The sequence below is a fragment of the Hypanus sabinus genome, chromosome 31, assembly GCF_030144855.1.
Source record: "Hypanus sabinus isolate sHypSab1 chromosome 31, sHypSab1.hap1, whole genome shotgun sequence".
Lineage (NCBI taxonomy): Eukaryota > Metazoa > Chordata > Chondrichthyes > Myliobatiformes > Dasyatidae > Hypanus > Hypanus sabinus.
The window spans coordinates 35,061,293-35,122,240 of record NC_082736.1 but is presented as its reverse complement, the minus strand read 5'-3'; the positions used below and the strand labels follow the sequence as shown (position 1 = coordinate 35,122,240).

Here is a 60,948-nt window from a genome sequence, read left to right as displayed (position 1 = left end):
GATCGGTCCACTGCTATGACAATACGGCCTCTGGACCTCACGATTCCCCTCATTATGATCTTCTCCTTCATTGAGCAGGCCCCTACGGGGAGGGGTAACACCACTGGTGAAGGGGCCAGTTGGCACTGTTGGCCCCCACCCCACACTCGGCTCTCACCTGTGTCTCCAAGCGTGTGACAGCGGCCACACCCCGGCACCCCGCTTCGACAGGCGGGCTCAACCGGCTGAGGGTCGCCGGTGGGCCGCGTACCCCGGGGAGACAGGGACGCGCCTGTCCCAGCCGGTGATCCATGCGGAACGGAGGGTGGGTGAAGACCCACGGCGAGACCCGCCGGTTCTGTATCGGCCGGTGGAGAGGAAGGGCGTCACGGTCACCCACTGTAACCGGGGAGGACCCCGAGTGCCGCGGGTTATCCACCCGACAAGCCCTCCCGGACACGTCTCCCGTCATGGCCGAACAGTCTCCAGTAGTAGCACATCATTATCAATTGTTGGGGCGCTGCGATAGCGTTAGCGCGGATTTATTACAGCACGGGGTGTTGAAGTGTGTCAGTGTGTGTGTGTGTGTGAGTTTGTGTGTGTGTCTGTGTGTGTGTGTGTGTCTATGTCTGTGTGTGTGTCTGTGTGAGTGTGTGTGTGTCTATGTGTGTGTGTGAGTGTGTCTGTGTGTGTGTGTGTGTGTCTGTGTGAGTGTGTGTGTGAGTGTGTGTGTGTGTGTGTGTGTGTGTGTGTGTGTGTCTGTGTGTGTGTGTGTCTGTGTGTGTGTGTGTCTGTGTGTGTTTGTGTGTGTGTCTATGTCTGTCTGTGTGTGTGTGTCTCTGTGTGTGTGAGTTTGTGTGTGTCTATGTCTGTGTGTGTGTGTGTGTCTGTGTGTGTGTGTGTCTGTGTCTGTGTGTGTGTGTGTCTATGTGTGTGTGTGAGTGTGTCTGTGTGTGTCTGTGTGTGTGTGTGTCTATGTGTGTGTGTGAGTGTGTCTGTGTGTGTCTGTGTGTCTGTGTGAGTGTGTGTGTGTGTGTGTGTGTGTGTGTGAGTGTGTCTGTGTGTGTGTGTGTGTGAGAGAGAGAGAGAGTGTGTGTGAGTGAGGGTGTTTTCGTTTCCTCCCACACTCCAAAGACATATGGGTTAGTAGGTTAATCAGTCATTGTAAGTTGCTCTGTGGTCAGGCTCGGGTTAAATCGCTGGGGCTCGCTGGGCCGGAAGGGTCTCGATATCTCTCAATCAATTTACCTGCACCACACTTCCCCTGTCGCTGTGACACTTCATTCTGCATTCTGTTATTGTTCTACCTCGATAATGATCTGATCTGTATGAACAGAGTGCGAGACAAGGTTCTCACCACATCTCAGCAATAAACTACACCTCATTAGACCCTCGGGTGAAGGACTTGCTGTAGGAAGAGACTTGATTCAGATTCAAATCAGATCAGCTTCTATAACCCGCCTCTCATCTCCCACGGCCCACTCTCCTCGCCTATCAGAGTCCTTCCTCGCCAGCCCTCCGCCTTTTCCACCTCCCAACTAGCAACTTCACCCCAGCTTCACCAGTGAGCCTCCTTCCCCTCTCCCTTCACCTTTTTATCCTGGTGTTCCCCCCCCCCCTTCCTTCAAGGTCCCGATGAAGGGTCTGGGCTGGAAACGTCGACTGCCCTCCGTGGGGGCTACCCAGCACAGTGTGTGTGTGTTGCTCCGGACTCCCAGCATCTGTTTGCATACGCCAGGGTGCCGTGAAGATGAACGCTCACCAGCGGCAGACACCGCGTGTTAGCATCCTCTGCCACCCGTGCATGCGGGCAAACGGGGGTCGGACGCACACCGCGCGAGGGCGAGCTGGGGGCCGCCCGCAAGCGTCGTCCCTCTTCCAGCGCCAACGTAGCCTGTGCAGCTCTGAGGACGGCGGGAGGAAACCGGAGCACCCGGAGGAAACCCACGCGATCACGGGGAGAGAGTGTACAAACTCCTCACAGGCAGCGACGGGAATTGAACTCCCCCCTCCCCCCGACCGTACGGCTGGTGCTGTAAAGCATTATGCTAACTGCTGCATTACCGTGCCAACCAAAATGCTAATGACGATGTTACAACCAATCAAATTTTGCAAATGGGACAATCGCAGTTGAAAGAAGAAACGCGCTAGAGTGAAAAACTACGTAGATAAAGACTGACAAGCAACTGAAAAGAAGACAATGTGTAAATACCATCATAATAATAATTGTAAATAAATAAACAGAAAGCTTCCTTGTGGACCAGGTGGTTAACACAAAAATTGTCAAAAATATGAGTCCTGACGAAGGGTCTGGGCCCGAAACGTCGACAGTGCCTCTCCCTATAGATGCTGCCTGGCCTGCTGCGTTCCACCAGCATTTTGTGTGTGTTGCAAAAATATTAAACCGCCTGGTTTCCTACATTGAGGGAAAACAGTCTCTGCTCCTGACGAACCCGTGAGACTGAGACGGCTCTCCCGCTCCAAAACCCGGTTTGTGTGGGCGCTGTGTGATTTGCTACGCTGTTCCAAATTAATGCCATGAAATAACAGGCAGCACACTGCGTACGATTAAAGGAGTTACGTTTCAGAATCGTGGTGGCGCAGTGGCATCACCGCTGGACTTCGGGGCGTCTCTATCAAATCCCCCCTCAATCTTCTCAGTCGGTACGTGTGTCTGTGTTGTGCGTTGATGGTCCGTGATTTTGTGTGTCTCTATCAAATCCCCCCTCAATCTTCTCAGTCGGTACGTGTGTCTGTGTTGTGCGTTGATGGTCCGTGGTTTTGTGTGTCTCTATCAAATCCCCCCTCAATCTTCTCAGTCGGTACGTGTGTCTGTGTTGTGCGTTGATGGTCCGTGGTTTTGTGTGTCTCTATCAAATCCCCCCTCAATCTTCTCAGTCGGTACGTGTGTCTGTGTTGTGCGTTGATGGTCCGTGGTTTTGTGTGTCTCTATCAAATCCCCCCTCAATCTTCTCAGTCGGTACGTGTGTCTGTGTTGTGCGTTGATGGTCCGTGGTTTTGTGTGTCTCTATCAAATCCCCCCTCAATCTTCTCAGTCGGTACGTGTGTCTGTGTTGTGCGTTGATGGTCCGTGATTTTGTGTGTCTCTATCAAATCCCCCCTCAATCTTCTCAGTCGGTACGTGTGTCTGTGTTGTGCGTTGATGGTCCGTGGTTTTGTGTGTCTCTATCAAATCCCCCCTCAATCTTCTCAGTCGGTACGTGTGTCTGTGTTGTGCGTTGATGGTCCGTGATTTTGTGTGTCTCTATCAAATCCCCCCTCAATCTTCTCAGTCGGTACGTGTGTCTGTGTTGTGCGTTGATGGTCCGTGATTTTGTGTGTCTCTATCAAATCCCCCCTCAATCTTCTCAGTCGGTACGTGTGTCTGTGTTGTGCGTTGATGGTCCGTGGTTTTGTGTGTCTCTATCAAATCCCCCCTCAATCTTCTCAGTTGGTACGTGTGTCTGTGTTGTGCGTTGATGGTCCGTGGTTTTGTGTGTCTCTATCAAATCCCCCCTCAATCTTCTCAGTCGGTACGTGTGTCTGTGTTGTGCGTTGATGGTCCGTGATTTTGTGTGTCTCTATCAAATCCCCCCTCAATCTTCTCAGTCGGTACGTGTGTCTGTGTTGTGCGTTGATGGTCCGTGGTGCTCATGCATGGAAGTATGTGGCACGTCCATCACTGAACACCTCACACACAAAATGCTCGAGGAACTCAGCAGATCGGGGTGAATAAACAGTCGGTGGATGGAGACCACTCACTTCATACGTGCCAGTGTTTGTTAGTCTTGTCACGTACAATTCTGACGATGATATTTTGCCACTGATCCTTGCTGCAGGCTACACCTTACACAGGATGCACGATATATTCGCCTTCTCTCTCTACGCACACACACTGCATATACTGGGGAGTGGAGTAGAACAGAGGGATCTGGGGATACGGGTCAATAATTGATTGAAAGTGGAGTCACGGGTAGATGGGGTCATAAAGGGAGCTTTTGGCACCTTGGCCTTCATAAATCAAAGTCTTGAGTCCAGGAGAGGGGATGTTGCGTTGAGGTTGTATAAGACATTGGTGAGGCCTAATTTGGAGTATTGTGTGCAGTTTTGGTCACCGACCTACAGGAAAGACGTAAATAAGGTTGAAAGGGCACAGAGAAAATTTACAAGGATGTTGCTGGATTGGGAGGACCTGAGTTATAGGGAAAGATTGAATAGGTCAGGACTTTATTCCCTGGAATGTAGAAGATTGAGGGGAGATTTGGTAGAGGTATACAAAATTACGAGGGGTTTAAACAGGGTAAACGCAAGCAGGCTTTTTCAATTGTGGTCGGGTGGGACTACAACCAGAGGTCATGGGTTAAGGGTGAAAGGTGAAAAGTTGAGGGGGAGCATGAGGGGCATCTTCTTCGCTCGGAGGGGGGTGAGAGTGAGGAACGAGCTGCCAGCGCAAGTGGTGCGTGCGAGCTCGATTCCCACGCTGGAGAGGCGTTTGGTTAGGTCGGGGTGCGGTGCAGGTTAAAGCGGCTCGGAACGGACTGAGTGGGCGGAATGGCCGTACAGGCGCGCCGTGCATTTTTTTTGCCCCTCCCCGGCTGCGCTGCCGCACTGCCGGGTGGCTGTCTGTGAAACGATGAATCGATGCCGACTCACCTCTCACCCTGAGCGTCGGGAGGAGCGAGGTGGGCGGGCTCTCTTTTATTCCCCTCGCTCTCCTGCGCTTTTGCCATAACGAGCTGCGGAGCCGATTCAGAGCTCTGGGCGGTGTCTGCCGGCCCTGGAGAAAGCCGAGCAAAAGAAGAACGATCAGAGCGAAGATCGTTACTTTTTAAAACGAGAAAACAGAGAAGATTTTAGACGGAAAACCAGAGACGCGAAGGAATGGAAGATCAGAACCAATCGTCCCTTGTTAGCTCATCCAAAGGAACAGAAGGCAATGTTGATTCATCCCCAGCGACCTCGTCAGGAATGTCTCTCGGTAAGGAATCGGGAATTGAATATGCACCGAAGGTGGAAAGCGGTGAAGGAGGTGGGGAGGGCATTTGCATCGCAGTCCGGGATAATTTTGCAAAGGCTCTGTATATATCTGAATTTGCTCTGTGTGTGTAGGGAGGGGGCGGGCCATTTATTTGCCCTGGAGGATCATTGTGGGCGTGCAACGGGGTGGCGGGTGTTTATTTGTAAAGCGAAAAGAAGACAGGTGCTTTCAGGTGAAGTGAATCTGCAAGAGAGCTTCAGCAGCGCCCGAGCCACTCGTGTGACCTTTGTTCCGCTTTGGGGTGTCGTGTCTGAGGCCCGGGCGCGCTCCCGACGCTGTTTGTGTGTTAGTGCAGAAGGGGGGCGGGGCTCACGTCGGAGGTAAACAAGCGCGCGGCCGCTCCTCGCTCCCGCGCACGAATGCGTGCCCGGGCCGTCGCCTTGGTTACGAGTGTATCGGCGGGTCGGACGGGACCCTTCTCGTCCCTCACGGTCGCCGCCGGGGCGCATGCGCGGCGGGTGCCGGCGAGCGGAGGGCGTGGCTGGAGGACCGAGGTCAGGTGGGCGTGGCCGGCAGGAAGAGAGCCTCGGGCAGTCTGCTGCGGCGGGACCTCCCGGACACCGCGCGGGGCGGGGTGGGCGTGGCTGGAGGACCGAGGTCAGGTGGGCGTGGCCGGCAGGAAGAGAGCCTCGGGCAGTCTGCTGCGGCGGGACCTCCCGGACACCGCGCGGGGCGGGGTGGGCGTGGCTGGAGGACCGAGGTCGGCAGGGCAGCCGGCTGAGAGGCTGAGCCAATTGGCTGGGGCGGGGCTTCGGTGACGCACGCGTCGTCACCCCGCCCTCCCCCTCGCGCCCGGGATACAATGTTGCGCGTGCGGCTCCCACTCGATACAAAGAGTCCGCAGTGCGGAAAGCATCGCGCATGCGCGCCCGGTTTATCACGTGGCCTTCTGGCCCTCCCGGTGGTGCCTCAGGGAGGGGCAAATTATCATCATTTGTCACCGAAAAGTGCTAAATCTTGTAACTTCTCCTGAGCTGGCCCCTCCGACACCACTTTTATATTATTTCAAGACCAGCACTTGATGTGCGTTGTCCATGGGCACATTGGTGGGGTGTATCTGCCTCTCCTGGATCATAAGACTGCTGACCCCTCATCCCTGGTAGATTAGATTACATTATTTTATTGTCAAATATGAGTCAGTAGATGTTGTTTACTTGGTATCTCAGAAGGTCTTTGACAAGGTGTCACACACGAGGCTGCTTCCCAAGATAAGAACCCGTGGTGTTAATAGGAAAGATACTAGCATGGATAGGAGATTGTCTTGCTGGCAGGAGATAAAGATTGGGGAACAAAGGGGCCTTTTGTTTTTGTTTGGCTGGCTGTGATAAGTGGAGCTCTGCAGGGGTCAGTGTTGGGTCCGCTTCTCTCCACATTTCGATGATGAAATTCCTGGCTCGGGTGAGTAATGAGATGGCAATGTCCACAGCTGGCACCGATCGGTGCAAAGATCGTAGGTGCAAATCACGGAAAAGTGTGTTTTCTCCTTCGCTCCCTGCCGCAAAAGGCAAGGTTTCACAGTGGCCACCCATTTTAATTCTGCTTCCTGTGTTGTGACATGTTAGTCCATGGTGAAATTTGTCACGATACTTATAAATTACAATAAGAAATTTTATGTATAAATTAAGTAGTGCCAAAAGAGAGGGAAAATAGTGAGGGTTGTGTTCATGGGTTGAGTGTGCATTCACAAATCTCGGGGTGGAGGAGGAGAAGCTCATTGTGTGTCTTTGGGCTCAGGTACCACCACCTCGGTGGTGGCAGGGAAAAGGGGGCATGCCCTGGGTGATGAGGGACTGCTGCCATTTCCTCAGGCATTGACGATGTCCTTGATGCTGGGGAGGGTGGTGCCCGTGATGGGCCTGGCTGAGTATTCAAACCTCCGTAGCTCTTTCTCATCCTGTGCAGTACCTCCCCCCGGATATACCGGTTAGAATTCTGTCTGTGGTCCACCTGTAGAAATTTGCGAGTGTCTGTGGTGTCAGACCAAATCTGGTCAAACTCCTAATGAAATATAGGCACTGTCGTGCCTGCTCTGTGTCTGCGTGGATGTTTTGGGACCAGATCCTCAGAAGTATTAGCCCGCAGGAACTTGAAGCTGCTCACTCTCTCCACTTCTGATCCCTCTATGAGGATTGGTGTGTGCTCCTTTATCTTGCCCCTCCTGCCGTCCACAAGCAGCTCTTTTGTCTGACTGACGTTGAGAGCCGGGTTGTTGCTGCGGCACCTCTCCACTGGTTGGCGTATCTCACTCCCGGGCGCCCTGCCGTCACCACCTGAGATTCTCCCGACAGTGGTTGTACCGTCAGCAGATGGTATTTGAGCTGTGCCGAGCCGCGCAGTCCTGGGAGGAGGGCAGCGGGCTCCAGACACGCCTCGTCAGCGAGGAGGGGGCGTCTGTAAACTTACTGACGACACCCCCGTGCTCGGTTAGAGGATTGGCGTCTCGTATTCCACCTGGGTAGCCCCTAACCCGACCGCATCGACGCCGATTTCTCTGCCTCCCCCCCGCATCCCCCTCTACACCCCCGTGCTCGGTTAGAGGATTGGCGTCTCGTATTCCACCTGGGTAGCCCCTAACCCGACTGCATCGACGCCGATTTCTCTGCCTCCCCCCCGCATCCCCCTCTACACCCCCGTGCTCGGTTAGAGGATTGGTGTCTCGTATTCCACCTGGGTAGCCCCTAACCCGACCGCATCGATGCCGATTTCCCAAATTTCCAGTGCTTTCCTCTCCCCCCCCCCCCCACTTCTCTCTTTTCATTTCCCCCGTCCTGGTTCGCCTCTCGCCACTTCTCTTCTCAGCTGCCCACACCCCCTCTCAATACCGGAGACCCTGTCAATACTCACAGCACTCTCTATGCCCCTTTTAATACCCCACACCCCTGTCGAAAGCCTGTATACCCACAATCTCCTCTCGATGTGCCATGCCATCTCTCACCCTTCTCAGTACCCCACAATCACTGCCTCTGTCCCCCTGCCTCCCTCACGTCCCCCCCTCTACACCCCTGCTGTGAGGGGCTGTAACTAGTTCTCTCCCCCCCCTTTCCAGAATTCCCTCAGATAGAATATAAAAAGGTACAGACATTTCAGCCCCTCGTTTTATGCTGACCTTTTAATCTACTCTAAGATCCTTCTAAGAGTCTCTTAAATGTGGCTCATGTGCCTCCACCACTGCCCCGGAAGTGTTCTGGCTTATGCCCCCTTCCTAATCCAGTCCAGGCTCTTGGCCTCTCATGTCAAGTCACTTTTATTGTCATTTTGACCATAACTGCTGGTACAGTACACAGTAAAAACGAGAAAATGTTTTTCGGGACCATGGTGTTACATGAAACAGTACAAAAACTAGACTGAACTACGTAAACCAACGTAGTGGTTTATGTAACTATGTAATGTTAAAAATGGGATGTAATGTTAAAATTGTACAAGGCATTGGTAAGGCCAAATTTGGAATATTGTGTACAGTTCTGGTCACCGAATTATAGGAAAGATATCAATAAATTAGAGAGAGTGCAGAGACGATTTACTAGGATGTTACCTGGGTTTCAGCACTTAAGTTACAGAGAAAGGTTGAACAGGTTAGGTCTTTATTCATTGGAGTGTAGAAGGTTGAGGGGGGATTTGATCGAGGTATTTAAAATTTTGAGAGGGATAGATAGAGTTGACGTGAATAGGCTGTTTCCATTGAGAGTAGGGGAGATTCAAACGAGAGGACATGATTTGAGAGTTAGGGGGCAGAAGTTTAAGGGAAACACGAGGGGGTATTTCTTTACTCAGAGAGTGATAGCTGTGTGGAATGAGCTTCCTGTAGAAGTAGTAGAGGCCAGTTCAGTTGTGTCATTTAAGGTAAAATTGGATAGGTATATGGACAGGAAAGGAGTGGAGGGTTATGGGCTGAGTGCGGGTAGGTGTGACTAGGTGAGATTAAGAGTTCGACACTGACTAGGAGGGCCGAGATGGCCTGTTTCCGTGCTGTGATTGTTATATGGTGATATGTTATATGGTTAAAAACTTCACTAGACTACAGACCTACCCAGGACTGCATAAAGTACACAGAACAGTGCAGGCATTACAATAAATAATAAACAAGACAATAGGCACAACAGAGGGCAGTAGGTTAGTGGTCCGATGTTACATAAATAATCAGCTGAATGGCAGTGTCCAGGATTCTGTCCGTTTCTGTACTCCTGCCGGGTATTTCGTTGCCGCAGATGTGGCCCAATCTAATGTCCATCGGAGAGTAGAATGGACGGGAGGGCCGGCCGGCCGGCCAGGGCTTGCTTTTTCTCCGGCACGGACTCCTGCCCGCTCCCTCGCACACCGCTTACGACGTCCCCAGCGGCATCAGGCGACTCCGAGGTCTGCAGGCCCGATTCCCCCAGCAAGCCGAGTTCGCGCGGTCTGAGCAGCAGATTGCCATGAAGGATTGTTTTTGGGCGATCCCTGTGCTGCACCAGTAACTGGCGATGGGAGGTAGTCGCTCTGTTTATCCGTTGCCCCAAACCCTAATTGTGCCTTAAAATTAAATTTAAAAAAAACTGCTAAAGTGGCAGCGGATCCGAACGGCCACTGCTGCCGTGCGCCATGGCGGTAAACCGCAGGTGCTGCCCCGCATACTGAGTGGAACACCCTGCCAGGGGAACGTCTCAGGAAACTCTTGGACGCACGGCTGATAGAAGAATGGAGGGGTATGAGGGAGGGGAGGCTCAGATTGATCTTGGAGTGGGTTTAAAAAATTGGTAGAGCTACAGAATCGACAAGAGTCTGCCTTACCCAGGATGAGACGGGTCAATCCGTTAAACACCGCGCCAACGTATGTCATCAGCCACATCAGAACCGCGAGCTGCAGAGAGAATCGGTCACGGGTTCATTGGCGGTCCACCGTCTGGCTCGGGCTCCACATCCACAGATCCCGCCAAGTTGATTGTGGGGGGGGGGGGGGTTTGGTCCGTTGGCTCTGAGAGAACTGGTTCGTCCGTGGCTCTTCCACCCTTTTATGTGTGCGGCTTTGGGATCCCAGTGTTTGCAGAACCTCTTGGGGTAGGTTTCTGCACCGTCAGCACGTCGATCTGCCCTCTCCCAGCCACAGAGCCCTCCGCTGTTCGGGCATCCGCGTGCCCGTCCAAATGGCCCCGATGTATCTGCATCCCTGACAGCGTTCCACACACTCTTGTGTTTTGGAAACAAAGAAAACCTGCAGCACAATACAGGCCCTTCGGCCCACGATGCTATGCTTGATTTAGAAATTACCTCGGGTTACCCACAGCCCTCTATTTTTCTAAGCTCCATGTACCTGTCCAGGAGTCTCTTAAAAGACCCTATTGTATCTGCCTCCACCACCATCGCCGGCAGCCCATTCCACACACTCATCACCCTCTGCATTATTTTTTTTAGAAACTTCAGCCCTGACATCTCCTCTGTACCTAGTTGGAAGCACCTTAAAACTGTGCCCCCTCGTGTTAGCCATTTCAGCCCTGGGGAAAAAGCCTTGGGGAGAGGCTATCCACATGCCTCTCGTCATCTTTTATTTAAAAATAAAATCCTCTGACCTCTCCCCTATACTTTCCTCCTCATCACACCTCCTCACGTTAGCCACATCAGCCCTGGGGGGAAGTCTCTAGCTGTCCACTCGGTCTATGCCTCTTATTATCTTGTACCCCTTTATCAAGTCACCTCTCATCCTCCTTCACTCCAGAGAGAAAAGCCCCAGCTCGCTCAACCTCTCCTCACAAGACCTGCTCTCTAATCCATCCTGGTGAATCTCCTCTGCACCCTCTCTAATCCAGGCAGCATCCTGGTGAATCTCCACTGCACCCTCTCTAATCCAGACAGCATCCTGGTGAATCTCCTCTGCACCCTCTCTAATCCGGACAGCATCTTGGTGAATCTCCTCTGCACCCTCTCTAATCCAGGCAGCATCCTGGTGATTCTCCTCTGCACCCTCTCTAATCCGGACAGCATCCTGGTGAATCTCCTCTGCACCCTCTCTAATCCAGGCAGCGTCCTGGTGAATCTCCTCTGCACCCTCTCTAATCCAGGCAGCACCCTGGTGAATCTCCTCTGCACCCTCTCTAATCCAGGCAGCGTCCTGGTGAATCTCCTCTGCACCCTCTCTAATCCAGGCAGCATCCTGGTGAATCTCCTCTGCACCCTCTCTAATCCAGACAGCACCCTGGTGAATCTCCTCTGCACCCTCTCTAATCCAGACAGCATCCTGGTGAATCTCCTCTGCACCCTCTCTAATCCAGACAGCATCCTGGTAAATCTCCTCTGCACCCTCTCTAAAGCTTCCTCATCCTTCCTATTCATCAGTTTAATATCAGAGAACGCATACAGTGTACAATCTGAAATTCTTACTCTTCACAGGTACCCATGAAATGGGGGAACCCCACCAATGATGAATTACAGAAACGTCAGAACCCCCCCTCCCCCCCACACACACACAAGCAGCAGCAAAAGTATCGAACCCCCCCCCCCCCGCTTTCCCCTTACTCGCCCCAGCAAACGCCCTGGACCCCCCCCCCCCCCGCCCCGCCACAAGCAATAGCAAAGCTTCCCAGAGACCACCACCTGAAGCTTATTAAAGAGGACAGCTACAGTCCATCCAACACTTCGCCATCTCAGGTGGGCTCCCTGTCTCTCTCCCTCGATGGAGAGAGGTCACTCCCGCAACGTCGAGCACCGAGAAACCAGCTGGCCGTTTCGGTGTCGCTTCTCAGAATCCCCCGACGTGGGGAAGGACGCTCCCTCCCCTCCCCCCCCCCCCCGGCGGCTCTTTATTTCTCTCGCCGAGCACCAACGGCATCGGAGACGACTTCACAACGACCCGAGTTCGATTCCTGCCGTCGCACGCTCTCCCCGTGACCCTGCGACTTCCCTCCAGCTGCCCCGTTTCTCCCTCGGTTGTAGGTTAACTGGTAAACTTACCCACCTGATTTGGGGTTTGCCGGACACACCGTGACTCGAATGGGCTGTGTATCAAAATAAAAATAGTCACTCTGGCACAGGAGTGTCTGTTCGTAAGGTGACTGACAGGAAATGATAAAGTAGTGGTGGGTTGGTGGGTGGAGGGGTTTGATCGGCCTCACTGCTTTTGGGGAGGGGGACTGTCTTTGAGTCTGGTGGTCCTGGCGTGGATACCCAGCAGCCTGGGACGGACGGGCGGTGTCACTGGCCCTTTTCCAGCTCCTCTCTGTCTGAACGACCTTGAGGTTGGGTGGGCTGGTGCCAGTGAGTGCGTTGGGCCACCCCGCCCGCCGAGGTGGGGTTTGTTATTTTGCCCCTCGCGGGTGCAGAGGTCCTTGGCGGCCAGGGCTGGAGAGGTGGGACTTGGTCCCGCTACCCTTCGCCCGCCAGGTTTCTGAGTACAGCCATTCGGGCGCCAGCGTACGAGATGCTGGAGCAAGTGTCGCGAGCCCAGCTGTAGGGGGGTCGTCACTGAAAACCTGGAGAAGGTTCACGGGGCTGTTTACCGGGACGGGGGGGGGGGGGAGAGTTGAGGAAGGCAGCACCTATCATCAGGGACCCTCGCCTCTCTTCTTACGGAGCCTGGGGTCTCCCACCATCAGGTTCAGGAACAGTTGCTACCCCTCAACCACCAGAGGGGACAACTTCTCTCGCCCTGTCACTGATCTGTTCCCACAGCTAATGGGCTCACTTTCAAGGACTCCTCATCTCAATCCCTCAATATTTATTGCTTACTTACTTATTATTGTTAAATTCTCTCTTACACTTGCCCAGGTTGTTGTCTTTCGTGCATTGGCTGTTTCCCACCCCGTTGGGTGCTAGCTTTCAATGATTCTATCATGGTTCTTGGCTTTACTGTGTATGCCTGTGTTTTTTGGAAGAAAACACTAATCGCGGGGTTGTATGTGGAGACGCGTGAATTTGATAACAAATTTGCTTTGAAATTTGAGTTGTACGAGGAAAGACTGGACCGAGTGGGACTGTTTTTCCAGATGTTCAACCCAGATAAGTGTGAGGTGGTTCATTTTGGCAGGACAAACATGATGGCAGAATATCGTGTTAATGGCAAGACTCTTGGCAGTGTGGAGGATCAGAGGGATCTTGGGGTCCGAGTCCATAGGACGCTCAAAGCTGCTGCGCAGGTTGACTCTGTGGTTAAGAAGGCATACAGTGTATTGGCCTTCATCAATCATGGGATTGAGTTCAAGAGCCGAGAGGTAATGTTGCAGCTATAAAGGACCCTGATCAGGCCCCACTTGGAGTACTGTGCTCAGTTCTGGTCACCTCACTACAGGAAGGACGTGGATACCACAGAAAGGGAGCAGAGGAGATTTACATGGATGTTGCCTGGATTGGGGAGCATGCCTTATGAGAAGAGGTTGAGTGAACTTGGCCTTTTCTCCTCGGAGTGACGGAGGATGAGAGGTGACCTGATAGAGGTGTACAAGATGATGAGAGGCATTGATTGTGTGGATAGTCAGAGGCTTTTTCCCAGGGCTGAAATGGCTGGCATGAGGGGGGCATAATTTTAAGGTGCTGGGGGGTAGGTACAAGGGGGATGTTGGAAGTTTTACTCAGAATGGTGAGTGCGTGAAATGCGCTGCCAGCAGCGGTGGTGGAGGTGGATACGGTAGTCTCAAGAGAATCTTGGGTACATGGAGCTCAGAAGAATAGAGGGCTGCATGGTAGGGAAATTCTAGGCGTTTTTGGACATTGTGGGCCAAAGGGCCTGTAATTTGCTGTAGATCTCTGTTCTATGTACAGGCCGCGTCGGGTATTGAACCCAGGCCGCTGACGTTGTGGTGGAGTTACGTTACCCTTTGTACTGCTGCTAAAGAAATGACTTAAGCTGGATTATTACAGCACGCCCACGAGGCACTAGCCCCCACCCGCACACCTTCGGAATACGGGAGAGAACGGGAGCACCTGGAGGATTTGGATGAAGCGCAGATCACTGGCACTGTGACTTTGTAATGCTGTGTGGACGTCCAGTCATAAACTAATTTGTGTATTTATTGTGTTTAAATTGTACTCTTTATATTATTGTGTTTCTTCCCCCCCCCCCCCCCCCCCCAGATCCAGAGTAACAATTATTTTGTTCTCCTATACACTTGTGTACTGGAAATGACGTTAAACAATCTTGAGCCGTACTTTGGTAGAGAGGGGCAGGTAGGGTCCGACCCATTTATTGAGTCCGGAGTTACCGTGTAGACTTGCGTTGTGAGCTGGAATACATATGCCTCCTGTGTCAAGTGGAATCGGAACTGGGTTTAACATCACTGGTACGTGTGTGGTCCTGTGTTTGCAGAACTTTGCAATACACAAAAACTATAGAGTAAAAAATTAAATTAGTGCAAAAAGACCAGAGATGTGAGCAAAAAAGACAGGGAGGTAGTGCACGTGGGTTGATTGTCTGTTTGGAAATCTGATGGCGGAGGGGAAGAAGCTGTTCCTGAATTGCCGAGTGTGTGTGTCTTCAGGCTCCTGTACCACCTCGATGGTAGTAATGAGAAGAGGGCAGGTCCTGGGTGGTGAGGGGCATTAATAATGGATGCCAGCTTTCTGGGTTTTTTTTTTGAGGCATCTCCTTTTGAATGTGCCCTCGATAGAGCTGGCTGAGTTTGCAAACGGATTCTGTGCAGTTCCCCACCCACCCCCCCCCCCCGCCCACCACACCAGACAGCGATGCAGTTGGTCTGAACATTCTCCACAGTACGTCTGTAGATATTTACAACAGCGTTTGGTGACAAACCCCAAAGTTCAAAGTACAGTTGTTACAGGTAGTCCCCAAGTTACGAACATCCGACTTACAAACAACACGTACTTTCGAACCGAGGAAGGAGAACGCCGTCCGCCATTTTAAGTCGTCGCCCTTGACACTGTGTTGAGTGTGTAATTTTGTATTTGGCTTAAATTTTTCTTAGCAAGGTTCACCCTGATTTCCACCCTCCGGTCGGCTGGTGGCGCAGTGAGATTAGCGCCGGGCTGGAGAACGGAGGTTCCTGAGTTCGATCCAGCGACAGGCCGCTCCCGAGCGTGCTATTCCTCCATGCGGGGTTGACGTTGAGCTCGCAACTTGACCTCCTTTTTTAAAAAAAAGCACTGCCACCTCCAGTTTAAATTCCCACGCGGAATATTGCGGAGGGTGAAATACCCAAACCCAGCACGGCCCCCACTTGTCCCATTTAACCTGTCTCAGTGCGGTGGTCCTTCGGACCCGGTGGAGCTCGGGACCCGCCGCCCGCAGTGCTTCTGTTACATTGACGGGAAGTGATCGCGATTGAAAATAAGGTGGAAGTAATAGAGCGATCGGAAAGAGGTGAAACGCCATCGGTCATTGGAAAAGCGTTAGGCTACAGTCAGCCAACGATCGGAACAATTTTAATGGAGCATGTGAAAGGCCCTGCCCCGATGAAAGCTACAATTATTACTAAGCAACACGGTGGTTTAATTATTGAAATACATACGTTTCTTCAGTGTTTTATATGCATAGAAAAGTGAAATATATACTAAGACAAACGTTTGACTCACTGACGCTAAATAATACCGGATGCACCAGTTCTGACTCAAAGACGGAGTCTGGAGCGGAACTCGTTCGTAGCCCGGGGACTGCCTGCATGTCATGAGGTTTGCCTCCTGACGGGCAGCTGTGACACCCCCACCCCCTGGAGGAAAAAGAACATTGAAAAGACTAATAAACACCCAATGGGCGGACAAATGCTGCAAACACAAGCAACTGGGGTTCTGAAGTCCACAAGCAGAGTCCGCCCGCAGACCCTTGGTTCAGCGCAGAGTAAATGTTGTGGGGCAGTGAGCTGAACCGGCCTGTCCTTTATAAGGACCGTCCAGACATCGGGTTCAGTCGCTTTAATACGCCGTGGGACCTGGACCCCCGCTGCCCCGATTCGGCCTGTACCTGACCTTAACGACTCGGCCTGGCGCTTAACTCGCTCAGACCTTAGATCTTCCTCACCTCAGTCCTTGTTTCAATAACCGCAGGCCAGAGGTCACCGAGATTCACGGCACCTAAATACCGGAAGCCTTAAACCCGGTGTTCTTCAGGAGCTGCAGACAGCTGCTCGAGTAGGGTGGAAAGGCTCGTTTGTCCAGCCGGTAATTCCCAACATGCGTGTCACTCCAGGGAGCTCTGCTTTCAGCCTGAGGTCGAAGTTCAGAGTAGATTTGTTATCAATGCCCTACGCCACCTGCAGATGCGTTTTCTTGCAGTAAGTAAGTACTGTAGAGTGTATGAGAACTGTGCATGAAGACTGACAGTGTGGAAAAGGTCAATCCGTGTAGATGAAATGTATTGGGTAATGAAAAGAGTCCTTGAGAGTGGGTCTCCAGCTTGTGGGATCAGTTCAGTGTTGAGGTGAGTGAGGTTATCCCTCTGCTTCAGGAGCCTGAGGGGTAATAACTGCTCCTGGGCCTGAGGCTGCTGTGCCTCCTGCCTCCATGGGACCTGTGAGGAGGGCGTGGCCTGGGGTGGCGGGTGGGGGGGGGGGTCCCGATGACGGATGCTGCTCTCTCTGGTCGGTGCCCCGCGTAGACGGTGCTTTGCCTGTGACGGGCCGGGCCGCTTCCACCTCTTTCCGTTGACGCTTCTGTGCCTGGGCGTTGGTGTTTCTGCACCCCGGGGCGGGGTTGGGGTGCCGACTCCTGCGATCTTCCCCCCTCGCCCTTCCCCGAACGGCCTGGCGGTGGGTGATGGCGGCTGCCGTGCTAGCAGGCGCCACGTGAAACAGAATTGAACACTAGACACAGAAAGCTGGAGGCCAGAGAAGGAAACGCGCACAAAGACACAAATACAACAAGCAGTTTTATTTAGGAAACGGTTCCAAGTGTTTACAGGGCAGTAGAGGGGGCTGGGGTGGGCTGACTGGAATGGTCGATCGGATTAACAGCCTGGCGGAAGAACCCCCTGTAAGTCTCGATCGGCCTGTAGAACTTTCCGGAAGGGAGGTTTTGATTCCCCCCCCCCCCCCCCCCCCAAAGGCGGGTTTCTGTTGAGTGCGCTGGGCGGCGGGGAAGGCCGGGATCCGCCTGACTCCCGGGCTGCTTGGATCCGTTGCTTCGCCCAGGCCGTTTTGAGGAATCGTTGGTCGCCGGGGGTGGGGGGAGGCGCGTTGCTATCTCCGGTCCCCCTCAGCGTAGCCGCCCACCCCCCCCACCCCCCCCCCGCTTTTGGAGTTGGGCGGGGGAGGGTTCAGCGGGCGAGTCGGTATTGAGGCTTCCTGTCCGGGAAGCCGGTGAGACTCGCTGGATTCATCTTCCTTTTTGCGTTCCTCTTTTCTTTTCCTCTCTCTGTCATTTCTTTTGGGTTGCAATTTCCTTCCTGAGCCGTCAGATGGCGGGGAGGGGGGGTAAAGGGTTGCTGCAGCTCTGTTGTGAAAGTCAGTCGTCCGTCCCGTGCATGTGTGCTGTGGTCATGGTGTCTTTTTTTTTAAAATTGTTTTGCACCACCCTCCCTCCCTCCCTCCTCGGCCTCTCACCTTGCCCATGAGCTCTGCATGCTGCGAGACTTGCTCCTGTCTGTTATCTGGTTTCTGAACTTGTGTTGCTATCTGGTCACAGAGCGATCTTCTCCACCGCCGCCCCCACCACAAAGCGCCCCCGGGCCGGTGCGGAGGCCGCCGCCTCCTCCCCCCGCCTCGCCCCCTCCGCCCCGGGCCCCCGACGCTCCGGATCGAGGCGAGGAGGAGGAGGCGATCCGGGGCGCGAGGACGGGGCCGGGCCCCGGAGGCTACTTGGAGAAGTACAGCTGGATGAGCCAGCCCGGGCTGACGTTCGAGAGGGAGGGGCGGCCGCTGGCGGACCTCGTAACCGGGGGCGACCAAGCCAAGAGCGACCCGTCCTCCATCGACTCCTCGCAGGAGGAGGACTCCTTGGAGAGGCTGACGCCCGACTCGCCGTTCGAGGTGCTGGCTGAGGCGCAGGAGCCCCTCGCCGCCGGAGGTAGGCCCAGCAGAGCGAGGGCCGAGGACGGCGCGGTTCCGGGGCTGGAGGGCGCCAAGTGGAGCTTCCTGCCGGACGACCGGTCCCCCCGCCGTCCCGAAGCTCGAGAAGAGGCGCCTGGCTCGGGAGGCGGCCCCAGAGTCGAGGACCGGGAAGGAGTGGAGTCTTCGGCCGCAGTAGTGGCCCCAGAGAGCTTCCAGCCTCCCCCGACTGCATTAGCGACCGTCCCCCCTGGATCCTCGGGCCCTGGCCCACGGGACAAAGATGTGTCCACCACGGGTCTCGACGTCACCTTGGGCCCGCGTCCGGTGGGCGGATGGTCCGAGGCAGTTGCCTCCCCCTCTGTGGGGGCAGGGGTTTGCGCCGTCCCGCCCGTCGCAGATGGACTCGCGGAAAAATTAGACCGAGCATCCGAGGCCAAGACCCCGACCGAGAGGGGAAGTGGCACCGAGACTCGGCCCGGCCGTCCCGCGGGTGACCCCTGGTCCCTGGGAGAGGAGTCTTCCGCTCCCCCGGGCGTTAACGAAGCCGCCGCAGTGTGGCACCCATCTCGAGCCCCGGCCGTTCAGACGACAGCTGCCCTCGACCGCGCCCAGCCGGAACCACCGAAGGCGGATCAATCCGGGGAATCGAGGGAGGTTCTCAAAGGGCCCCCAGGGCCCCAGCCCTTGGCCCCGGAGGCAGCTTCCGCGACGGAGCCACCCGGCGGCCCGCAGAATGTGGATCTGGTGTCGGTGGAGGTAGCCTGGGAACAAGGGGTTGGCGCCAGAGAGGTGGGGGCAGTCAGCCCTGCAAGCCGAGGAGCCAAGGAGGACAGGAGCCAACCAGGATATGCCCGGAATTCCCTGCCGGAAGACCAAACAGGATTGGACAAAGTTTCCCAGCCAGACGACCAAACAGGATTGGGCAAAGTTTCCCAGCCGGAAGAGCGAACAATATTGGGCAAAGTTTCCCAGCCGGAAGAGCGAACAATATTGGGCAAAGTTTCCCAGCCGGAAGAGCGAACAATATGGGGCAAAGTTTCCCAGCCAGACGACCGAACAATATGGGGCAAAGTTTCCCAGCCGGAAGAGCGAACAATATTGGACAAAGTTTCCCAGCCGGAAGAGCGAACAATATTGGGCAAAGTTTCCCAGCCGGAAGAGCGAACAATATGGGGCAAAGTTTCCCAGCCGGAAGAGCGAACAATATTGGGCAAAGTTTCCCAGCCGGAAGAGCGAACAATATTGGGCAAAGTTTCCCAGCCGGAAGAGCGAACAATATTGGGCAAAATTTCCCAGCCGGACGACCGAACAATATTGGGCAAAGTTTCCCAGCCGGAAGAGCGAACAATATTGGGCAAAGTTTCCCAGCCGGAAGAGCGAACAATATTGGGCAAAGTTTCCCAGCCGGAAGAGCGAACAATATTGGGCAAAGTTTCCCAGCCGGAAGAGCGAACAATATTGGGCAAAATTTCCCAGCCGGACGACCGAACAATATTGGGCAAAGTTTCCCAGCCGGAAGAGCGAACAATATTGGGCAAAGTTTCCCAGCCGGAAGAGCGAACAATATTGGGCAAAGTTTCCCAGCCGGAAGAGCGAACAATATTGGGCAAAGTTTCCCAGCCGGACGACCGAACAATATTGGGCAAAGTTTCCCAGCCGGAAGAGCGAACAATATTGGGCAAAGTTTCCCAGCCAGACAACCAAACAGGATTGGGCAAAGTTTCCCAGCCAGACGACCAAACAATATTGGGCAAAGTTTCCCAGCCAGACGACCAAACAATATTGGGCAAAGTTTCCCAGCCAGACGACCAAACAATATTGGGCAAAGTTTCCCAGCCAGACGACCAAACAATATTGGGCAAAGTTTCCCAGCCAGACGACCAAACAATATTGGGCAAAGTTTCCCAGCCAGACGACCAAACAATATTGGGCAAAGTTTCCCAGCCAGACGACCGAACAATATGGGGCAAAGTTTCCCAGCCTGACGACCAAACAATATTGGACAAAGTTTCCCAGCCAGACGACCAAAAAGGATTGGGCAAAGTTTCCCAGCCAGACGACCAAACAGGATTGGGCAAAGTTTCCCAGCCGGAAGAGCGAACAATATTGGGCAAAGTTTCCCAGCCAGACGACCAAACAGGATTGGGCAAAGTTTCCCAGCCAGACGACCAAACAGGATTGGGCAAAGTTTCTGGGCTAGAGGACAAAACAGAATTGGGCAAAATTTCCCGGCCAGCAGAAGGGGCAGGAGTTCCAGTTCATCAGCCTGAGGGAGGGGCCACCGGAGAGGCAGCAGGACTGGTGGGTGGAAGAATCGGGCCTTCTGCACCAGGAGCGTTGCCTCCTCTATCGGCAGGCACTGGCCCAGCGGAGGAGCGGAAAGCCAGCCCCGAGGGCTTGCCGGAAAGACCCGCCCTGGCGAATCCCAGCCTTGGACTCGGGGACATGTCTTCCCCACTTCTGGAAATGATCCGCAGGTCGGAAATGCAGAGGGGCGTGCAGGCCCGGGAGCAGCGCGAGACTCCAGCCCCCGCGGTCCCAGACATCACCGGGCACCCCGCCGGCCTCGCAAGCTGCCCCACCCTGGAGCCTGAGCCGTCCGGGAGCCCGTCGCCCGCCGAGGGAGGCGGAGGGGTCGTGCCTGGGGAGCGGGCCGGCCCCCCTGCTCCCCGGGAGCCCGCCCTCCCGCTGGCACCTCCCTCTGAGCCCTCGCCGGCTGGTGGAGAGGACCGGGAAGACCAGGAGACCCCGGAGGAGGTGGCTGGTGGGGAGGCCGCAGAGAGAGAGAGCAGAACCACAGGTACAAGCTCAGCTGTCTGCTTGTTTGTTTAACCGCATTCCCAACCTCTTTTTACCCCCCCCTTTCCACCCCCCCCCACCTCACAGACCTGACCCAGCCTCATTGTGTGATGTGTGTGGGTGAGAATGTCAGTCCTTAGGGTAAAGCCCGAATTAGCAGCAACTCCTCCCGATTTCCTGTCACTAAATTTCTCTCTGGTGTCTGTGGAGATCTCTCTCCACCTCCACAATTCCCTGATTCCCATCTCTCTGCCCCGAATTCTCTCTCAAACCCTCCGTTTAACACACACAAACACAAAACGCTGGAGGAACTCAGCAAGTCAGGCAGCGCCTATGGAGAGGAATAAACGGTCTTCTTCGAATGAAGACTTGAGCTGGTTGCCAGGGGCCCAGCAAGACGCGGGGTGGTGCGTTCTTGACGTCCGGTTAATCCGTATACCGAGATGCAACAGTGAAGCGCATCTTGTGCGTAAAGAACCGGCAGCTCCTCAGAGTGTGGGCATTCATGGGGGAGAACATACTAACTCCTCGCTGGGAATTGAACCCTCCCCATCCCCATCCCCGGGATCGCTGGCGCCATCCATGCGCACTTCTCCCTGATGACTGCTGCTCCCTATTCTGGGGGCAGCTTGCGTGGGCTCGGGTTAATCCCCTGATTCACGTGGTCGGGGGACGTCGGGGTCTCGTGCCCTCGCGCCAAGCCGGGGGTCGGGATCGAACCTGGGTCCTCGGGTCTGTGCGGGCGCCGCTGTGGGCGAGTGTCCCTCCCTCCCTCCCTCACGCCCACCCACCAAAGGGTCCATTTAACGTTGTTGATCCATGGCACGGACAGAAAGGTTAGTAAGTCCTGGGTTAGGAGGATCTGAGTCAAATGGAAATGGTCAGCATCGAGTAGACGGGCTGAAGGGTCTGTTACCAGGTTTATGACTTAATCTCAGATGCAACGCTATCAGAGCTGCACTGTCATGTCTGCCACAACCTCAACACAGGTGAATGGGCAGAGACAGAAACTCAGCAGGTCAGGCAGCGTCTGTGGAGCGGAATAAACTGTCGACGTTTCATGCCGAGACCCTTCAGCAGGAACGGGGGGGGGGGGGTTAAGAGGAGGACAGACTGGGAGGTGATAGGTGAGACCGTGGGTGGGGGAGAGGGGGGATGAACTGAGACACTGGGAGGTGATGGGTGAGACCAGGTGAGGGGGGTGGGTGGGTGGGGGAGAGGGGGATGAAGTGAGACACTGGGAGGTGATGGGTGAGACCAGGTGAGGGGGAAGGTGGGTGGGTGGGGGAGAGGGGGGATGAAGTGAGACACTGGGAGGTGATGGGTGAGACCAGGTGAGGGGGAAGGTGGGAGGGTGGGGGAGAAGGGGGATGAAGTGAGACACTGGGAGGTGATGGGTGAGACCAGGTGAGGGGGAAGGTGGGTGGGTGGGGGAGAGGGGGATGAAGTGAGACACTGGGGGAGGGGATGGGTGGAAGAGGTAAAGGGCTGAGGGAAACTATCTTGTAGGATCATGGGAGAAAGGGAAGGGGAGGGACCAGAGAGAGGTGAAGAGAAGGGGTAAGAGGGGACCCGGAATGAGGAATGGAACAGGAGAGGTGGGGGAGGGAGAGAATTGGTCTCGGCTGGAAACGTCAAACTGTTTATTCCCCTTCAGAATGAAGAGGATTACGCTGTGTTTGTGATGACCCATCTGGTTGAATATAAGGAATTGAGGCACAGTCCACTTCCTAAACGGGGAGTAAATTGAGAAATCCGAGGTGCAGGATTCCCTCAAGGCTTGCAGGTTGAGTTGGCAGTGAGGAAAGCCAATGCCAAGTTAACTTTGTTTTCCAGAGGACGAGAATATAAGAGCACCGGCCAGCCCTCACTTGGAGTATTGTGAGCAGTTTCGGATTGGAGGAGATTCATAAGAATGATCCTGGCGATGAAAGGGTTAACAAATAGTAGCGTTTAATGGCTCTGGGCCTGTACTCACTGGAGTTCAGAAGAATGGGTTGGGGGGGGGGGAGGGTGAATCTCATTGAAACCTAACAAATATTGAAAGGCTTAGAGTGGGTGTTTCCTGTACTGGGGGAGTCTAGGACCAGAGGACACAGATAGAGTGGATGAGGAGAGGATGTTTCCTACAGTGGGGGAGTCTAGGACCAGAGGACACAGATAGAGTGGATGAGGAGAGGATGTTTCCTATAGTGGGGGAGTCTAGGACCAGAGGACACAGATAGAGTGGATGTAGAGAGGATGTTTCTGATAGTGGGGGAGTCTAGGACCAGAGGACACAGATAGAGTGGATGTGGAGAGGATGTTTCCTATAGTGGGGGAGTCTAGGACCAGAGGACACAGATAGAGCGGATGTGGAGAGGATGTTTCCTACAATGGGGGAGTCTAGGACCAGAGGACGCAGATAGAGTGGATGTGGAGAGGATGTTTCCTGTAGTGGGGGAGTCTAGGACCAGAGGACACAGATAGAGTGGATGTGGAGAGGATGTTTCCTATAGTGGGGGAGTATAGGACCAGAGGACACAGATAGAGTGGATGTGGAGAGGATGTTTCCTATAGTGGGGGAGTCTAGGACCAGAGGACACAGATAGAGTGGATGTGGAGAGGATGTTTCCTATAGTGGGGGAGTCTAGGACCAGAGGACACAGATAGAGTGGATGTGGAGAGGATGTTTCCTATAGTGGGGGAGTCTAGGACCAGAAGACACAGATAGAGTGGGTGTGGAGAGGATGTTTCCTATAGCGTGGGAGTCTGGGACCAGAGGACACAGATAGATTGGATGTGGAGAGGATGTTTCCTATAGTGGGGGAGTCTAGGACCAGAGGACACAGCCTCAGAATAAAGAGGCGTCCATTTAGAACAGAGATGAGGAGGAATTTCTTTAGCCAGAGGCCGGTGAATCAGTGGACCATTCCAGCTGTTGACACGAGCCCAGCACGCCACAAGCAATTTACAGGGGATGCGTCAACGCGCTGATGTCGGGAAGAGAGGACAGCTGACTGAGCAAAGACCTGTAATGTAGCAGGGCTCGGTCCCCGCGGCCTCACAGGAGCTTGGCGGTCAGCGTGACGTTGAAACGGGCAGTGATCGTGCGTTGGGGTTCAATCTGACGGTCTGTAGGTTCCGCCCGCGACCTCGTGGGTGTCCCGCCGCGGTTCGTAGACGTGCACGGATGAGGGTTACTGTCCTGTGTTGGTACCAGAAGCTTGGTGGCTAAGGACAGGAGGCCTTGGGATTGGAGGCGTGTGTGTGAGAGTGGGAGAGGGGCTGGTTTTGTTCTGTAGTTAACGCTGCTTGTATTGGTGTCTGGTGTCCTTCTGCTGAGGATCGTGGGCACGCTGTGTTGGCACCTTCTGGGCTGCCCCCCCCCCCCCCGAGGTCACTGACACAAACACCACTTTTCACCCTGTATCCACATACAGGCAACAGCTAAAGATGATATGGCCTTCATCAACTGTGCGATTGAGCTTAGGAGCCGAGAGGTAATGTTACAGCTGTATGGGACCCTGGTCAGACCCCACTTGGAGTACTTTGCGCAGTTCTGGTTGCCTCACTGCAGGAAGGATGTGGAAACCATAGAAAGGGTGCAGGGGAGATTTACAAGGATGTTGCCTGGATTGAGGAGCATGCCTTATGAGAATAGGTTGAGTGAACTCGGCCTTTTCTCCTTGGAGCGACGGAGGATGAGAGGTGACCTGATAGAGGTGTACAAGATGATGAGAGGCATTGATGGTGTGGATAGTCCGAGGCTGTTCCCCAGGGCTGAAATGGCTAACACGAGAGGGCACAGTTTTAAGGTGCTTGAAAGTAGGTACAGAGGAGATGTCAGGGAGTGGTGAGTGCGTGGAATGGGCTGCTGGCGATGGTGGTGGAGGCAGATATGATAAGATCTCACGTGGAGCTTAGAAAAATACAGGGCTGTGGGTAACCCTGGTTAATTTCTAAAGTAAGTACATGTTCAGCACAGCATTGTGGGCCGAAGGGCCTGTATTGTGCTGAATGTTTTCTATGTTTCTGTAATCTTTAACCTGACATCAATACCTTAGTTTATTTGATGCAAAACAAGGCTTTTCATGGTATGTACAAGTGACAATTAAAGCTGATCCTTGTCTTGGATACTGAACTAGTCGGTCCTTGAAATGGCCAATGAAAGAGCAAGTTCTCCCCTTTCTCTCCAGGCAATGGGTCCCTTTTAGTGTAATAGACAATAGTCAGTAGGTGCAGGAGTAGGCCATTCGGCCCTTCTAGTCAGCACCACCATTCACTGTGATCATGGCTGATCGTACACAATCAGTACCCCCTTCCTGCCCTCTCACAATCCGTACCCCGTTCCTGCCCTCTTCCCATATCCCTTGACCCCGCTATCTATAAGAGCTCTATCTAACTCTCTCTTGAATGCACCCAGAGACTTGGCCTCCACTGCCTTCTGGGGCAGAGCATTCCACGTATCCACCACTCTCTGGGTGAAAAAGTTTTTCCGCATCTCTGTTCTAAATGGCCTACCCCTTATTCTTAATCTGTGGCCTTTAGTTCTGGACTCACCCATCAGCGGGAACATGCTTCCTGCCTCTAGTGTGTCCAATCCCTTAATAATCTTATATGTTTCAATCAGATCCCCTCTCATCCTTCTAAATTCCAGTGTATACAAGCCCAGTCGCTCCAATCTTTCAACATATGACAGTCCCGCCATTCCGGGAATTAACCTTGTGAACCTACGCTGCTCTCCCTCAATAGCAAGAATGTCCTTCCTCAAACTTGGAGACCAAAACTGCACACAGTACTCCAGGTGGGGTCTCACCAGGGCCCTGTACAGCTGCAGAAGGACCTCTTTACTCCTATACTCAATTCCTCTTGTTATAAAGGCCAGCATGCCATTAGCTTTCTTCACTGCCTGCTGTACCTGCATGCTTGCTTTCATTGTCTGATGTACAAGAACACCTAGATCTCATTGTACTTCCCCTTTTCCTAACTTGACTCCATTTAGATAGTAATCTGCCTTCCTGTTCTTGCCACCAAAGTGGATAACCTCACATTTATCCACATTAAACTGCATCTGCCATTCATTTGCCCACTCACCCAAACTGTCCAATTCAGCCTGCACTCTCATAACATCCTCCTGACAATTCACACTGCCACCCAGCTTTGTGTCATCAGCAAATTTGCTAATGTTACTTTTAATCCCTTCATTTAAATCATTAATGTATATTGTAAACAGCTGCGATCCCAGCACCGAACCTTGCGGTACCCCACTGGTCACAGCCTGCCATTCCGAAAGGGACCCGTTAATCACTACTCTGTTTCCTGTCAGCCAGCCAATTTTCAATCCATGTCAGTACTCTGCCCGCAATCCCATGTGCCCTAATTTTGCCCACTAATCTCCTACGTGGGACTTTATCAAAAGCTTTCTGGAAGTCCAGGTACATTACATCCACTGGCTCTCCCTTGTCCATTTTCATAGTTACATCCTCAAAAATCTCCAGAAGATTAGTCAAACATGATTTTCCCTTCATAAATCCATGCTGACTCGGACTGATCCTTCTACTGCTATCCAAATATGTCGTTATTTCCTCTTTTATAATTGACTCCAGCATCTTTCCCACCACTGACGTCAGGCTAACCGGTCTATAATTTCCTGTTTTCTCTCTCCCTCCTTTCTTGAAAAGTGGGACAACATTAGCCACCCTCCAATCAGCAGGAACTGTTCCTGAATCCATAGAACATTGGAAAATGATTTCCAATGCGTCCACGATTTCTGGAGCCACCTCTTTAAGTACCCTGGGATGCAGACCATCAGGTCCCAGGGACTTATCAGCCTTCAGACTCAACAGTCTATCTAACACCGGTTCTTGCTTAATATAAATTTCCTTCAGTTCATCCTTTTACCCTAGTTCCTTTGGCCACTATTACATCTGGGAGATTGTTTGTGTCTTCCCTAGTGAAGACAGATCCAAAGTACCTGTTCAACTCGTCTGCCATTTCCTTGTTCCCCATAATAAATTCACCACTTTCTGTCTTCAATGGCCCAATTTTGACCTTAACTAATTTTTTGCTCTTCACATATCTAAAGAAGCTTTTAATATCCTCCTTTATATTCTTGGCTAGTTTATTTGTGCCTCATTTTTTTCTTGGTGTATTGCCTTTTTTGTTATCTTCTGTTGCTCTTTAAAAGCTTCCCAGTCCTCTGGTTTCCTGCTCATCTTTGCTATGTTATACTTCTCTTTTATTTTTATACTGCCCTTTACTTCCGTCGTCAGCCAGGGTTGGAAAGGGTTAATCCTTTATCAGAGCACTGACATCTTTAACCTGCCTCCAGATTTAAGTAACTGTGCAGAGCAGGAAATGTTTAGAGGTCTGTGGCAACAGGCAGTGCTGGAAGAACTCAGCATGTCGGGCAGCATCTGCGGAAGGAGATGGACAGGCAGTGCTTCGGGCTGAGGCTGAAGTATGAAAGAAGGGAGGTGGTCCATTTGAAGGGGTGAGGCAAGAGCTGGCAGGGGGAGAGTGGAGATAGTGACAGACACTGGGAGGGGGTGGGTGGGGAGGTGAGAGGGACTGATGGACAGACGGAGGAGGGAGAGTGGGAAGAGTGACAGTGGGAGGGGTGGGTGGGGAGGTGAGGGGGAGTGATGGACAGACGGAGGAGAGTGGGAATAGTGACAGAGACTGGGAGGGGATGGGTGGGGAGGTGAGGGGGAGTGATGGACAGACGGAGGAGGGGAGGGTGGGAATAGTGACAGAGACTGGGAGGGGATGGGTGGGGAGGTGAGAGGGAGTGATGGACAGACGGAGGAGGGGAGAGTGGGAATAGTGACAGAGACTGGGAGGGGATGGGTGGGGAGGTTAGGGGGAGTGATGGACAGTCGGAGGAGGGAGAATGGGAATAGTGACAGAGACTGGGAGGGGATGGGTGGAAAGATGAGGGGGAGTGATGGACAGACGGAGGAGGGGAGGGTGGGAATAGTGACAGAGACTCGGAGGGGATGGGTGGGGAGGTGAGAGGGACTGATGGACAGACGGAGGAGGGAGAGTGGGAATAGTGACAGAGACTCGGAGGGGTTGGGTGGGGAGGTGAGAGGGACTGATGGACAGACGGAGGAGGGAGAGTGGGAATAGTGACAGACTGGGAGGGGATGGGTGGGGAGGTGAGAGGGAGTGATGGACAGACGGAGGAGGGGGGAGTGGGAATAGTGACAGAGACTCGGAGGGGTTGGGTGGGGAGGTGAGAGGGAGTGATGGACAGATGGAGGAGGGGGGAGTGGGAATAGTGACAGAGGGCTGCAGATGGTGAGATCTGATAGAGGAAGGTGACGCATTCAGCTGAGTGCAGGAGGAGAGGGGGGGCGAACGGGAGCAGAAACCAGTTTGTTATCATGGACATCTGTCATGAAATTTGTTTTGCAGCCATACTAATTTATTTGAGCTATAAAACAAAGATAGTGCCAAAGAGGGATCAGTTCCTGAATCGCTGAGTGTGTGTCTTCAGGCTCCTGCACCTCCTCCCTGATGGCAGAGGGAAAGCAGCTGTTCCTGAATCACTGAGTGTGTGTCTTCAGGCTCCTGTACCCCCTCCCTGATGGCAGAGGGGGAGAAGCTGTTCCTGAATCACTGAGTGTGTCTTCAGGCTCCTGTACCTCCTCCCTGATGGCAGAGGGGAAGAAGCTGTTCCTGAATCGCTGAGTGTGTGTCTTCAGACTCCTGTACCCCCTCCCTGATGGCAGAGGGGAAGAAGCTGTTCCTGAATCACTGAGTGTGTGTCTTCAGGCTCCTGTACCTCCTCCCTGATGGCAGAGGGGAAGAAGCTGTTCCTGAATCGTTGAGTGTGTGTCTTCAGGCTCCTGTACCTCCTCCCTGATGGCAGAGGGGAAGAAGCTGTTCCTGAATCGTTGAGTGTGTGTCTTCAGGCTCCTGTACCTCCTCCCTGATGGCAGAGGGGAAGAAGCTGTTCCTGAATCACTGAGTGTGTGTCTTCAAGCTCCTGTACCTCCTCCCTGATGGCAGAGGGGAAGAAGCTGTTCCTGAATCGTTGAGTGTGTGTCTTCAGGCTCCTGTACCTCCTCCCTGATGGCAGAGGGGAAGAAGCTGTTCCTGAATCACTGAGTGTGTGTCTTCAGGCTCCTGTACCTCCTCCCTGATGGCAGAGGGGAAGAAGCTGTTCCTGAATCGTTGAGTGTGTGTCTTCAGGCTCCTGTACCTCCTCCCTGATGGCAGAGGGGAAGAAGCTGTTCCTGAATCGTTGAGTGTGTGTCTTCAGGCTCCTGTACCTCCTCCCTGATGGCAGAGGGGAAGAAGCTGTTCCTGAATCGCTGAGTGTGTGTCTTCAGGCTCCTGTACCTCCTCCCTGATGGTAGCAGTGAGAAGAGGGTATGTCCTGGGTGGTGGGGGGTCCTCAATGATGGAGGCTGCCTTGAGGCGTCACCCTTTGAGGGTGGCCTCGACGGTGGGAGGGTTGTGCCCGCGATGGAGCTGGCTGTGTCTGCGACCCTCGGCTGCTTTTTTTTTCCGATCCCGTGCTGGACGGTGATGAAACCGGTCAGAGAACGCTGACGGCCAGGCACGGATAGAAATGGCTGGAGTCAACACTCCCTACCCCTCCTCAACACTCCCTACCCTACCGAGAGTCAGACTGCTCTCCAAAAGGGGAGCCTATGACTTTTGCACAGTTCTGCAAATTGTCTTTCCAGTTACCAAATGATAGTACTATTGAACTAACAAGTAACTTTGCTCTTGTTTCCCAACTACCTTCCTATTTTAACCAACATTCAGTGCCGTACACTCTAGCTATATATATATATATATATATATATATATATATATATATATATATGTGACTATCGCTTTTTGCACAATACTGTTTTTTAAAAAAATAATTGCTCGAGTCTTTGGCAACAAACCAAATCTCCTCAAACTCCTCAGCACCTGTGTTCCTGGGCCCAACACATCAGTGGAACCACAAACTATTATTAAATCATTCTTTTTTTTAAATCGCCTTCGTGTCCACAGTGCTGCCCTTGTGCTTCCCTGTATAACCATATAACGATTACAACTTGGTCGCTGCATCTCTTATTCAGTTGTGAGGGGTGTTAAGGGCACTGTTGTGAATGCAGCTTTCCTGCACGGGGAGCTGCCGCTGGGACTTCCCTGCGCGTCCGCGGCTTCTCGTGGGTCTGGAGTGTTTGGGGGGGGGGAGTGATGTGAACTGGGATATCTCAGACACTCTCCCCAACCCTGATTGTGTACCGTCTGCCAGTCCGGTTCTGGATTGCGCTCAGCGAAGGGGTTCACTGCCGGTGAACAAGATGGAAAGCTCACTTCAGGGGGCTCTTCATCTCGAGTTCTCGACGTTTTTGCTTATTTAGTTATTTTTCGCGTTGCGTTTGCGGTCGTGCGCAGCATTTGCTCGCCAGTCCTGCTGGGGGCGCTCTTTCGCTGACTCGGTTGTGGTTCTCGGATTCACGGTGAATGCCCAGATGAAAATGGATCTCGGGCTTGTACGTATTCTCGTCAATTTTCTTTGAGCACACAGTGCTGGAGGAACTCAGCAGGTCAGTCGGCATCTGAAACATTCATCAGGACTGGAAAGGAAGGGGACAGAAACCAGAATAATGTGGGTGGATGAGTCGGGGAGAGGGTGGATGAAGTGAGACACTGGGAGGTGATAGGTGAGACCAGGTGAGGGGGAAGGTGGGTGGGTGGGTGGGGGAGAGGGGGGATGAAGTGAGACACTGGGAGGTGATAGGTGAGACCAGGTGAGGGGGAATGTGGGTGGGTGGGGGAGAGGGGGGATGAAGTGAGACTCTGGGAGGTGATGGGTGAGACCAGGTGAGGGTGAAGGTGGGTGGGTGGGGGAGAGGGGGGATGAAGTGAGACACTGGGAGGTGATGGGTGAGACCAGGTGAGGGGGAAGGTGGGTGGGTGGGGGAGAGGGGGGATGAAGTGAGACACTGGGAGGTGATAGGTGAGACCAGGTGAGGGGGAAGGTGGGTGGGTAGGGGAGAGGGGGGATGAAGTGAGACACTGGGAGGTGATGGGTGAGACCACGTGAGGGGGAAGGTGGGTGGGTGGGGGAGAGGGGGGATGAAGTGAGACACTGGGAGGCGATAGGTGAGACCAGGTGAGGGGGAAGGTGGGTGGGTAGGGGAGAGGGGGGATGAAGTGAGACACTGGGAGGTGATGGGTGAGACCAGGTGAGGGGGAAGGTGGGTGGGTGGGGGAGAGGGGGGATGAAGTGAGACACTGGCAGGTGATAGGTGAGGGGGAAGGTGGGTGGGTGGGGGAGAGGGGGATGAAGTGAGACACTGGGAGGTGATAGGTGAGACCAGGTGAGGGGGAAGGTGGGTGGGTGGGTGGGGGAGAGGGGGATGAAGTGAGACGCTGGGAGGTGATGGGTGAGACCAGGTGAGGGGGAAGGTGGGTGGGTGGGGGGAGAGTGGGGATGAAGTGAGACACTGGGAGGTGGTAGGTGAGACCAGGTGAGGGGGAAGGTGGGTGGGTGGGGGAGAGGGGGGATGAAGTGAGACACTGGGAGGTGATAGGTGAGACCAGGTGAGGGGGAAGGTGGGTGGGTGGGGGAGAGGGGGGATGAAGTGAGACACTGGGAGGTGATAGGTGAGACCAGGTGAGGGGGAAGGTGGGTGGGTGGGGGAGAGAGGGGGATGAAGTGAGACACTGGGAGGTGATGGGTGAGACCAGGTGAGGGGGAAGGTGGATGGGTGGGGGAGAGGGGGGATGAAGTCAGACACTGGGAGGTGATGGGTGAGACCAGGTGAGGGGGAAGGTGGGTGGCTGGGGGAGAGGGGGGATGAAGTGAGACACTGGCCGGTGTTGGGTGAGACCAGGTGAGGGGGAAGGTGGGTGGGTGGGGGAGAGGGGGGATGAAGTGATACACTGGGAGGTGATGGGTGAGACCAGGTGAGGGGGAAGGTGGGTGTGAGGGTGGGGGAGAGGGGGGATGAAGTGAGACACTGGGAGGTGGTAGGTGAGACCAGGTAAGGGGGAAGGTGGGTGGGTGGGGGAGAGTGGGGATGAAGTGAGACACTGGGAGGTGATAGGTGAGACCAGGTGAGGGGGAAGGTGGGTGGGTGGGGGAGAGGGGGGATGAAGTGAGACACTGGGAGGTGATAGGTGAGACCAGGTGAGGGGGAAGGTGGGTGGGTAGGGGAGAGGGGGGATGAAGTGAGACACTGGGAGGTGATGGGTGAGACCACGTGAGGGGGAAGGTGGGTGGGTGGGGGAGAGGGGGGATGAAGTGAGACACTGGGAGGCGATAGGTGAGACCAGGTGAGGGGGAAGGTGGGTGGGTAGGGGAGAGGGGGGATGAAGTGAGACACTGGGAGGTGATGGGTGAGACCAGGTGAGGGGGAAGGTGGGTGGGTGGGGGAGAGGGGGGATGAAGTGAGACACTGGCAGGTGATAGGTGAGGGGGAAGGTGGGTGGGTGGGGGAGAGGGGGATGAAGTGAGACACTGGGAGGTGATAGGTGAGACCAGGTGAGGGGGAAGGTGGGTGGGTGGGTGAGGGAGAGGGGGATGAAGTGAGACGCTGGGAGGTGATGGGTGAGACCAGGTGAGGGGGAAGGTGGGTGGGTGGGGGGAGAGTGGGGATGAAGTGAGACACTGGGAGGTGGTAGGTGAGACCAGGTGAGGGGGAAGGTGGGTGGGTGGGGGAGAGGGGGGATGAAGTGAGACACTGGGAGGTGATAGGTGAGACCAGGTGAGGGGGAAGGTGGGTGGGTGGGGGAGAGGGGGGATGAAGTGAGACACTGGGAGGTGATAGGTGAGACCAGGTGAGGGGGAAGGTGGGTGGGTGGGGGAGAGAGGGGGATGAAGTGAGACACTGGGAGGTGATGGGTGAGACCAGGTGAGGGGGAAGGTGGATGGGTGGGGGAGAGGGGGGATGAAGTCAGACACTGGGAGGTGATGGGTGAGACCAGGTGAGGGGGAAGGTGGGTGGCTGGGGGAGAGGGGGGATGAAGTGAGACACTGGCCGGTGTTGGGTGAGACCAGGTGAGGGGGAAGGTGGGTGGGTGGGGGAGAGGGGGGATGAAGTGAGACACTGGCAGGTGATAGGTGAGGGGGAAGGTGGGTGGGTGGGGGAGAGGGGGATGAAGTGAGACACTGGGAGGTGATAGGTGAGACCAGGTGAGGGGGAAGGTGGGTGGGTGGGTGGGGGAGAGGGGGATGAAGTGAGACACTGGCAGGTGATAGGTGAGGGGGAAGGTGGGTGGGTGGGGGAGAGGGGGATGAAGTGAGACACTGGGAGGTGATAGGTGAGACCAGGTGAGGGGGAAGTTGGATGGGTGGGGGAGAGGGGGGATGAAGTGAGACACTGGGAGGTGATAGGTGAGACCAGGTGAGGGGAAGGTGTGTGGGTGGGGGAGAGGGGGATGAAGTGAGACACTGGGAGGTGATGGGTGAGACCCGATGAGGGGGAAGGTGGATGGGTGGGGGAGAGGGAGGGATGAAGTGAGACATTGGGAGGAGATAGGTGAGACCAGGTGAGGGGGAAGGTGGGTGGGTGGGGGAGAGGGGGGATGATGTCAGACACTGGGAGGTAATTAGTGGAAGTAGTAAAGGGTTGATGGAGGAATCTGATGAGGAAAGTGGACAAGGGGCATCAGAGGGAGGTGAGAGAAAGGGGAAGGTGAAGAAATTGATGTTCATGCCCTCTGGTTGGAGGCTGCTGAGGTGGAATGAGGTTTGCTCTGTGAATTGGCAGCCGTGTGTAAGGACAAGTTCCCCAGTCACACTGCGGTAATACGGGTAGAGTCGACACGCTGACGGCCGGTCACACGTCAGTATGACAGTAACCATCCGACAGTGAGTGTTAGCCTGGAGTCCATCGTTTGCGCCGTGAACTTGTCTCCGGTCCCCTGCTGTGCTGAGGGAAGCTAAGATCCTGCCTTGCCTCGGTCTGTGAACCGCCCTCGAGTGGACCTTGCCTCGGTCTGTGAACCGCCCTCGAGTGGACCTTGCCTCGGTCTGTGAACCGCCCTCGAGTGGACCTTGCCTCGGTCTGTGAACCGCCCTCGAGTGGACCTTGCCTCGGTCTGTGAACCGCCCTCGAGTGGACCTTGCCTCGGTCTGTGATCCGCCCTCGAGTGGACCTTGCCTCGGTCTGTGATCCGCCCTCGAGTGGACCTTGCCTCGGTCTGTGATCCGCCCTCGAGTGGACCTTGCCTCGGTCTGTGATCCGCCCTCGAGTGGACCTTGCCTCGGTCTGTGAACCGCCCTCGAGAGGAGCTTGCCTCGGTCTGTGAACCGCCCTCGAGTGGAGCTTGCCTCGGTCTGTGATCCGCCCTCGAGTGGACCTTGCCTCGGTCTGTGATCCGCCCTCGAGTGGACCTTGCCTCGGTCTGTGAACCGCCCTCGAGAGGAGCTTGCCTCGGTCTGTGAACCGCCCTCGAGTGGAGCTTGCCTCGGTCTGTGAACCGCCCTCGAGTGGAGCTTGCCTCGGTCTGTGAACCGCCCTCGAGTGGACCTTGCCTCGGTCTGTGATCCGCCCTCGAGTGGACCTTGCCTCGGTCTGTGATCCGCCCTCGAGTGGACCTTGCCTCGGTCTGTGATCCGCCCTCGAGTGGACCTTGCCTCGGTCTGTGATCCGCCCTCGAGTGGACCTTGCCTCGGTCTGTGATCCGCCCTCGAGTGGACCTTGCCTCGGTCTGTGAACCGCCCTCGAGTGGAGCTTGCCTCGGTCTGTGAACCGCCCTCGAGTGGAGCTTGCCTCGGTCTGTGAACCGCCCTCGAGTGGAGCTTGCCTCGGTCTGTGAACCGCCCTCGAGTGGAGCTTGCCTCGGTCTGTGAACCGCCCTCGAGTGGAGCTTGCCTCGGTCTGTGAACCGCCCTCGAGTGGAGCTTGCCTCGGTCTGTGAACCGCCCTCGAGTGGAGCTTGCCTCGGTCTGTGAACCGCCCTCGAGTGGAGCTTGCCTCGGTCTGTGAACCGCCCTCGAGTGGAGCTTGCCTCGGTCTGTGAACCGCCCTCGAGTGGACCTTGCCTCGGTCTGTGAACCGCCCTCGAGTGGAGCTTGCCTCGGTCTGTGAACCGCCCTCGAGTGGACCTTGCCTCGGTCTGTGAACCGCCCTCGAGTGGACCTTGCCTCGGTCTGTGAACCGCCCTCAAGTGGAGCTCGCCTCCCGTGTCCGCGAGCTGCGCTGATCTCGGAGCAGATTTCCCCACCGAGGACCACTGGCACCGGAAAGCAGCATCCCTCATCGGGAACCCCGCCACCCAGGCCGTGTTCTCTTCTTGCTGCTGCCATCGGGCAGGAGGTACAGGAGCCTCAGGACTCACACCCACAGGTTCAGGAACAGTTATTACCCCTCAACCATCAGGTAGAAGGTACAGGAGCCTCAGGACTCACACCCACAGGTTCAGGAACAGTTATTACCCCTCAACCATCAGGTAGAAGGTACAGGAGTCTCAGGTCCCACACCACCAGGTTCAGGAACAGTTACTACCCCTCAGCCATCAGGTAGAAGGTACAGGAGCCTCAGGACACACACCACCAGGTTCAGGGACAGTTATTACCCCTCAACCATCAGGTCCCACACCACCAGGTTCAGGAACAGTTATTACCCCTCAACCATCAGGTAGAAGGTACAGGAGCCTCAGGACACACACCACCAGGTTCAGGGACAGTTATTACCCCTCAACCATCAGGTCCCACACCACCAGGTTCAGGAACAGTTACTACCCCTTAGCCATCAGGTAGAAGGTACAGGAGCCTCAGGACTCACACCACCAGGTTCCGGGACAGTTATTACCCCTCAACCATCAGGTCCCACACCACCAGATTCAGGAACAGTTATTACCCCTCAACCATCAGGTCCCACACCACCAGATTCAGGAACAGTTATTACCCCTCAGCCATCAGGTCCCACACCACCAGGTTCAGGAACAGTTATTACCCCTCAACCATCAGGTCCCACACCACCAGGTTCAGGAACAGTTATTACCCCTCAACCATCAGGCTCCTGAACCGATGTGGGTAACTTCACTCGCATCTACTGTGAACTGATTCCATGACCTAAAGACCCAATTTCGAGTTCTTGTGTTAACTATTTTATTTGCAGTTTGCCAGCTTTAGGCATATTGATAGATTAATCCTTCTTTGATCAGTCAAAGTGAATTTGTTATTGGAGTACGTGTAGGTCACTTGACAATACCCTGAGACCCATCCAGTACAGCCAGTCTTGAAACAGAGGCTTGGACTGTGTGCAGGAGAGCTATCTCAGCTTATCTTTCCTGTTTGATCTTTGGCCTCACAGTTTTTTTTAATTATATTTTTATTTAGCATGGGATTCGAGCGTCACTGGCATTTATTGCCCGTCTTTAATTGCTGATAGCTGAACTGGGAGTTTGCTAGGCCTTTGAGTGGCCAGACCTGCTAATGTCCATGGGCCAGACAGGGTCGTGATGAACCAGATGGGGTTTTATGCCAGCCTTGTAGATTTGCCCTCATTCACCACAGGAACGCTGTCGTGGGAGAGCAGCATTCTTCACCAAACCATACTCTCTTGCTGCTGCCATCAGGCAGGAGGTACAAGAGCTTTAATCCCACACCACCAGGTTCAGGAAAAGTTATTACCCCTCAACCATCAGGCTCCTGAACCAGTGAGGATAACCTCAACTCTGAACTGATTCCATCGGGAAGGAGGTACAGGAGCCTCAGGTCCCACACCACCAGGTTCAGGGACAGTTATTACCCCTCAGCCATCAGGTCCCACACCACCAGGTTCAGGAACAGTTTTTACCCCTCAGCCATCAGGTCCCACACCACCAGGTTCAGGGACAGTTACTACCCCTCAACCATCGGGACCCACACCACCAGGTTCAGGAACTAATCACCCCTCAACCATCAGGTCCCACACCACCAGGTTCAGGAACAGTTATTAACCCTCAACCATCAGGTCCCACACCACCAGGTTCAGGAACAGTTATTACCCCTCAACCATCAGGTAGAAGGTACAGGAGCCTCAGGACACACACCACCAGGTTCAGGGACAGTTATTACCCCTCAACCATCAGGTCCCACACCACCAGGTTCAGGAACAGTTACTACCCCTTAGCCATCAGGTAGAAGGTACAGGAGCCTCAGGTCCCACACCACCAGGTTCAGGAACAGTTATTACCCCTCAGCCATCAGGTAGAAGGTACAGGAGCCTCAGGTCCCACACCACCAGGTTCAGGAGCAGTTATTACCCCTCAGCCATCAGGCTCCTGAACCAGTGAGGATAACCTCAGCTCTGAACTGATTCCATCAGGAAGGAGGTACAGGAGCCTCAGGTCCCACACCACCAGGTTCAGGAAAAGTTATTACCCCTCAACCATCAGGCTCCTGAACCGGTGAGGATAACCTCAACTCTGAACTGATTCCATCGGGAAGGAGGTACAGGAGCCTCAGGTCCCACACCACCAGGTTCAGGAAAAGTTATTACCCCTCAACCATCAGGCTCCTGAACCGGTGAGGATAACCTCAACTCTGAACTGATTCCATTGGGAAGGAGGTACAGGAGCCTCAGGTCCCACACCACCAGGTTCAGGAACAGTTACTACCCCTCAACCATCAGGTCCCACACCACCAGGTTCAGGGACAGTTAGCACCCCTCAACCATCAGGTCCCACACCACCAGGTTCAGGGACAGTTATCACCCCTCAACCATCAGGTCCCACACCACCAGGTTCAGGGACAGTTATCACCCCTCAACCATCAGGTCCCACACCACCAGGTTCAGGGACAGTTATCACCCCTCAACCATCAGGTCCCACACCACCATGTTCAGGGACAGTTATCACCCCTCAACCATCAGGTCCCACACCACCAGGTTCAGGAACAGTTATCACCCCTCAACCATCAGGTCCCACACCACCATGTTCAGGGACAGTTATCACCCCTCAACCATCAGGCTCCTGAACCGGTGTGGGTAATTTCTCATCCCAACGGTGAACTGATTCCACAGCCTACGGACTCACTTCCAAGGACTTCTTACAACTGGTGTCTGCGTGCGTCGTCGTCTTCTCCACGTTGTTGTGGGGCTTTCATGTGTAGTTTTCTTTCACAAACTCCACACTATCGTCCTGAGAATGCCTGCAAGAAAAAAAAATGAAGCCTCGGGGTTGTAGATGGTGACACCTACTTAGTTTGATGGTGAATCTTGCTTTAATATTTTAAATCCTGGAGTCGCTCTCGTGCTCCCTCACTCAGAGCCTCCTTGCACCTCTCTCCCTGGACTAGGTGGGAACTTCACGGTGAACATGTTGGGGGGGGGGGGGGGCAAGAGTGTGCCTTCTGTGTGTTATCTTTGCCCCAGACTCCAGTATCTGCAGTCATATGTTCCCTGACCCCCCCCCCCCCCCCCCCGGCATGTTCCGGGAGAAGAGGCAGGAAATCACTAAGACTGAAAATCTTCTTGGGCTCCTCACCGCGACAGTAGCTCGTTAGAGTCCTCTGTCCTGGGTCGCCCCCGGGGACGAGGCCTCTTGGAGCTCTGCAGCTTGGAGTTTTTAGGAGATGGGGCTGCCAGCCTCCACGTTTCACGGCACAAGTCCAAAGTAAATTTATTACCAAAGTACATGTGTGTCACCATATACAACCCTAAGATTCATTTCCTTACGGCAGACACAGTAAATGCATGGAATAATAACCATAATAGGGTCAATGGAAGACCAGACAGCGCACAAAAGACAACAAACTGTTCAAATACAAAAAGAGAGAAGAAAGAAATAAAAAATAAACAATAAATATCGAGAACAAGAGACAGAGTCCTTGAAAGTGAGTCCATAGGTTGTGGGAACAGTTCAGTGTTGGGATGAGTGAAGTTGTCCCCTCTGGTTCAGGAACCTGCTGGCTGAAGGTTAATAACTGTTCCTGAAACCGGTGGGGTGGGTCCTGAGGCTCCTGCACCTCCTTCCTGATGGTCGCTGTGAGAAGAGAGCATGGCCTGGGTGGTGGGGATCTCTGGTGATGGATGCTGCTTTCCCGCGACAATGTACACTGTACACTGCGGACGCTCTGTGGTCAAAGCAACACGTACAACAAGTTGGAGGAACTCAGCAGGTCGGGCAGCATCCATAGAAACGAGCAGTCAACGTTTCGGGCCGAGACCTGACGAAGGGTCTCGGCCCGAAACTGCTCGTTTTCACGGACACTGCCCGACCTGCTGAGTTCCTCCAGCTTGTTGTACGTGTTTCGTGTCGGTGTGCTCAGTGGTGGGGAGGGCTTTACCCGTGACGGACTGGGCCGTACCCACTACTTCTGGCAGGATTTTCCATTCGGGGGGGGATTGGTGTTTCCGTACCAGGCCGTGACACAGCCAGTGAATGTTCCCTCCGCCAAGCTTCTTTCGATGTTTGTCACAAACCGCATTTCCTGACCATCGGGTTGTCCCCTTCCCACCCGCACGTAGGCAGAGGCTACAGAGAGCAAAGGGCTGCTGATTCTGGAGTCCCTCCAACATTTTGTGTGTGTGTGTTGAACTTGCATCTGCCTGCCTGCTCTGCACTTTGTCGCTGTGACACTCTATTCTGCTCTCTGTTACTGTCTAACCTTGTTCCACCTCAACGCCCTGTGTAATGATCTGACCTGTGTGAAATTTTCAGTGCATCTTCGTGCAATAATAAACTGATTTAAGTCTGCCCCCTTTGTCCGCAGTGAAGGATCTGATCTACTGGACTGATCCCAAGAAGACGGGCCTGGTGTTCGGCTCGACACTGACCCTCCTGGTGTCGCTGGCGGTTTTCAGCGTGGTCAGCGTGCTGGCTTACCTCGTGCTTGCTCTCCTGGCCGTCACCATCAGCTTCCGCGTCTACAAGTCCGTCATCCAGGCCGTGCAGAAGACCAATGAGGGAAATCCTTTCAGGTAGGGGCTGCCCGCGGGGGGGGGGGGGGGGCAGGGCCGTGGAGTCGCTGTCTTTGAGGGAGGGTGGGGGCGGAGAGATTCAGGCGGACGGTTATTAGCACTCGGGAGTATCGTGAGCGATTTTGGGGGCCCTTATCTAAGAAGAGATATCCTGCCATTGGAGGGGGTCCGGAGGAGATTCATGGGAATGAAAGGGTTAACGTATGAGGAGCGTTTGCCTCTGGGCCTGTTCTCACTGGAGTTTAGAAGAATGTGGGGAGAATCTCTTTGAAACTTGTCGCGTGGTAGGTTACTTATGAAGATTCGGCCGCCAGGTATACATGGTGAGGTAGTAAATTAGATTAGACATTGGGAGAGGCCAGAGAGTGGTAGTGGAGGATTGCTACTCTGAGTGGAGGCCTGTGACTAGTGGTGTGCCACAGGGATCAGTGCTGGGCCCATTGTTATTTGTCATCTATATCACTGATCTGGGTGATAATGCAGTAAATTGGATCAACAAATTTGCTGATGATACAAAGATTGGAGGGGTAGTGGACAGTGAGGAAGGTTTTCAAAGCTTGCAGAGGGATCTGGACCAGTTGGAGGAATGGGCAGAAAAATGGCAGATGGAGTTTAATGCGGACAAGTGTGAGGCATTACACTTTGGAAGGACAAACCAAGGTAGAACATACAAGGTAAATGATCGGGCACTGAGGCGTGCAGTAGAACCGAGGGATCTGGGAATACAGATACCAAATTCTCTAGAAGTGTCACCACAAGTAGATAGGGTCGTAAAGAGAGCTTTTGATACATTGGTCTTTATAAATCAAAGTGTTGAGTATGAGAGTTGGAATGTTATGGTGAGGTTGTATAAGGCATTGGTGAGGCCGAATTTGGAGTATTGTGTGCAGTTTTGGTCACCGAATTACAGGAAGGATATTAATAAGGTTGAAAGAGTGCAGAGAAGGTTTACAAGGATGTTGCCGGGACTTGAGAAACTGAGTTACAGAGAAAGGTTGGATAGGTTAGGACTTTATTCCCTGGAGCGTAGGAGAATGAGGGGAGATTTGACAGAGGTGTTTAAAATTATGATGGGTATAGATAGAGTGAATGCAAGCAGGCTTTTTCCACTGAGGCCAGGGGAGAAAAAAAGACAGAGGACATGGGTTAAGGGTGAAGGGGGCAAAGTTTAAAGGGAACATGGGGGGGGGGGAAGCTTCTTCACACAGAGAGTGGTGGCAGTGTGGAATGAGCTGCCAGAAGTGGTAAATGCAGGCTCACTTTTAACATTTAATAAAAACTTGGACCGGCACATGGATGAGAGGTGTATGGAGGGATATGGGCCAGGTGCAGGTCAGTGGGACTAGGCAGAAAAATGGTTTGGCACAGCCAAGAAGGGCCGGAGGGCCTGTTTCTGTGCTGTAATGTTCGATGGAATATTGAAAGGTCCAGACAGAGAGGATGTGGAGAGGATGTCAATACAGAGAGTCCACAACCAGAGGGCTTAGCCTCAGAATAGAGGGGTGCACATTCGGCAGCCAGAGGGTGGTGAATCTGTGGAACACATGGCCACAGGAAGCTGTGGAGCCAGTGGGTACTCTTAAAACAGGTTGACAGACTCTTGGTTAGTCGGGGTGTCAAAGGTTACGGAGAGAAGGCAGGAGAACGGGGTTGGGAAGGAAAATAAATCGGCCGTGATGGAATGGAACAGCAGATGCGATGGGCTGAATGGCCTAATTCTGCTCCTATTGCTTGTCGTCACCCTTCCGAGGCTGTGACCCCCGGTGCTGGACGTGTCAGTCACAAGGAACGTCGTCCCTGCCCTGAACTGCTGACGTACCAGGAGCGTAGGCAGCCTTCTACCCCGGGGGTGGGTCACGGGATGCGACCCTGGCGGACGTTGCCCTCTCCGGGGGGGCAGAGCGTAGTGGTGGTAGGCAGCCGTCTACCCCGGGGGTGGGTCACGGGTTTGCGACCCTGGCGGACGGTGTCCTCTCTGCGGGGGGGAGAGCGTAGTGGTGGTAGGCAGCCGTCGACCCCGGGGGTGGGTCACGGGATGCGACCCTGGCGGACGGTGCCCTCTCCGGGGGGGGGAGAGCGTAGTGGTGGTAGGCAGCCGTCGACCCCGGGGGGTGGGTCACGGGTTTGCGACCCTGGCGGACGGTGTCCTCTCCGGGGGGGGGGGGAGAGCGTAGTGGTGGTAGGCAGCCGTCGACCCCGGGGGGTGGGTCACGGGTTAGCGACCCTGGCGGACGGTGTCCACTCCGGGGGGGGGGGGAGAGCGTAGTGGTGGTAGGCAGCCGTCGACCCCGGGGGGTGGGTCACGGGATGCGACCCTGGCGGACGGTGCCCTCTCCGGGTGGGGGGAGAGCGTAGTGGAGGTAGGCGGCCGTCGACCCCGGGGGATGGGTCACGGGTTAGCGACCCTGGCGGACGGTGCCCTCTCCGGGGGGGGGGGAGAGCGTAGTGGTGGTAGGCAGCCGTCTACCCCGGGGGGTGGGTCACGGGTTTGCGACCCTGGCGGACGGTGCCCTCTCCGGGGGGGGGAGAGCGTAGTGGTGGTAGGCAGCCGTCGACCCCGGGGGGTGGGTCACGGGTTTGCGACCCTGGCGGACGGTGTCCTCTCCGGGGGGGAGAGCGTAGTGGTGGTAGGCAGCCGTCGACCCCGGGGGGTGGGTCACGGGTTTGCGACCCTGGCGGACGGTGCCCTCTCCGGGGGGGGAGAGCGTAGTGGTGGTAGGCAGCCGTCGACCCCGGGGGGTGGGTCACGGGTTTGCGACCCTGGCGGACGGTGCCCTCTCCGGGGGGGGAGAGCGTAGTGGTGGTAGGCAGCCGTCGACCCCGGGGGGTGGGTCGTGGGTTTGCGACCCTGGCGGACGGTGCCCTCTCCGGGGGGGGGGGGAGAGCGTAGTGGTGGTAGGCAGCCGTCGACCCCGGGGGGTGGGTCACGGGTTTGCGACCCTGGCGGACGGTGCCCTCTCCGGGGGGGGGAGAGCGTTGTGGTGATAGGCAGCCGTCGACCCCGGGGGGTGGGTCACGGGTTTGCGACCCTGGCGGACGGTGCCCTCTCCGGGGGGGGAGAGCGTAGTGGATGTAGGCAGCCGTCGACCCCGGGGGGTGGGTCACGGGTTTGCGACCCTGGCGGACGGTGCCCTCTCCGGGGGGGGGAGCGTAGTGGTGGTAGGCAGCCGTCGACCCCCGGGGGGGTGGGTCACGGGTTTGCGACCCTGGCGGACGGTGTCCTCTCCGGGGGGGGGGGGGGAGAGCGTAGTGGTGGTAGGCGGCCGTCGACCCCGGGGGGTGGGTCACGGGTTTGCGACCCTGGCGGACGGTGCCCTCTCTGGGGGGGGGGAGAGCGTAGTGGTGGTAGGCAGCCGTCGACCCCGGGGGGTGGGTCACGGGTTTGCGACCCTGGCGGACGGTGTCCTCTCCGGGGGGGGGGGGGGGGGAGAGCGTAGTGGTGGTAGGCAGCCGTCGACCCCGGGGGGTGGGTCACGGGTTTGTGACCCTGGCGGACGGTGTCCACTCCGGGGGGGGGGGAGAGCGTAGTGGTGGTAGGCGGCCGTCGACCCCGGGGGGTGGGTCACGGGTTTGCGACCCTGGCGGACGGTGTCCACTCCGGGGGGGGGGAGAGCGTAGTGGTGGTAGGCAGCCGTCGACCCCGGGGGGTGGGTCACGGGTTTGCGACCCTGGCGGACGGTGCCCTCTCCGGGGGGGGAGAGCGTAGTGGTGGTAGGCAGCCGTCGACCCCGGGGGGTGGGTCACGGGTTTGCGACCCTGGCGGACGGTGTCCTCTCCGGGGGGGGGAGAGCGTAGTGGTGGTAGGCAGCCGTCGACCCCGGGGGGTGGGTCGTGGGTTTGCGACCCTGGCGGACGGTGTCCTCTCCGGGGGGGGGGAGAGCGTAGTGGTGGTAGGCGGCCGTCGACCCCGGGGGGTGGGTCGTGGGTTTGCGACCCTGGCGGACGGTGCCCTCTCCGGGGGGGGAGAGCGTAGTGGTGGTAGGCAGCCGTCGACCCCGGGGGGGTGGGTCACGGGTTTGCGACCCTGGCGGACGGTGTCCTCTCCGGGGGGGGGGGGGGGAGAGCGTAGTGGTGGTAGGCGGCCGTCGACCCCGGGGGGTGGGTCACGGGTTTGCGACCCTGGTGGACGGTGTCCTCTCCGGGGGGGGGGGGGGGGGAGCGTAGTGGTGGTAGGCAGCCGTCGACCCCGGGGGGTGGGTCACGGGTTGCGACCCTGGCGGACGGTGTCCTCTCCGGGGGGGGGGAAGAGCGTAGTGGTGGTAGGCGGCCGTCGACCCCGGGGGGTGGGTCACGGGATGCGACCCTGGCGGACGGTGCCCTCTCCGGGGGGGGGAGAGCGTAGTGGAGGTAGGCAGCCGTCGTCCCCGGGGGGTGGGTCACGGGTTTGCGACCCTGGCGGACGGTGTCCTCTCCGGGGGGGGAGAGCGTAGTGGAGGTAGGCAGCCGTCGACCCCGGGGGGTGGGTCACGGGTTTGCGACCCTGGCGGACGTTGCCCTCTCCGGGGGGGGGGGGGAAGAGCGTAGTGGTGGTAGGCAGCCGTCGACCCCGGGGGGTGGGTCACGGGTTTGCGACCATGGCGGACGGTGCCCTCTCCGGGGGGGGGGAGAGCGTAGTGGTGGTAGGCAGCCGTCGACCCCGGGGGGTGGGTCACGGGTTTGCGACCCTGGCGGACGGTGCCCTCTCCGGGGGGGGGAGAGCGTAGTGGTGGTAGGCAGCCGTCGACCCCGGGGGGTGGGTCACGGGTTTGCGACCCTGGCGGACGGTGCGGACAAGGCAGGAACCGGGTATTGATAGTAGATGATCAGCCATGATCTCAGAATGGTGGTGCAGGCTCGAAGGGCCGAATGGTCCACTTCTGCACCTATTGTCTATTGTAAACCAATTCCTCCTCGCCTCGGTTCTGAATGGACGCCCCTCCATTCTGAGGCTGTGCCCTCAGTGGTCTGCTGAGGCTCTGCATCGGTCAGGGCCGAGCACGGACGTTGCATCCTCACTGTGTTGGAATGTAAACCGGGGCAAGCTGTTGCCCGTGTGGCAGGCTCCCCCTCTCCACGCGCCAGTTGAACCCAAAGGACCGGCGGGGACCGATACAGGTTGGCACAAGGAGCCGCCGGTCGGCGTAGGACTGCCCTGGGGATTCCCCCCCCCACCCCGGGGTTCACTCCCGAAGCCTGCCCGTGGGTGGGTGGAACCACAGGGCAGCGGAGGCTTGAGATCGGAGTTTTCCTTCCAAATGAGCTGCCGGCCGAGTGGCTGACGAGCCCAGGCAACGGGTCTTGCGGAGTCGGTGACCCGCCTTTGCCCCTTCTCCTGGCAGTAGGAACGGTAGCTGAGCCACGCGTGAAGGCCCGGAGCCTGGGCTGGGTTGTCCGGGGCTGATTGAGGAGCAGAGGAGAGTACGGAACAGGCCACTCGGCCCACAGTGTTGTGCTGACCCGGCTGAAAAGCAAATCAAAAACCCCCAAACATTAATCCCTCTTGCCCACACATTGCCCATGTCCCTCCATTACATTAGAGTCTCATAAGACACGTTTGGACGGGCACGTGGATGTGAGGGAGATGGAGGGATATGGACATGGTGTAAGGAGGAGGGATTGGTGTTTGGGGGTCTTTTGATTTGCTTTTTAGCTGGTACAGCACAACATTGTGGGCTGAATGGCCTGTCCTAGGATCCGTTCTCAGAAATCTGCTCTTCCTCTCTCCCACATCCCATGGAGGGTCTTCAGTGGAGGCCGTGCCCTCGCTGGGAGCGGATCTTTCCGGGTTTCTGCTCGTACAGGGTGACGTGGTTCTGGGTAGCGTCACACTTTACGGCCGCAGCTCTGAGAGCTGGTTTCAGGCCTCACTGCTGCCCCCGAGGGTTTGTACGTTGCCCCCCCCACCAGCCTCCCGTCGCCACGCGGATTCCCTCCGGCTGTTCCGCTTTCCTGCCACACTCACAAAGATGGAAAGGACCGTCCAATGCAAGAGTAGACTCTGGGCCATTCGGCCCATCAATCTGCTCCGCCATTTCATCATGGCTGATCCATTTTTCCTCTCAGCCCCGATCTCCTGCCATCTCCCCGTATCCCTTCATGCCCTGACCAGTCAAGAATCTGTCAACCTCCACTTTAAATATACCCAATGACTTGGCCTCCACAGTTGTCAGCAACGAATTCCACAGATTCACCACCCTCTGGGTAAAGAAATTCCTCCTCATCTCCATTCTAAATGGATGCATCTGGTCCTAGACTCCCCCACTACAGGAAACATCCTCCCCACATCCACTCTATCTGTGTCCTCTGGTCCTAGACTCCCGCACTATAGGAAACATCCTCTCCACATCCACTCTATCTGTGTCCACTGGTCCTAGACTCCCCCACTATAGGAAACATCCTCTCCACATCCACACCATCTGTTTCCTCTGGTCTTAGATTCACTCACTACAGGAAACATCCTCTCCACATCCACTCTATCTGTGTCCTCTGGTCCCAGACTCCCCTACTATAGGAAACATCCTCTCCACATCCACTCTATCTGTGTCCTCTGGTCCTAGACTCTCCCACTACAGGAAACATCCTCTCCACATCCACTCTATCTGTGTCCTCTGGTCCTAGACTCCCCCACTATAGGAAACATCCTCTCCACATCCACACCATCTGTTTCCTCTGGTCTTAGATTCACTCACTACAGGAAACATCCTCTCCACATCCACTCTATCTGTGTTCTCTGGTCCTAGACTCCCCCACTATAGGAAACATCCTCTCCACATCCACTCTATCTGTGTCCTCTGGTCCTAGACTCCCCCACTATAGGAAACATCCTCTCCACATCCACTCTGTGTCCTCTGGTCCCAGACTCCCCTACTATAGGAAACATCCTCTCCACATCCACTCTATCTGTGTCCTCTGGTCCTAGACTCTCCCACTACAGGAAACATCCTCTCCACATCCACTCTATCTGTGTCCTCTGGTCCTAGACTCCCCCACTATAGGAAACATCCTCTTCATATCCACTCTATCTGTGTCCTCTGGTCCTAGACTCCCCCACCACAGTAAACCCACTCAATCAAGGACTTTGACCATTCAATAGTTTTCAATGACTTTTCCCCCACCCCTCATTCTTCTGAACTCTAGTGAGTGGCCCGGAGCCATCAAACACTCCTCATGTGACAAGCCAGTCAATCCTGGAATCATTTTCATTAAACCTGCTTTGAACCCTCTCCAATGTCAGCACATCCTCTCTTAGATAAGGGGCCCAAAGCCGCTCACAATTCTCTAAGTGAGGCCCCACCAGTGCTTTATAAAGTCACAACATTACATCCTGGCTTTTATATTCTAGTCCTCTCGAAATGAATGCTAACATTACATTTGCCTTCCTCACCACCGACTCAACCTGCAAGTTAACCTTCGGGGAATCCTGCACAAGGACTCCCCAAGCCCCTTTGCACCTCAGATTTTTGTATTTTCTCTCCATTTAGAAGATAATCAGCCCCTTCATCCCTTCTACCAAAGTGCGTGACTGTGCACTTCCCGACACTGTATTCCGTCAGCCATTTCTTGGCGCATCCTCCCAATCAGCCTTTGTGCAGACCCTCCGCTTCCTCAAGACCACCTGGCTCTCCACCTATCTTCACAGCTTCTGCAGGCTTTGCAACGAGTCCACCAGTCCCACCGTCCAGGTCATTGAAGTATAGCGTTAAAAGGATCAGAGCCACATGGGCCCCCGTGGAACACTGGCAGCTGGCCGGAAGAGGCTCCCTTCGTTTCCAGTCTTTGCCTCCTCCCAACCAGCCACCGCTCTGCCCAGCGTTCACTCTGTGTTTTGAAATACCTGTCCAAAAACAAGGTTGATCTTTTACTTTCAGCTTCATTTGAACTCGTCAGCTTATCCAGAGAAGTCATGGCGACGAATGCTTCCAGTGTCGAACTCCCCACCCCCCCACCCCCGCCCGTCTCTCTCTCTCCTCCCTCTTTCCTGAAGCAAATGAAAATGGGTCATTGGAAGTCTTCCTGGCCCATCTCATCTGGCTTGCGAAGCGCTGACCCTGGGGGGAGGGGTGGGGGTCTCTGCTTTCCAGAAGCCGCCCCATTCCGTGGCTGGGAAGTACATCCTGACCTTGTCCCCCTCCTCCTCCTCCTCCGCAGAGCCTATCTGGAGCAGGACGTCACCATGTCTCCGGACGCCTTCCGCAGGTACTGCGACACCACCCTGGCGCACGTGAACCGGGCCCTCAAGTACCTGGTGCAGCTCTTCCTGGTCCAGGATCTGGTGGACTCGCTCAAGGTCAGTTCCACTGCCCGCTGAGTTAGAGGCTCCTGTTTGCGACGTCTCCTGTTCCGTTCGCCTCCCGCCGCTCCCAGTGTCCTAACACTTTTACCGAGGGTTGTTCGATCGAGGAGCTCCTGTCCCCGACGACCTGCACTAATATTTGGTTATTTCCCTATGGTGAGGCCAGGGGGGTTCCACAGACCCCCTTGGCTCCAGGGTGGAGGTCGGGAAGCTTCAGGCTCAGGGATTTGGGAACCATCTGCCCCCCCCCCCCTCCTCCCCCAACAAATAAATGTCGGGAATTTCAATCAACACACCACAGAAAGCAGCCTATCACAGCTCGGGGCAGCGACTGCTCCGAGCGAGGGGAAACCTCAGAGATTTGCGGAATCGGCCACCCCTCAGGTAAAGACCCCGCCCACCCCGGGCGTCCTCTCGTCTCCCCCCTCCCACTGGGCGGAAGTTTGGAAGTGCTGACCGTCGCTGTCGTAGACAGCTCCTGTCCCCCCGTCGTCTGACTCCTGAACGGACCTCTCACGCATGGAGTGACTCTCCGTCCCACAGCCTACCTCGCTGTGGACCTTGCACGTTGTCCGTCTGCCTGAATCTCCTGTGTTTATGCTGATCAGATCTCTCCTCTCCCATTTTCCTATCATCTGTACGCCACTCTTAAGAGAGACCCGAATTTCTGGGCCTCCATCACACCCCTGGCAGACCATTCCACACACCCATCACTCTCTCTGTAATAAATAAATAGTTTCGACCTCTAACATTCCCCACCCCCACATACTTTCTTCCAATCACCTTAAAAATGTCCCCTTGTATGAGCCATTTCCACCCGGGGAAAAAATTCTCTGGGTGTCCACTCGATCTGTGGCTCCTACCTTCTTGTAGACCTCTATCAAACCACCTCTCCTTCGCTCCAGAGAGAAAAGCCCCAGCTCGCTCAACCTCTCCTCACAAGACCTGCTCTCGAATCCATCCTGGTGAATCTCCTCTGCACCCTCTCTAATCCAGGCAGCATCCTGTTGAATCTCCTCTGCATCCTCTCTAATCCAGGCAGCATCCTGGTGAATCTCCTCTGCACCCTCTCTAATCCAGGCAGCATCCTGTTGAATCTCCTCTGCACCCTCTCTAATCCTGGCTGAATCCTGGTGAATCTCCTCTGCACCCTCTCTAATCCAGGCAACATCTTGTTGAATCTCCTCTGCACCCTCTCTAATCCAGACAGCATCCTGGTGAATCTCCTCTGCACCCTCTCTAATCCAGACAGCATCCTGGTGAATCTCCTCTGCACCCTCTCTAATCCAGGCAGCATCCTGGTGAATCTCCTCTGCACCCTCTCTAATCCAGGCAGCACCCTGGTGAATCTCCTCTGCACCCTCTCTAATCCAGGCTGAATCCTGGTGAATCTCCTCTGCACCCTCTCTAATCCAGGCAGCATCCTGGTGAATCTCCTCTGCACCCTCTCTAATCCAGGCAGCACCCTGGTGAATCTCCTCTGCACCCTCTCTAATCCAGGCAGCATCTTGGTGAATCTCCTCTGCACCCTCTCTAATCCAGGCAGCATCTTGGTGAATCTCCTCTGCACCCTCTCTAATCCAGGCAGCGTCTTGGTGAATCTCCTCTGCACCCTCTCTAATCCAGGCAGCGTCTTGGTGAATCTCCTCTGCACCCTCTCTAATCCAGGCAGCATCCTGGTGAATCTCCTCTGCACCCTCTCTAATCCAGGCAGCGTCCTGGTGAATCTCCTCTGCACCCTCTCTAATCCAGGCAGCATCCTGGTAAATCTCCTCTGCACCCTCTCTAATCCAGGCAGCGTCCTGGTGAATCTCCTCTGCACCCTCTCTAATTCAGGCAGCATCCTGGTGAATCTCCTCTGCACCCTCTCTAATTCAGGCAGCATCCTGGTGAATCTCCTCTGCACCCTCTCTAATCCAGGCAGCATCTTGGTGAATCTCCTCTGCACCCTCTCTAATCCAGGCAGCACCCTGGTGAATCTCCTCTGCACCCTCTCTAATCCAGGCAGCATCTTGGTGAATCTCCTCTGCACCCTCTCTAATCCAGGCAGCACCCTGGTGAATCTCCTCTGCCCCCTCTCTAATCCAGGCTGAATCCTGGTGAATCTCCTCTGCACCCTCTCTAATCCAGGCAGCATCTTGGTGAATCTCCTCCGCACCCTCTCGAAAGCCTCCTCATCCTTCCCGTAATGAGGTGACCTGAACCGAACGCAAAACAGTGTGGTCTGACCAGGCTGTAACCTTACCTCGCGCCTCTTGAACTCAATTCCTCGACGAACAGAAGGCCAACACACCAGAGGCCTTCTTAACCACCCCACCAACACGCGCGGCAGCTCATGTGAAGCCCGAGGTCCCCATTCCTCCAGACGGCGAACCGTTAATGAACCCGTGACCGATTCTCTCTGCAGCTCGCGGTTCTGATGTGGCTGATGACATACGTTGGCGCAGTGTTTAACGGATTGACCCTTCTCATCCTGGGTAAGGCAGACTCTTGTCGATTCTGAGGCTCTACCAACTTTTTAACCTACTCCAAGATCAATCTGAGTGTCCCCTCCCACAAATCCCTCCACTTTTCTATCAGCCGTGTGTGCACCTAAACACCCCCAATGTATCTGCCTCCACCACACCTGAATTATTTGGGTTTCAACCCCCTTCCTTTCCAGTGCTGATGAATCTTCTCAACCTGTGATGTTATTTCCCTCCATAGATGCTGCCTGACCTGCCGAGTCCCTCCAGTATTTTGTGTGTGTGTTGCTCTGGGTTTCCAGCATCTGCAGATTTTCTCTTGTGTTTATGCTGACTCCAAGATCAATCTATCCCTTCCCTCCCACATCCACCTCCATTTTCCCATGTGCCTGTCCAAGAGTCTTTTAAATGTCCCCAGTGTGTCGGCCTCTCAACCACCCCTGGCCGGGCGTCCCACTCAGCAGGTCAGGCAGCGCTTGTGGAGAGGAACTTTGGGCCAACACCCTTCATCCTTCAAGGAAGGGGGCAGAAGCCAGAATAAGGTGGGGGGGAGACAGGGATGAACACTGGGAGGTGATGGGTGAGACGTGAGGGGGAAGGTGGGAGGGTGGGGGAGAGGGGTGATGAAGTGAGACACTGGGAGGTGATGGGTGAGACCAGGTGAGGGGGAAGGTGGGAGGGTGGGGGAGAGGGGGATGAAGTGAGACACTGGGAGGTGATAGGTGAGACCAGGTGAGGGGGAAGGTGGGTGGGTGGGGGAGAGGGGGGATGAAGTGAGACACTGGGAGGTGATGGGTGAGACGTGAGGGGGAAGGTGGGTGGGTGGGGGAGAGGGGGATGAAGTGAGACACTGGGAGGTGATGGGTGAGACGTGAGGGGGAAGGTGGGTGGGTGGGGGAGAGGGGGGATGAAGTGAGACACTGGGAGGTGATGGGTGAGACCAGGTGAGGGGGAAGGTGGGTGGGTGGGGGAGAGGGGGGATGAAGTGAGACACTGGGAGGTGACGGGTGAGACCAGGTGAGGGGGAAGGTGGGTGGGTGGGGGAGAGGGGGGATGAAGTGAGACACTGGGAGGTGACAGGTGAGACCAGGTGAGGGGGAAGGTGGGTGGGTGGGGGAGAGGGGGGATGAAGTGAGACACTGGGAGGTGACAGGTGAGACCAGGTGAGGGGGAAGGTGGGTGGGTGGGGGAGAGGGGGGATGAAGTGAGACACTGGGAGGTGATGGGTGAGGGGGCAGGTTGGGGGGAACAGCATCTGCAGACTCCTGCACCACAGAAGAAGAGGACATGTCCTGGGTGCTGGGGCAGGTGGTGAGTTGAGATTACAACCCCCCACCTTTTCCCCCCCCCACCCCCGTACCAGACAGTCAGGACGCTCCCCCTCCCCCTCCCCCAAGTACTGTGATCGTGTCCGTGTGAGGGCTGGCCAGGAGGAGGTGGGGGAGGGGGGAGATGATGGGTTGAGGTGTGAGGAGGTCATCTCTGACGGCGTTTGTTCTTTCTGCCTCATCCAGCTCTCCTGGTGACGTTCAGTGTTCCCGCTGTCTACAAGAAATACCAGGTGAGTCCCGGGCCAGCCCAGCCGTCTCACCCAGCTGCTCCGCTGGTCCCCGGAAGGGGCGGTCGCTGGAGTGAAATTGGGGGGTGGGGGTCAGTAAGGGCTAGTAGAGGAATGGGCAGCAGGGGCAAAATGCCCTGTTCCCCTGCCTCCCTCCCCGGTCCGTTGATCCTCGTGGGGTGCTAGGCTCCCTGTTCCCGCTGGAGTCGCAGAGGAGACCAGCCTGTTGGGGAGGGGTGGGGGCGCGAGCAATCTCTCCTCTCGCTGCTGACGGTTCTGATTCCTGCTCTGTTCCAGACGGAGATCGACCACTACGTGGAGATGGTTCAGAAGCAAATCAGCTGTGCCACTGGGAAGTGAGTGCCACCTTGGGGCCGTCCCGAAATCACCAGCCCGGCAGTGAACCTCTCCGCCATTACCTCCTGAGGGCTGACTTCTTTAATGAGGGGCTGGGATTCGTTTGGGGACTGACACGGGGCTGTGGGGAGAGAGTGGGACAGTGGTATTAGTTTTGAGACTGACACGGGGCTGTGGGGAGACAGTGGGACAGTGGGATTAGTTTGGAGACTGACACGGGGCTGTGGGGAGAGAATGGGACAGTGGGATTAGTTTGGGGACTGACGGGACTGTGGAAAGAGATTGGGATAGTGGGATTAGTTTGGGACTGATATGGGGCTGTGGGGAGAGAGTGGGGCAGTGGGATTAGTTTGGGAACTGACACAGGTCTCTGGGGAGAGAGTGGGCCAGTGGGATTAGTTTGGGTACTGACACAGGGCTGTGGGGAGAGAGTGGGACAGTGGGATTAGTTTGGGTACTGACACAGGGCTGTGCGGAGAGGGTGGGACTGGGATTAGTTTGGGGACTGACACGGGGCTGTGGGGAGAGGGTGGGACTGGGATTAGTTTGGGGACTGACACGGGGCTGTGGGGAGAGGGTGGGACTGGGATTAGTTTGGGGACTGACACGGGGCTGTGGGGAGAGGGTGGGACAGTGGGATTAGTTTGGGGACTGACACAGGGCTGTGCGGAGAGAGTGGGACAGTGGGATTAGTTTGGGGACTGACACGGGGCTGTGGGGAGAGAGTGGGACAGTGGGATTAGTTTGGGTACTGACACGGCTGTGCGGAGAGAGTGGGACAGTGGGATTAGTTTGGAGACTGACACGGGGCTGTGGGGAGAGAATGGGACAGTGGGATTAGTTTGGAGACTGACACGGGACTGTGGGGAGACAGTGGGACAGTGGGATTAGTTTGGAGACTGACACGGGGCTGTGGGGAGAGAGTGGGACAGTGGGACAGTGGGATTAGTTTGGAGACTGACACGGGGCTGTGGGGAGAGAGTTGGACAGTGGGATTAGTTTGGGTACTGACACAGGGCTGTGCAGAGAGAGTGTGACAGTGGGATTAGTTTGGAGACTGACACGGGGCTGTGGGGAGAGAGTGGGACAGTGGGATTAGTTTGGGTACTGACACAGGGCTGTGCAGAGAGAGTGTGACAGTGGGATTAGTTTGGGGACTGACACAGGGCTGTGCAGAGAGAGTGTGACAGTGGGATTAGTTTGGAGACTGACACGGGACTGTGGGGAGACAGTGGGACAGTGGGATTAGTTTGGAGACTGACACAGGGCTGTGGGGAGACAGTGGGATAGTGGGATTAGTTTGGGGACTGACACGGGACTGTGGGGAGAGAATGGGACAGTGGGATTAGTTTGGAGACTGACACGGGACTGTGGGGAGACAGTGGGACAGTGGGATTAGTTTGGAGACTGAAACGGGGCTGTGGGGAGAGAGTGGGACAGTGGGATTTGTTTGGAGACTGACACGGGGCTGTGCAGAGAGAGTGTGACAGTGGGATTAGTTTGGAGACACACGGGGCTGTGGGGAGAGAGTTGGACAGTGGGATTAGTTTGGGTACTGACACAGGGCTGTGGGGAGACAGTGGGATAGTGGGATTAGTTTGGGACTGATATGGGGCTGTGGGGAGAGAGTGGGGCAGTGGGATTAGTTTGGGAACTGACACAGGTCTCTGGGGAGAGAGTGGGCCAGTGGGATTAGTTTGGGTACTGACACAGGGCTGTGCTGAGAGAGTGTGACAGTGGGATTAGTTTGGGGACTGACACGGGGCTGTGGGGAGAGAGTGGGACAGTGGGATTAGTTTGGGTACTGACACAGGTCTCTGGGGAGAGAGTGGGCCAGTGGGATTAGTTTGGGGACTGACACGGGGCTGTGGGGAGAGAGTGGGACAGTGGGATTAGTTTGGGTAATGACACAGGGCTGTGCGGAGAGAGTGGGACAGTGGGATTAGTTTGGAGACTGACACGGGGCTGTGGGGAGAGAATGGGACAGTGGGATTAGTTTGGAGACTGACACGGGACTGTGGGGAGACAGTGGGACAGTGGGATTAGTTTGGAGACTGACACGGGGCTGTGGGGAGAGAGTGGGACAGTGGGATTAGTTTGGAGACTGACACGGGACTGTGGGGAGACAGTGGGACAGTGGGATTAGTTTGGAGACTGACACAGGGCTGTGGGGAGACAGTGGGATAGTGGGATTAGTTTGGGGACTGACACGGGACTGTGGGGAGAGAATGGGACAGTGGGATTAGTTTGGAGACTGACACGGGACTGTGGGGAGACAGTGGGACAGTGGGATTAGTTTGGAGACTGACACGGGGCTGTGGGGAGAGAGTGGGACAGTGGGATTTGTTTGGAGACTGACACGGGGCTGTGCAGAGAGAGTGTGACAGTGGGATTAGTTTGGAGACACACGGGGCAGTGGGGAGAGAGTTGGACAGTGGGATTAGTTTGGGTACTGACACAGGGCTGTGGGGAGACAGTGGGATAGTGGGATTAGTTTGGGACTGATATGGGGCTGTGGGGAGAGAGTGGGGCAGTGGGATTAGTTTGGGAACTGACACAGGTCTCTGGGGAGAGAGTGGGCCAGTGGGATTAGTTTGGGTACTGACACAGGGCTGTGCTGAGAGAGTGGGACAGTGGGATTAGTTTGGGGACTGACACGGGGCTGTGGGGAGAGAGTGGGACAGTGGGATTAGTTTGGGTACTGACACAGGGCTGTGCGGAGAGAGTGGGACAGTGGGATTAGTTTGGAGACTGACACGGGGCTGTGGGGAGAGAGTGGGACAGTGGGATTAGTTTGGGGACTGACACGGGGCTGTGGGGAGAGAGTGGGACAGTGGGATTAGTTTGGGGACTGACATGGGACTGTGGGGAGAGAGTGGGACAGTGGGATTAGTTTGGGGATCGACACGGCTGTGGGGAGAGAGTGGGACAGTGGGATTAGTTTGGAGACTGACACGGGGCTGTGGGGAGAGAGTGGGACAGTGGGATTAGTTTGGGGACTGACACAGGAATGTGGGGAGAAAGTGGGACAGTGGGATTAGTTTGGGGACTGACACAGGGCTGTGGGGAGAGAGTGGGACAGTGGGATTAGTTTGGGGAATGACACGGGGCTGTGGGGAGAGAGTGGGACAGTGGGATTAGTTTGGGGACTGACACGGGGCTGTGGGGAGAGAGTGGGACAGTGGGATTAGTTTGGGGACTGACACGGGGCTGTGGGGAGAGGGTGGGACAGTGGGATTAGTTTGGGGACTGACACGGGGCTGTGGGGAGAGAGTGGGACAGTGGGATTAGTTTGGGGACTGACACGGGGCTGTGGGGAGAGGGTGGGACAGTGGGATTAGTTTGGGGACTGACACGGGGCTGTGGGATTGAGGACCCAGAGGCAAATTTGAATAATTCTCCCTCCTGGCTGTGACTTGGGGCTGTGAAACAGGTTGTGCCTGCCCTTTCACCCCCTTCCCTTTCCTCCCCTACTGATACTGATTTTTTTTTTCCTTCACATTTTCCCACAGAATCCAGGAAAAACTGCCGGGCACAAAGCGGAAGACTGAGTAAACAGCTGGACTCCCACTCCAGGAAATTGTGCTCCCCACACCCCCCCCCCACATCAAGCTACTAAACCTCCACCCCCCAGCCCACGTGTGTTTTGAAATTAAAACGCTGAATGCCCATGTTATGATCTGTACTGTCGTCACCAGTCTGCTGTGATGGGTCACCGAGGCCTCACCTCCCCACCCCTCCTCCCTCCACACACGGGGGGGTGGGGGCAGAGTGGGGAAAATGAGGAGCGTGGTCAGTATTACCCGTCAGTGCACTAGCTGAGAACAACATTCCTCATCAGCTTCTGTCGAAATAAGATTTTATATATGAATATATATATTATAATATACGTGTGTATATAAATGTTATAAATATGTCCTCCTCTGGAAACAACTGTCTGTGACATCTGCTGTAGATTTCTGGGCGAGGAAGGGGTAAAGGTCACTGGCTGATGGCCTCTCTCCCCCCCCTCCCCTTTAATTGTGGAAGCATTTCAATGTGTGTGCTCGATGCTGTAAGTGGACCCAGGATCGGGGGTGACCGACTGTAAAAGGGTCTCTCTGGGGCTAGAACTGTGTGTCTGAGTGACGGTCTGTGTGTAGGAGTGTGCCTTCAAGGCTGCTTGCCCCCCCCCCCTCTCCCTTGCGGGGTGAAGGCCGGGCGTGCGCCGTTTCCCCACACACCTCGTCCCCCTCGCACCCTGCAGGCTTACCGTGGTGAGGGAAGCGGGTGGATCAGAATGGTGGGACAATTACCCTCGCTCTCCCCACCCCACCACTGGTGCGGGAGGGCACGCCAGCCTTGGCAGTTAGCTGATTCTGTGGTTCACCGGCCAACTCGATGGAGGGGTTGTGCCAGGGAGCAAAATTCCTTTAGTTAGATACACTGGCCCTTCCCTAACAACTGTTAACCGATGAAGAGATGGGTGGGGGCAGTGTGAAATGGGAATATCATTAACCCCAGTAATCGAGAGGGTACGAAAAAGCACGGCGGTTTAAAACTCCTGTTGTCATTTCAATTTGCAGAGCTGTTGAGTTTGGAGTTAAAAGAAATCACTGGTTTGTGGTTTGACTGTGGGGGGGAGGGAGAAAGTCACCCCCCCCAAGGGGTGATTGCAGTCCATTCCTTTACCAGCCCTGGGAACCGGCCCCACGGGAGTGTGATGATCCCACCTCACCAGTGTTACCGCCACTGTTGTGGGGGAGATGCTGTCTGACCCTGGCCTCCTCTTACCCTCCCCCCCCCACCTAAATTCCAGGCGCTGATCTCTCCACCAGCCTGCCCTGTTAACCCGTTGTCTACAATCTCTGAGCGAGCAGGGTGGGGAACCGGGTCCGCAGTCTGCCCCCACCATCCTTCCCCACCAGGATGGACAGGAAGCTGGTGTGTGTGTGTGTGCCATTCAGCCCATCGAGCCTGCTCTGTCATTCCATCGTGGCTGATTTATTTTCCCTCTCAACCCCATTACCTAACCAAGAACCGAGCAACCTTTGCTTTAATGGCTCCACAGCCATCATCACGCTCTGGCCGAAGAGAAGTCCCTCTATTCTGAGGCTGGACGCTCTGCTCCTGGCCTTCTCCTTCCCCCCCCCCCCCTCCCATTGGAACCATCCTCCGCCCACCTCAGCATTCCGATATCCGACAGGTTTCAGTGAGTTTTCACCCCAATCCTTCTCGACTCCAGCCGATTCAGACCCGGAGGCATCCAATGCTCCTCACAGGTTAACCCCTTCCGGGATAGTTCTCGTGAACCCCCCCCCCCCACCCCACCCCCTCACCACCACCGCGGGAAACACGCGTGTTCGCACACGCTCACGGGGCCGAGTTTCGAGGCCACATTCTGCAGCGAACGTGGGTGAACTGCCAGGGCTGGGTGTGAGGGTAACGGGGCGGCCCGAGGAGGTGAGTGTGTGTCTGTGAGAGCGAGATTACACGAAGGCACCGGAAAGTAGGCGATTCCTGCGGGGGTGGGGGGAATAAAACTTACTGTGATGTTGTCGGTAATAAATTCTGCCCCTGTTGTTTAAGCTGCCCTGAGTACGTGAGTTCTTTTCGGCCGCGTCTTCGTCTCGTTGCGCGACCTCTCAAACGTGTGGGAACTCGCCCCGGGTGAGGGTTCAAACCTCGGCCTCCGAAGCCCCGTCGGCCGGCTGCGGTCTGTGTCCGGGGGTGGGAGTCCGTCTCGATCGCCCTTCCGCTGGGAAAGATGGACGATGCCTGTGGCTCGGTCGCCGAGCTCACGGTCAGCGGGGCAGCGATCCGGGCTCTGATTCCCGGCGCCCGTGTGGCTCTCGCCGTGACCGCGTCCCTCCCACGTTCGTGTTGGCGAGCCGTGAGCACGGTGGTGGCTGCCGGCTGCCCCGTAGGTTGTTGGGGCGCAAAAACGGCGCATTTCACCAAGCTGCGATGCACTTGTGACAAATAAAGCGAATCTTTACCTTCACACGTTGGGGTGAAACACTGCCTCCACAGATGCTGCCCGACCTGCCCGGTTTTGTGTGTGTTCAGTGAGCGGACCAGTTATCAAAGTGCGTGTTTGTTCTGGACAACCCTGCGGTTCGTGTGATTCAGAGTGATTAGGAAGAAACGATAATGGAGACCCTGGCTCACTGCCCACCCTCCGTTATCTCCGCCTCTTCGACCACGTCCTGACCCAGACACGGTACCATAGCCATGCCTCTGCCTCTCCCCCCTTTCAACGTCGTTATCTCTGCAGTTCTTTCATGCGTATCTCCTCCCCCTTTTATCTTTCCTCTGATTGGTTTTCCACCTGGCGCCTCTATGCCCTCTCCCCTCCCCTATCTCTATTACTGGGCTTCGGCCCTCTCTGCCCCCCCCATTCCTGATGAAGGGTCTCGGCCCGAAACGTTGGCTACTCTTTTCTCACGGATGCTGCCTGACCTGCTGAGTTCTTCCAGCGTTGTGTCCGTATTCTATGATCCACAGCATCTGCAGTTGTATTTTTGTGCGGACAGTTCAGTGCTGGGGGCGAGTGAAGTTACCCCCTCTGGTTCAAGAGCCTGATGGTTGAGGGGTAATAACTGTTCTATAAGTGTGTGTGTGTGTGTTATACCTTTCAAGGAGGCGGTTCCCTCCCCCCCCACCTTCTCAAGGGGCAAATTGGAGATGGTAAATGCTGGTCATGTCCAATGCCCCACTTGGCAGATCCTTCTCGGAAAGTGCGTGAACTTGTGAACCACCTTCCTTGCACTTTGACCTCTTGCTGGTTCTACATCCATTCGGGAGGGGCAAGCACAAGGGATTCCGCAGACGCACACAAAATGCTGGAGGAACTCAGCAGGGCGGGCCACGATTTATTATCCCCGTCATCCGCCTTCTCCCGATACCCTGCGGTGCTCTGAACTGATCAACCAGCCATCAGCCTCTGCTTGGAATAAATACATCGAATGATTTGGCCTCCACCGATGTCTGTGGCGACCCGTTCCACGTGTCCCACATGTAGACCGTGGGGAGGCGGCACGGCGCCAGCGACCCGGGTTCAATTCCTGCCCGAAGGAAGCCTGCACATCCTCCCCTTGGCCGTGCGGGCTTCCTCCCACAGTCCAAAGACGCACCGAGTGCTGGGTTAATTGGTCATTGCACACTGTCCTGTGATTAGGCCTGCGTTAAATCGACGGGTTGCCAGGCAACAAAGCTCAAAGGGCCGTTATTTCAAGCTGCAGCTCAATAAAATAAAACATAGAAACATAGAAAATAGGAGCAGGAGTAGGCCATTCGGCCCTTCGAGCCTGCACCGCCATTCAGTATGATCATGGCTGATCATCCAACTCAGAACCCTGTACCTGCTTTCTCTCCATACCCCCTGATCCCTTTCGCCACAAGGGCCATATCTAACTTCCTCTTAAATATAGCCAATGAACCGGCCTCAACTGTTTCCTGTGGCAGAGAATTCCACAGATTCACCACTCTCTGTGTGAAGAAGTTTTTCCTCATCTCGGTCCTAAAAGGCTTCCCCTTTATCCTTAAACTGTGACCCCTCGTTCTGGACTTCCCCAACATGGGAAACAATCTTCCTGCATCTCGCCTGTCCAATCCCTTTAGAATTTTATACGTTTCAATAAGATCCCCCCCTCTTCTGAATTCCAGTGAGTATAAGCCTAGTCGATCCAGTCTGTCTTCATATGAAAGTCCTGCCATTCCAGGAATCAATCTGGTGAACCTTCTCTGTACTCCCTCTATGGCAAGAATGTCTTTCCTCAGATTAGGGGACCAAAACTGAACAGTACAGACCCTTCGGTCCATGCTGCTATCCCGATTCTTTCACCTACTCCAAGGTTAATTTTGCGTAACCCTCTATTTTCTATCATATGGGTTTCTTAGATAATGTCTCTGCACGTACAAAACCCTCTGCTTTTCCTCCAACCATCTGCACAGTAGCGTAACTCTGGCGTGGAGCATCCCGAGCCCGGCTGTGAAAGGGGGAGGGCTGGGCACTGCGGCGAGCCCAGGGCCGCTCGCAAGCTCCGAGGAGTGGTTGGGCAACTTGCCCAGGACTCCGGCGAGCTGCCGGAGTGAGTGACGGGCTTCTGAAGCTAATTTCTACAGGGGTACCGGGGGCCACCGCACAGGATCGGAAAAGAGGTGCAGAAAGTTGTAAACTCAGCCGGTTCCAATGTAGGCATCAGCCCCCCCCCCCCCCCCCCCCCGGTGCCCAGGACATGCCCTCTTCTCATTGCTACCATCAGGGAGGAGGTGCAGGAGCCTGAAGGCACACACTCAATGATTCAGGAACAGCTTCTTCCCCTCTGCCATCAGGGAGGAGGTACAGGAGCCTGAAGACACACACTCAGCGATTCAGGAACAGCTTCTTCCCCTCTGCCATCAGGGAGGAGGTACAGGAGCCTGAAGACACACACTCAATGATTCAGGAACAGCTTCTTCCCCTCTGCCATCAGGGAGGAGGTACAGGAGCCTGAAGACACACACTCAACGATTCAGGAACAGCTTCTTCCCCTCTGCCATCAGGGAGGAGGTACAGGAGCCTGAAGACCCACACTCAACGATTCAGGAACAGCTTCTTCCCCTCTGCCATCAGGGAGGAGGTACAGGAGCCTGAAGACACACACTCAACGATTCAGGAACAGCTTCTTCCCCTCTGCCATCAGGGAGGAGGTACAGGAGCCTGAAGGCACACACCCAGCGATTCAGGAACAGCTTCTTCCCCTC

The 60,948-nt window shown here is 55.5% G+C and overlaps 1 protein-coding gene and 1 long non-coding RNA gene across 3 annotated transcripts; both read left to right on the top strand.

The window, feature by feature from the left end:
• Positions 1–4,655: 4,655 nt before the first annotated feature.
• LOC132384073 (reticulon-3-like) lies at positions 4,656–57,788 on the top strand. 2 transcript variants are annotated; one of them, XM_059955390.1, is made up of 8 exons: positions 4,656–4,957; positions 17,552–20,716; positions 39,362–39,569; positions 47,697–47,835; positions 50,249–50,318; positions 51,821–51,867; positions 52,162–52,220; positions 55,734–57,788. In XM_059955390.1, exons 1-8 carry the CDS (start codon positions 4,861–4,863, stop codon positions 55,774–55,776), a joined length of 3,828 nt encoding a protein of 1,275 aa, XP_059811373.1. In that variant the 5' UTR covers positions 4,656–4,860; the 3' UTR covers positions 55,777–57,788. The 2 variants fall into 2 exon arrangements, with proteins under 2 accessions (XP_059811373.1, XP_059811374.1); XM_059955391.1 differs by lacking the exon at positions 17,552–20,716 and having other exon boundaries at positions 4,686–4,957.
• LOC132384080 (uncharacterized) lies at positions 34,646–37,984 on the top strand. The gene is made up of 2 exons (XR_009508842.1): positions 34,646–35,385; positions 35,600–37,984. It is a non-coding gene; the product is annotated as an uncharacterized LOC132384080 (long non-coding RNA).
• Positions 57,789–60,948: the final 3,160 nt, after the last annotated feature.

What these genes read in the sequence shown, in the direction of transcription:
- LOC132384073 (XM_059955390.1), top strand. Translation starts at nt 4,861, where the DNA reads ATGGAAGATCAGAACCAATCGTCCCTTGTTAGCTCATCCAAAGGAACA. An exon ending in ATCTGGTGGACTCGCTCAAG is followed by an intron (nt 47,836 to 50,248) that starts GTCAGTTCCACT and finishes TTCTCTCTGCAG; the next exon opens with CTCGCGGTTCTGATGTGGCT. An exon ending in CTGTCTACAAGAAATACCAG is followed by an intron (nt 51,868 to 52,161) that starts GTGAGTCCCGGG and finishes GCTCTGTTCCAG; the next exon opens with ACGGAGATCGACCACTACGT.